Source organism: Drosophila nasuta, unplaced genomic scaffold (genome assembly GCF_023558535.2).
Source record: "Drosophila nasuta strain 15112-1781.00 unplaced genomic scaffold, ASM2355853v1 ctg164_pilon, whole genome shotgun sequence".
In the NCBI taxonomy this organism is placed as follows: Eukaryota; Metazoa; Arthropoda; class Insecta; order Diptera; family Drosophilidae; genus Drosophila; species Drosophila nasuta.
The window spans coordinates 1-51490 of NW_026869393.1; the positions used below are offsets into that span (position 1 = coordinate 1).

Genomic DNA, 51490 nt, shown 5'->3' on the forward strand with positions numbered 1-51490 from the left:
GTCATACCCGTGAAGTCGGAGGTATGATCTATTGGAGAAGTGAGTTTCGAGATGAGGCGTATGTCTGTGTTGTGTGTGTGGATAAAGTGTTCCACCTCTGGCCGGCTTTTAATCAGGCCGTTAGCGTTCCAGATCGTTATGTTTAATCCCGTTTGCATAATGATTTGCAAACGGTAGCAACCATTTGGGTCATTTGACTCATGACCTTTTCCATCATGCGCTCAAACATGGCTCCATTCTGGCCATTGCCGCGTCCAGTGAATTGCTTGGTGGGCTTAAGTTGGCGTTGGGATGTAGGATGTTATCTTGTGGGGCAGCGTTTCTTGCTGTATTGGCATAGCTAACATTTGAGTCGATTCTGCTTGCGTTGGGGTCGATCTTGCTGAGGTGGGGCGGCTGGTAACGTGAGGTTACACTCGCCTGGGGCAAAACACTCCTCGCTCTCTTGTGCTTGACAGCCATTGTATCAGGCCGCATGTGGGCCCTTGCAGTTAAGGCAGAAAGCCGGTTCACTGGCGTTCTTTTGCATTCAGCAGTGGAGTGCTCGAAAATAATCATATAGAAGGCAATATCATTAAAAAGTTAAAAATAATGAAGTTTTACTGTTGTATTATTAAATTAGTGCAACAAAAGATACGTTAGATGGTAATACTAAATAAAATGAAAGCATTGTAGAAAACGTGTCACAAAAACCTTTACATTTTTTTCGTCAATAATTATTTATTTAAAATCTGTCTGTACGGACAATAATTAAATTTTTGAGGCAGCCTTGTCGATTAAATTCTCACAAGAGATGGTTGGTAGGGTTCTGAAGGGCTAATCATCAAAACGGGTAACGGGGAATCAGGGTTCGATTCCGGAGAGGGAGCCTGAGAAACGGCTACCACATCTAAGGAAGGCAGCAGGCGCGTAAATTACCCACTCCCAGCTCGGGGAGGTTTGTTTGCTTTAAGCTTCGAGCGTCTTCCAATGAGCTATTGAATTGCTTCCAGCCTCTCTTCAGCCTGCTTTCTTCCTTAGGATGTGGAGTGCAAATGTGGTTTGCGTGGACTTCTCAGGGTTTACCGAGATGTTCCACCTCCGCAGCCAGGGCTCGATGGTGTTTAGCTGATTTTGTATAATTTCCGACGCATCCTGTGGGTACCTGCTGTGGCAAGGAAGGCTGTGTCATCGGCGTATGTGGCAAACCAATAGGTTCTCGTTGAAAATGTAGGCATGTCCGCTGTGTACAACGTATACAATAGAGGGCCTAGGACGCTGCCTTGTGGTACACCGGCTTCGATACCTTTTGTGGTAGATCGCGCATCTCCGCATCTGACATAAAAGCTTCTGTTGTCGAGGTAAGATTGCAGAAATGCGTAATGGGGTTGAGGCAGGTTTCTCTGCTTAAGCAGTAGCCCTGGGTGCCAGACTCTGTCGAAAGCTTGCTTCACGTCAAGCATTACGGCGCAGCAGTAGTTCTTCTCCTCGAATGCGTCCAGGGAGCCTGAGAAACGGCTACCACATCTAAGGAAGGCAGCAGGCGCGTAAATTACCCACTCCCAGCTCGGGGAGGTAGTGACGAAAATAACAATACAGGACTCATATCCGAAGCCCTGTAATTGGAATGAGTACACTTTAAATCCTTTAACACGGACCTATTGAGGGCAAGTCTGGTGCCAGCAGCCGCGGTAATTCCAGCTCCAATAGCGTATATTAAAGTTGTTGCGGTTAAAACGTTCGTAGTTGAACTTGTGCTTCATACGGGTAGTGCAACTTACAATTGTAGTTAGTACTATACCTTTATGTATGTAAGCGTATTACCGGTGGAGTTCTTATATATAATTAGGTACTTGTACTTTTTTATATGTTCCTCCTATTTAAAAACCTGCATTAGTGCTCTTCATCGAGTGTTATTGTGGGCCGGTACAATTACTTTGAACAAATTAGAGTGCTTAAAGCAGGCTTCAAATGCCTGAATATTCTGTGCATGGGATAATGAAATAAGACCTCTGTTCTGCTTTCATTGGTTTTCAGATCAAGAGGTAATGATTAATAGAAGCAGTTTGGGGGCATTAGTATTACGACGCGAGAGGTGAAATTCTTGGACCGTCGTGCGAAAGCATTCGCCAAAGATGTTTTCATTAATCAAGAACGAAAGTTAGAGGTTCGAAGGCGATCAGATACCGCCCTAGTTCTAACCATAAACGATGCCAGCTAGCAATTGGGTGTAGCTACTTTTATGGCTCTCTCAGTCGCTTCCCGGGAAACCAAAGCTTTTGGGCCGGGGAAGTATGGTTGCAAAGCTGAAACTTAAAGGAATTGACGGAAGGGCACAACCAGGAGTGGAGCCTGCGGCTTAATTTGACTCAACACGGGAAAACTTACCAGGTCCGAACATAAGTGTGTAAGACAGATTGATAGCTCTTTCTCGAATCTATGGGTGGTGGTGCATGGCCGTTCTTAGTTCGTGGAGTGATTTGTCTGGTTAATTCCGATAACGAACGAGACTCAAATATATTAAATATATATCTTCAGGATTATGGTGTTGAAGCTTATATAGCCTTCATTCATGGTGGCAGTAAAATGTTTATTGTGTTTGAATGTGTTTATATAAGTGGAGCCGTACCTGTTGGTTTGTCCCATTATAAGCACACTAGCTTTTAAATGGACAAATTGCGTCTAGCAATAATGAGATTGAGCAATAACAGGTCTGTGATGCCCTTAGATGTCCTGGGCTGCACGCGCGAGTTATATATATTTGACATATATATACATGAGTTGTATTTCAATAAATAAGAATGTACACAGTGTTGTAGATTTGAACTGGTTTATTCAGAGAATTGATACAAACTGAAGTCAAGCTGTGCAAGAAGTGCTATTATATACTTGGATGTTGTCGGCAGCCAAACCGTCTGAGTTGTTTATAATTACGTTAGCATATTCTGACTTTGGAGTTGTGGTTAGTGTTTATATTGGGACTTGGGTTGAGATTCGTTATTAGTTTCAGTTGCAAGAGATTGCAAGCTTGGTTGTTTATGTTTACGTTAAAGAAGCTAGCAGTCCCAGTTTGGGTTATTAGTTTATAGTGGAAGCTTGAATGTTTATATTTACATAATTGACGATCGCAATCCCGATCTAATGGAATGCTTTGTATGTGTTAGTGTTGGGTAAGTGAATTTGAATTCTCCTGAATTCTTTTAAAATTAACATGAATATTATTAGGTCTTAATTTTATACACAAGTAAAATATTAATATTAATATAATAATTGCAAAAAGTAATTGAAATGCCATAACTTATTTTTTATGAAATTTTAACTCTGTGATTTCTTTTAAGTTTTCAAAGTTCTGTATTGAGAAGTGTTCAAAGTTTATTGTGTTTTTATAAGATTGGTTCAATAAGTTTGTTGGGTAAAAAATCTGTAAAATTACGAAAATCGAAAAATATATTTGTTGTTGTTGGGAGCAAAAAGATGAGACACTTTGAAGGCTGCTGATGCGCAAATTAAAACACGTCTAATTCGTTTGCTAGTTGCGAAAGGAGAGAGCGACAATTTATTGTTTGCCGGTTATTCCGACATTAGTAGTTAAAGGAAAACAAAAGTTGAGCGAAAGCTTATAACTAAAATGCAACAACTGTAGCAAAGAGCGCAAGATTGAGAGTAAATGTAACTGCTCAGTTAGGCTGAGCAGGCTACAGTGGGACAAGGCGCTTGATTTAACACCGGCCACCTTGGAATACCCGACGTGGGATTTCAAATCACTGGCAACCGTGCTAATTTATAGATTGGGCGCTTGAATGTGCCAGTGCCTGTTCTAATTTCGGCCACCCGTATTTGGCCGTCTGTTCCTCGGGTTACGCCTGCGACCCTTCCAGTTATCCACCGCTGAGGTGGCGTGTTGTCCTCGTGAACCAGGACGAGGCATCCGACCTCCGCCGGGCTGTGGAGACTTCCATTTGGTGCGGATTTGGAGGTTGTGGATGTAGTCCTTCGATCACGCGAGCCAAAACCGCTGTCTGAGCGTGGATAACATTTGCCACCGTCTCAAATACGTCAGCTCTTTGTTGGGCCTGTCTGGCACGGATCCTTGCGGCAGCGAACGTATGGCTTGCCCGATTAGAAGATGGCCCGGCGTTAGAGCCTCGCCATCGTTCGGATCGGAGCTGAGTGGAGTGAGAGGCCGCGAGTTGAGGATGGCCTCGACATCTGCCAGATGAGCTCTGACCTCGCTTTCCGACAGTGACGCGTTGGCCATTTGCCGGACGAGGAGATGCTTTGCGGATTTCACCGCGGCTTCCCACAGCCCTCCGAAATGTGGGGCTCGAGGAGGGATGAAGTGCCATTCCATCCCCATCTCCGACGCGAACAACTGCAGTTTCTCCTGCTGCTTCGAGAACTCCATCTGTAGCTCCTTGAGTACGTTGTTTGTCCCGACGAAGTTGGTGGCGTTGTCCGAATACATCCGAAGTGGAACGCCACGCCTTGCGATGAAGCTTTTAGGGTTAATAAAACAATTAGTGGACAAGTCAGCAACCAGTTCTAGATGAACAGCCTTTGATGCAAAACACACAAATACTGCTATATACATTTTAAAGGAGGCCGTCCCCGAATTCTCAAGGAGACATTTATGGGTCCGCAAAAATCAACGCCACAAATGTGAAATGGACGTGAAGCAATCAAACGATCAGTTGGTAACTGCCCCATTACTTGTTCCATTAGTTTTGGCTTGTATCGAAAACAAAGAATGCAACCACGAACTATTTGTGTGCATTCTCTTCGAGCATTAATCAGCCAAATTCTTTTGCCTTAAGAGCGAAATCATACTTTAACACCAGCATGACAGTTGGTCTGATGCAAGTCTCTTAAATACAGTCTGACCAAGGGCGAATTTTTGACATTAAGATTGGAAACTTGGCATCGTCGTCAATCGGTGCATTTAATAATCTGCCACCTACGCGGATCAACGAAAGAGATTTTCCTGGCTCAGAGATTTTCTGAATAAATTGAGCGAGAGATTGAACATTTGGTTGAACTAATTGATTTGCTTTTAGTTTTTAAATTCCAAGTGGAATTCTGACCGCTGAACCAATTCAAATAACTTTAACGAGGCAAAATACAACTCCTGTTTACTAAGGGCTGAGGAACAATTTTAGTTTTTGGCCAGCAAATGAATTTGTACACATAGGCAATCACTGAACTAACCTTTTGTACGAAGAGAAGCGAGCCAGTATAGATGACAGAAAATCAGGGTTGGTAGTTAAACAAACCTGAGCTGATTTTTTGTTTCACTGTTTTTAAATCGGTTGACAATGAAAAATGAGGATTCTTAGGCCACTCACACTGCTCTTCCATTAAGAATAGTGGGCCTTCTAACCATATCGAGTCGACTAATTCATCGATGTCACACCCACGAGAACAAATATCGGCAGGGTTTGACGCAGAAGGCACATGTCTCCATGTAACATCTTGTGTGAGGTCTTGTATACTGGATACACGATTTGCTACGAATGTTGCTAGCGAAGAAGGCGACATTCTAATCCAATACAGTGTGATTTCTGAATCTGTCCAAAATGCACACTGTCGATTCCGCATTTGCCAAGCATTGGCTTGACGTACGACCACAATTGCGCCAGTAAATACGCTGCACACAACTCAAGTCTTGGGATCGACTTGGTTTTAAAGGCGCAACTTTTGCTTTTGATGTAAGCAATTTACATTTCACTTTTCCATTCTGATTAGCTCATATATATAAACAGCAGCCATAAGCGTGGTTGAGAGCGTCTGCAAATCCATGAATTTGATCTTGGCTTTGCTGGAATTGGTGTATCGTGGAATGGATACTTTATCAAGGTTTAGTAGATTTTCTTTAAATCTCTCCCATCTCGTATGCATCTGCATAGGGATAGTTTCGTCCCATGCTAGATGATTTTGCCAGAGCTCTTGCAGTAAGATTCTGGCTTTAATACTGATGGGGCTCAGCAAGCCAAGTGGGTCGAACATACGAGCTGTCACAGACAAACGTTGCGTTTTGTTGGGCTAAGATCGGTGAAGCTGGAATCCAAATGATACCGAAATATATCAGATTTTGGCGTCCACCGCATGCCCAATGTTTTGGTCGAATCTGTGTCGTTGAAACTGAGAACTTTATCAGTTTCATTCCCATTGATTAAAGTAGGGTGGTTGGAGTACCATTTGGCCAATTGGAGACCACCGGAGCTTAGGATATCTGACACTTGGACACAAATCTCCTTCAGCGTGTCAGCATCGTCAGCTCCAGTAAGCATGTCATCGACATAGAAGTCATTGCAGATGACTTTAGCTCCAAGAGGATGTGTTTCCTTATGGCGAACACCAAGTTCGTGAAGGCTTCGTATGGCCAGAAAAGGAGCAGACGCAGTGCCATAAGTAACTGTATTCAGCTGGTAAATTTGAAGCTTTTCTGACGGATTTTCACGCCATACAATAAGTTGAAACATCCGATCCTTTGGAGACATGCTTACTTGTCTATACATTTTAGTAACATCTGCCGTGAGGGCAAACCGACTAAGACGAAAGCGAATTAGCGACGAGAAGAGTTCCCTCTGTATAGTTGGCCCCACCATTAGAATGTCATTCAATGAATAATTTGAAGTCGTTTTGCACGAAGCATCGAAAACAACTCGAAGCTTGGTGGTGGCACTATCAGGCCTCAGGACGCACTGATGTGGTATAAAAATAGTGTGGTCCTGGTGGAAAATCAACGGGAGACTAACATACATTTCCTTTAATGTTGCGTTTTGAAACCTTGCGTTCAAGTGAAAGAAACCGACGTTTTGCCGTTTCGAAGGACGAACCAAGTATTTTTGGGTCTGTTTTAAAAGTAAGACAAACTTCTAATCGCCCTGTCGATAGAGTTGTCACCGGTCAATAAAGTCCTGTTCGCAGGCTCTTTGCTCTGACGAGTATTTAGCGACGTTCGATAAATCTGGAACTTTCTCTAACCCCATAGCCTTTCTACCAGCGAGTCAAGTTGTATATCTTCCGACGAGTACGTCGTTGCACCACATAATGGGTTCTGACTCGGAATACCTTTGCACCGCCCTGACACAATCCACCCTAACAGAGTTTTTGTAACAGAGGGCCACTGTCATTCAATTTAATTTGGCCTGTGCACAAAGGTCGAAAAAGGAATCGGCTCCTAATAGCAAGTCGATTCTCTGCGGCTTGTAGAAATAAGGATCAGCCAGTTCCACGTTAGCCGGTATTTGTAATTGCTTGACTGGAATAAAGCTGTCTGGCTGCTGGTTCGAAATTGATTTTAGCACCCAGAAATCGGCGTCAAACTGATGTTTGTTAACACGAGATGATATCGTTGTTGACACTTCATGTCGGGCTACCAAATTTGACGTTCCTATGGCCGTAACTGTCAGACACTTGTTCGCTCGCGACAACCTTAGAGCTTGGGCAACTTCTTCAGTCATGAAATTGACCTGAGACCCAGAGTCCAACAAAGCCCTGGCCAATTGAATTGACCGAATCTATCGCGAATTTTCACAACAGCGGTAGCCAGAATGACATGGTCAATTTCTGCTGTTGGCTTAGCTACGTGCGCTGGATGTGACGATGCTTGGCCGCTCGAGTTACCAGGCTGTTGATGTTGATGCTGGCTCATACCGTGGTGTGAGGCTGAGCTGACGCATCGAATCTATGCAGCAATGTATTGTGCGATTTAGAACACACTCTGCATTTTGAAGATGTGCAGCTGGATATTCTATGCCCAGACTGCAAGCAGTTTAAACAAAGGTTCTGGGTCTTGGCGAAACTGAATCGTTCTGTAACCGGCAGTGCACTGAAGCCTTGGCAACTGCTTATAAAATGATTCGCGTTACAGAACTGACAACTAGGGTTGCTGGACTTAGACGCTGAATACGACGCTTTGGTAGTCCGTTTGGCACTCGGTTCTGGCTTAGGGCTCGTTCTATATTTCGAGCTTTCCTCAGCTGAAATATGCTGATAGCGCCTATTCAAAACATCGACACAATCAGACCATTGTGGAAGCCTGTTATAGTCGAGCTGTTACGCGTTGGCCATTTGCCGGACGAGGAGATGCTTTGCGGATTTCACCGCGGCTTCCCACAGCCCTCCGAAATGTGGGGCTCGAGGAGGGATGAAGTGCCATTCCATCCCCATCTCCGACGCGAACAACTGCAGTTTCTCCTGCTGCTTCGAGAACTCCATCTGTAGCTCCTTGAGTACGTTGTTTGTCCCGACGAAGTTGGTGGCGTTGTCCGAATACATCCGAAGTGGAACGCCACGCCTTGCGATGAAGCTTTTAGGTTAATAAAACAATTAGTGGACAAGTCAGCAACCAGTTCTAGATGAACAGCCTTTGATGCAAAACACACAAATACTGCTATATACATTTTAAAGGAGGCCGTCCCCGAATTCTCAAGGAGACATTTATGGGTCCGCAAAAATCAACGCCACAAATGTGAAATGGACGTGAAGCAATCAAACGATCAGTTGGTAACTGCCCCATTACTTGTTCCATTAGTTTTGGCTTGTATCGAAAACAAAGAATGCAACCACGAACTATTTGTGTGCATTCTCTTCGAGCATTAATCAGCCAAATTCTTTGCCTTAAGAGCGAAATCATACTTTTAACACCAGCATGACAGTTGGTCTGATGCAAGTCTCTTAAATACAGTCTGACCAAGGGCGAATTTTTGACATTAAGATTGGAAACTTGGCATCGTCGTCAATCGGTGCATTTAATAATCTGCCACCTACGCGGATCAACGAAAGAGATTTTCCTGGCTCAGAGATTTTCTGAATAAATTGAGCGAGAGATTGAACATTTGGTTGAACTAATTGATTTGCTTTTAGTTTTAAATTCCAAGTGGAATTCTGACCGCTGAACCAATTCAAATAACTTTAACGAGGCAAAATACAACTCCTGTTTACTAAGGGCTGAGGAACAATTTTAGTTTTGGCCAGCAAATGAATTTGTACACATAGGCAATCACTGAACTAACCTTTTGTACGAAGAGAAGCGAGCCAGTATAGATGACAGAAAATCAGGGTTGGTAGTTAAACAAACCTGAGCTGATTTTTGTTTCACTGTTTTTAAATCGGTTGACAATGAAAAATGAGGATTCTAGGCCACTCACACTGCTCTTCCATTAAGAATAGTGGGCCTTCTAACCATATCGAGTCGACTAATTCATCGATGTCACACCCACGAGAACAAATATCGGCAGGGTTTGACGCAGAAGGCACATGTCTCCATGTAACATCTTGTGTGAGGTCTTGTATACTGGATACACGATTTGCTACGAATGTTGCTAGCGAAGAAGGCGACATTCTAATCCAATACAGTGTGATTTCTGAATCTGTCCAAAAATGCACACTGTCGATTCCGCATTTGCCAAGCATTGGCTTGACGTACGACCACAATTGCGCCAGTAAATACGCTGCACACAACTCAAGTCTTGGGATCGACTTGGTTTTAAAGGCGCAACTTTTGCTTTTGATGTAAGCAATTTACATTTCACTTTTCCATTCTGATTAGCTCATATATATAAACAGCAGCCATAAGCGTGGCTGGAAGCGTCTGCAAAATCCATGAATTTGGATCTTGGCTTTGCTGGAATTGGTGTATCGTGGAATGGATACTTTATCAAGGTTTAGTAGATTTTCTTTAAATCTCTCCCATCTCGTATGCATCTGCATAGGGATAGTTTCGTCCCATGCTAGATGATTTTGCCAGAGCTCTTGCAGTAAGATTCTGGCTTTAATACTGATGGGGCTCAGCAAGCCAAGTGGGTCGAACATACGAGCTGTCACAGACAAAACGTTGCGTTTTGTTGGCTAAGATCGGTGAAGCTGGAATCCAAATGATACCGAAATATATCAGATTTTGGCGTCCACCGCATGCCCAATGTTTTGGTCGAATCTGTGTCGTTGAAACTGAGAACTTTATCAGTTTCATTCCCATTGATTAAAGTAGGGTGGTTGGAGTACCATTTGGCCAATTGGAGACCACCGGAGCTTAGGATATCTGACACTTGGACACAAATCTCCTTCAGCGTGTCAGCATCGTCAGCTCCAGTAAGCATGTCATCGACATAGAAGTCATTGCAGATGACTTTAGCTCCAAGAGGATGTGTTTCCTTATGGCGAACACCAAGTTCGTGAAGGCTTCGTATGGCCAGAAAAGGAGCAGACGCAGTGCCATAAGTAACTGTATTCAGCTGGTAAATTTGAAGCTTTTCTGACGGATTTTCACGCCATACAATAAGTTGAAACATCCGATCCTTTGGAGACATGCTTACTTGTCTATACATTTTAGTAACATCTGCCGTGAGGGCAAACCGACTAAGACGAAAGCGAATTAGCGACGAGAAGAGTTCCCTCTGTATAGTTGGCCCCACCATTAGAATGTCATTCAATGAATAATTTGAAGTCGTTTTGCACGAAGCATCGAAAACAACTCGAAGCTTGGTGGTGGCACTATCAGGCCTCAGGACGCACTGATGTGGTATAAAATAGTGTGGTCCTGGTGGAAAATCAACGGGAGACTAACATACATTTCCTTTAATGTTGCGTTTCTTGAAACCTTGCGTTCAAGTGAAAGAAACCGACGTTTTGCCGTTTCGAAGGACGAACCAAGTATTTTTGGGTCTGTTTTAAAAGTAAGACAAACTTCTAATCGCCCTGTCGATAGAGTTGTCACCGGTCAATAAAGTCCTGTTCGCAGGCTCTTTGCTCTGACGAGTATTTAGCGACGTTCGATAAATCTGGAACTTCTCTAACTCCCATAGCCTTCTACCAGCGAGTCAAGTTGTATATCTTCCGACGAGTACGTCGTTGCACCACATAATGGGTTCTGACTCGGAATACCTTTGCACCGCCCTGACACAATCCACCCTAACAGAGTTTTTGTAACAGAGGGCCACTGTCATTCAATTTAATTTGGCCTGTGCAAAAGGTCGAAAAAGGAATCGGCTCCTAATAGCAAGTCGATTCTCTGCGGCTTGTAGAAATAAGGATCAGCCAGTTCCACGTTAGCCGGTATTTGTAATTGCTTGACTGGAATAAAGCTGTCTGGCTGCTGGTTCGAAATTGATTTTAGCACCCAGAAATCGGCGTCAAACTGATGTTTGTTAACACGAGATGATATCGTTGTTGACACTTCATGTCGGGCTACCAAATTTGACGTTCCTATGGCCGTAACTGTCAGACACTTGTTCGCTCGCGACAACCTTAGAGCTTGGGCAAATTCTTCAGTCATGAAATTGACCTGAGACCCAGAGTCCAACAAAGCCCTGGCCAATTGAATTGACCGAATCTATCGCGAATTTTCACAACAGCGGTAGCCAGAATGACATGGTCAATTTCTGCTGTTGGCTTAGCTACGTGCGCTGGATGTGACGATGCTTGGCCGCTCGAGTTACCAGGTTGTTGATGTTGATGCTGGCTCATACTCGTGGTGTGAGGCTGAGCTGACGCATCGAATCTATGCAGCAATGTATTGTGCGATTTAGAACACACTCTGCAGTTTGAAGATGTGCAGCTGGATATTCTATGCCCAGACTGCAAGCAGTTTAAACAAAGGTTCTGGGTCTTGGCGAAACTGAATCGTTCTGTAACCGGCAGTGCACTGAAGCCTTGGCAACTGCTTATAAAATGATTCGCGTTACAGAACTGACAACTAGGGTTGCTGGACTTAGACGCTGAATACGACGCTTTGGTAGTCCGTTTGGCACTCGGTTCTGGCTTAGGGCTCGTTCTATATTTCGAGCTTTCCTCAGCTGAAATATGCTGATAGCGCCTATTCAAAACATCGACACAATCAGACCATTGTGGAAGCCTGTTATAGTCGAGCTGTTCTTCATACTTTGATTTGGTTGTATGGTCAACCTTTGACAATACAATATGTATGAGAATCGCGTTGGTGATATCTCGTTCATCACCTAGTGACAACAAATTTTCAAAAATTGCCGAAACCGTATCTATAATGGTCCTCAACCCAGATGCCGAAGGTTTATTCATTGGCGAGATATGAAACAATTGTGCGATCGTTTCGAAGACATTTGTTGTCGTATACACGCCCCAAGTTTTCTAAAGCCTTTGGGTAATTTACACCGGAAACTTGGAACGCCTTTATTGTTCCTAATGCCTCATCAGACAGACATGAGATCAAGTGATTAAACTTTTCAATGTTTGAAAGCGACCTATCAGAATCTACAAGACTTTCGAAAAGGCTTATGAACTGCTTGTATTCTGAGTGCTTACCATTGAACTTTGGTAAGTTCATTTTGGGCAAGTGCGACCTATACGATGCTGGCTGAGCAACTCGGTCCGAATCGGGCTCCTTTAAACTAATCAGATACAACGACCTTGTCTTAATGCACAATTCTTCTAAGGAAGCACGGCTAGAATTATCCGGGTCAATGCAATCAATTTCAGATTGCAACTCCATGGCATCTGCAATGTATTTATTTAATATATCCAAACGACATTGATCTCAATTTTATTGATGGAACCTGTTTCATTTAACACTGTTAATCTAAGCCTCTCAATACTTTCTTCTAGCTTTGATAATCTAGAAAATAACAGCGTAAATTTTGCACTATGGCAATTTTCAATCACGGTTTGATTTAATTCAGTCTTCCCTTTATCTTTCGACATTGCGACTTGGTGTATGTTTCTGGGTTGTGCAAGTTAAGCAAAGAGAAAACACACTTTACTATTAAGAGAAACACCAACGCAAGAACTCAAGAGAATGTTTCTTCTGTCAAACTCAACAGTGAGCGTAGCTTCAATGTTAGTTTGAGCGGCGCCGAACAAGCAAAGCAAGAGCGAAAACGTTGTGTTCGAACGAGAGCGAAGATGATCGACCAAAGCGAGAGCGAAACTTATTAAGCAAGCGAGAGCGAAGATGATGGAACAAAGCGAGAGCGAAACTTATAAGGCAAGCGAGAGCGAAGATTACCAAATAAAGAGAGCGAAAAATAACTGAAACTATGCGCGGGTGCTGTTATTGTAATTCAATGTAATATAAAGAACCTGAAAGCATAATCATAAAGTTGCGAGGGGGTTCGAATGTTTCGGCACTTGGATTTATTTCACTTATGTGTGTTGCATCAATTGTTCACTACAATTCAATAATCAGTGTCAGGCAACTGGACTCTTGTTTAAGACAAGATATAACAGTCTGAGCTGGGAAACAATCACAATGAATGTCACCAGGTCCAAAGTTATTAACAAAATGTTCCAGTTGTTGACACTGTTACCTGTTCATCAGAAGAGCTGTTGACTTGATTGATCCATAAATCCAAAAGGCCAGCAACGAAACAACGCAAACGAATATGTTTTTAATTATATGCACTCAGCTGCCAACAAGGTGTGAAATTAATTAAACTTATCAATTGCAATAATTGAATTTTCTTTATGTTTAATTAACAATCAACAAAGTCTTTTTGTAGTCCCTGCTCGGGCGCCATGTAAAATTACGAAAATCGAAAAATATATTTGTTGTTGTTGGGAGCAAAAAGATGAGACACTTTGAAGGCTGCTAATGCGCAAATTAAAACACGTCTAATTCGTTTGCTAGTTGCGAAAGGAGAGAGCGACAATTTATTGTTTGCCGGTTATTCCGACATTAGTAGTTAAAGGAAAACAAAAGTTGAGCGAAAGCTTATAACTAAAATGCAACAACTGTAGCAAAGAGCGCAAGATTGAGAGTAAATGTAACTGCTCAGTTAGGCTGAGCAGGCTACAGTGGGACAAGGCGCTTGATTTAACAAAATCTATCATAAAATTCTATTTGTTCATTTGCTAAGTTTTCAGATAATATTTGAATTTTACAGTTAACAAATTGTATTAAGTAGTTTCCATTTAATGTAATATTTCTTTGATCGCAATTTTGTTTTAATTTTTAATTTTACTGTTTCATACAATTATTGTTTCATCATCTATTTGTTCTATACTGGATTTATTGTTGAATTTGAATTTACAATTGTTGTTTATTGTGCAGCTTTTACTTAATGTTAGTTCCGTTAAAATTACATTTTCTTTATAATCGTATATTTTATTACAAATTTGAGTAAATAGTAAATTTTCTTGATCAATTTGAATATTGTTGCTGTTAGGTATTGCAGTTATGATTTTGATGTCTGTTTTACAAAGTTTTTGGGTAGCTTGATTGCCATGACAATTGCGTTGTTTTTGTATTTTAATATGCCCATTCTGATTAATTTAATTTTATAAAAATCTATTTTAAATTTATTTATTTCGTCTTTTGATAATATTTCTGGTAAAAATATATTGTTTTTTGCTGATGCAATGGTTTCTTGAATATAATTTAATTTTTCTTCAATATTTTTTAAAGTTCTCATTTGATCATTGAATAATATGTTTTTATTGTTTCTTTCGTTTGGTTATTCATTTTGGCTGAAAGAAGTTCTATCATATTTCTGTCTTGATGGATTATGCCTGCTAGTGTGTTAATAGTATTATTAAAATGGTTGTTAATGTGAATTTGTTAGTTTAAGCTAGTGATTGCATTGTGATTATTTTGATCTATTATATTTAAGTGTTCTATAATTTCTTCCCTGTCCTCATTGTTCATAAGGCCAAATAGCCATTTATGTACGGTGCCTATTCCATTAAAAATACCTCTTTTCTGTTCGTGTTGATGGAGTGATAGAACTTACTTTTGCCTTTAGTAATTCTATTTCATCAATTAATGTTTCCTTATTTGCTATTTCGATATTCTTTTTATATTGTCGTATATTTTATTTATTATTATAGTGATTTGATTAATGTCAATAATGTGCAAAATTATAATAGTTTCATTTACAATTTCTGTAGAATACATATGTACAGGGACATATCCTGCCTCTTGAATTGGGACCACGTGCAGTCTAGCATGTGTCATTGATAAAATCATTAAAGTGATTAATAAAATATTTTGAAAGTGCGAGTAAAAAGAAAAAAAATGTATATATATATATGTATTTATTACTAAAACTGTTAATGTATATGTGCATGTATTTTAATTTTGTTCCATTTTTAATGGTATTTTGATATTACATGGATGAATATCTTCTAGTTTGGCGTATCTAAAATACGGCTCATCTTCATGTCTTAATTTTTTGTAATTTTTAATTGGTCCTTCCTCTTTTTTTTCTTCATACTGTTCTCTGTTTTCTTCATTTAGTTTTGTTATGATTTTTTCTTTGTTAGCGCTTATTATTTCTTTAAGGTCTTGTGAGTTCTTTTGTATTTTTAGCTTCGTTTGGGGAGCATTTTATAGTTGTGTGATACCTATTATTGTAAGTGTTAACAGCAATTTGAATTTTTGATTCTATCGAGATGTCTTCATCTATGCTATTGACAATTTCTATTAACGTGGAGTGAAGTCTTTCAATGTCTGCGTTACCTGTGTGCGAGTTTGGTTTTGTTAAATGTAACTCGACTTTTTCTTTATTTAAGAAACTTTGAATCTGTTCTGATCTGAATTCATTATCCATAATAATTTTGTTGGGCTTGCCAAATTTTGTGAATTGCTCTATTATAATTTGCAATTTTTCCTCCAATTCCTATCTTTTATATTGTATGCAGCTACAAATTTTGTGAGTTTATCTATGATTGTAACAAATGATCGGTGTTTGATATGGAAAATGTCTATATGAATTATTTAATTTTTCTCTTGAGGAGTTTCTGTGATATTGAATTTTGCTTTGATCGGTTTCCTGTCATACTTAATTCTCTACATTTTGTGCAGTTGGATATAACTAAGTTAATGTGCTCTCTAAGTTTTGATAATAAATTTTGTCTTGCTCGTTCATGCCACTATGTAGGGATTCTTTTGTGTGATATAAAGCTATTTGTTTGTGGAGTTCCTGTTCGTCATTTATGTCTACTGCTCGTTTTGTACATTTTAAGAATTTTATATTTTTCGTGTCTTTAAAACTGTTTATTATAATACATTGTACTTTATAGTAAATGGAATCTGGTACTTCTGAATATATGCCAATAGTTCCCCTATTAATATTGTTTAAGAGTTTCTGTTCTATTTCTAAATTGTCGTCTGCTGGATTAATTTCAATAATTTTTCTGCCTTTATTTTTAATTATACTGTCTGTTGCTAAATATGTGATAATGATTTGAGTTTTGAATTTATTAACTATATCATCTGTTATATAAAAATCTATTGGTTCGTTCTCGTTTGCTGAGTGAATTGTGTCTGTCAATGCTAAATTTGATTCATTAATATTTTCTTTTGTCTATAATCGGGGCTGTTTCCTGCCTACTGAGGAAATCCGCTACTTTGTTATTTTTCCTTTTAAATATTTGATATCACAATCAAATTCTTGTAGTTTCAATATCCACCGTTGATGTTTGTCCTTGAGGTCTTTCCCTTTTGTATTTTTTATTTAGATACATAATTGGTTGGTGATCAGTTATAATTGTAAATTGTGTGCCATATAGGTAATGCCTAAAGTAGTCTACGGCATGCCACAATTGCCAGAAATTCTTTATCTGTCGCGCTGTATTGCTTTTCGTGTTTGGTTAGGGTCCTAGATACGAATGCTATTGGCTGCGTTTGCTGTGATAACACTGCTCCTATTGCGAAATCACTCGCATCTGTCGTTAATGTAAAAGGTTTATCGAATTCTGGGAATTTCAAAATTGGATGTGAGCTTATAAGTTCTTTTTAAATTTTCAAAAGAATCTATAAATTCTGGGTCATTTTATTAATATTATTTCCTTTTTGTACATATTTGATCATAGGGTATGCAATTTTTGAGTAATCTTTTATGAACTTTCTATAAAACCAGTCATGCCTAAAAACCTTTTAGTTGTTTTTCTGTTTTTGGGATTGGAATAGCTAAAATATCTTTGTATCTTTTTTTGGATTTGGTCGAATTCCGTCTTTACTGAGTACATGTCCTAAAAATTCTGTATCTTGTTTCATAAATGAGCATTTATTTACTTGTATTTTTAATCTGTGTTCTTGGAGTTTTTAAAAATTGTTTCTAAAGCATGTTTGTGTTCTTCGAGCGTTGTTGAGAATATTAAAATATCGTCTAAGTAGACTACACATATTTTTGTTTATGTAATCTCTTAAAACATCATTCATTAATCTTTTGAAAAGTTGCTGGTGCGTTTTTTTAGTCCGAATGGCATTCTAACGTATTCATAAAGTCCTAATAGTGAAACAAATGCTGTCTTCTATGTCTTCTTCAGCCATCAAGATTTGATGATAACCTTTTGCTAAGTCCAATGTACTGAAATATTGAGCCCTACCAAGTTTGTCTAATATTGAGTCCATGAGAGGTAACGGATATTTGTCTGGTATTGTTACATGATTTAATCGACGATAGTCTACACATAATCTATATTTTTGTACTCCTGAATTATCTATTTTCTTTTGGCACCATGCATATAGGTGAGCTGTATTTACTTCTGCTTTTTCTTATTATGCCGTTTCTTTCCATTTCTAAAATTTGTTTTCGAATTTCTTCTTCATATTTTGGAGAACACCTGTAAATTTTTGAATTGATCGGTTGGTCCGTTATTGTTCTTATATTGTGTACCACCAATTGGTCGCCTTCTTTATATTATAACTTGTTAAATCTTTTGTTTAGATTGGTAATAATTTCCTTTTTTCTAAATTTTCTGTTAAATTAAAGCTTTCAATTTCATTTACTTCCAAAACACATGCCTCTTCAGGATGCTTGGAATGGAATGGAAGCATCCAGTTTAATTGTTTTCTTCTTGAAATCAATAAATTGCACGTTTCTTTGGATGAAGTCCATACCCAATAGAAAATCGTATGATTTATCCAGGGGTAAAGCCACCCATCTTGAACGAACTTGTGGAGAATATTGAAATTCTCTTGCTGCTTCTGTCATAACTAAGTAATTATTAGTTTCAAACTTTGCATTAATTGTATGAATTGTTTTTGAATATTTTTCAATTATTTTGTAAAAATTTTCCTGCACTCTATTTGTGTTTAATATACTAATTGTGGATCCAGTATCTAACAAAAAGTAAATTTACAATCTTCAATTGTTCCTTCTATTAAAATTTTTCTTTCATCCGAGGCTACTGGTAAAAAAAATCTTTAGGGATTTCACTTGTTGTACTTTTATTATCCTCATCAATTATATTATCAACACTCATTGCCTCTGGGGATTCTGTCTAACATTTTGACTTTCATTTTTATTGTAATTATTATTTGGATATTGATGTGGATTATTGTTAGTATTCTGATTTTGTTGATTATTGTTATAGTTATGATTGTATTGTGGATTAGTATTGTTATTCCTATTTTGTTGTTGATTGTTATATTGTCTCCTAGTATTTTTGACTTTTTGGAAAATTGCCATTATTATTGTTGTTTTATTATTATTATTGTTGTTATTATTATTATTATTATTATTGTTGTTATTATTATTATTTCTTTGATCAATATTGTTACCTAAGTCATTCTCGGTATTTTTACGAATTAACAATCTTTGATTTAAATTTCCAAAATTTAGACCGATATATTTAGCAATTTCATTTCTAACCATTTGCACTGTTGTTAATGGCATTAGCGAGACTGCCATGGAGCCTGCAGCTAATTCTTTTATTCGTTGAATCAATAGTGAACTTAATATATTTACTAAGCTTTCATTATTTTCAAATACAGCAAAGTCTGTTATTTCTTCCACTATGTACCTTACCTTAATATCTAAATCTTTAATAGATGTCACTCTGAGATTGTTGATCTTCCTAGTCAAAACCCATTTGGTCCATTCTTGGCCGGTAATGATGTCGCAATTTCTCCTTACATTCCTCCCACGTTGTCGGTGTATTGATGGTGAGAACTGTTCTTGCCTGTCCTTGAATCTTCGTGTTGAATATAACGCTGAAAACCTGATCCGCATCATCTGCATATTCCTGCATAATCTGGTCCACTGAAGCAATGAATCCATGGAGAGTACCATCTTGTCCAGTAAATGTTGGAAGATATCGAGTTTCCTTTTCAATCTGGTTTCTAGCTCTTGTTCTTGAGTTCGCATTTGGTAGTTGCATTTGTTGAACAACAATTTGAGTGAGAGCCTGAATGCAATTCTGCATTTCGTTTATATATTTTTTTTTTATATTTGATTGTTAAATTGCCACTGGATTGTTTAGTTTTAGTTTAGTTGCACAATTATGACTTTGTCCCTTTTATGCCACTATTGTTTTACACTTTTTCACTTTTGGCGATAATTGTTATGCCTTTTCAGCTAAGTTCAAATATCACTTCTTAGTGTGTGTATTGTTTTTTTTGTTTTAACTAATTCACTTTCGATAACACTTGTTATGCCTTTTCAGCTAGTTCAAATGTTACTCTTAGTGTGTTATTAATTTATCCGTCCGTTCAGACTGGCTGCGCCAGTTATATATGTTTGACATATATATACATGAGTTGTATTTCAATAAATAAGAATGTACACAGTGTCGTAGATTTGAACTGGTTTATTCAGAGAATTGATACAAACTGAAGTTAAGCTGTGCAAGAAGTGCTATTTTATACTTGGATGTTGGCGGCAGCCAAACCGTCTGAGTTGTTTATAATTACGTTAGCATATTCTGACTTTAGAGTGCAAGCTTGGTTGTTTATGTTTACGTTAAAGAAGCTAGCAGTCCCAGTTTGGGTTATTAGTTTATAGTGGAAGCTTGAATGTTTATGTTTACATAATTGACGATCGCAATCCCGATCTAATGGAATGCTTTGTATGTGTTAGTGTTGGGTAAGTGGTAAGTGGTGACAAATGAGATGGGGAAGTGGTAAGTGGTGACAAATGTATAACTCGCGTTTATATTTAATAGAGTGCAAATTTCTTGTTATTTAGAGTAAAATAACACGAAGAGGTTGCATACACTGGAGTGTGTCAAGAAAGCATACAAACGCGAAACGACAGAAATGTAACAAAGTACATACAACAGCGGCCAAATCGGAAAATATAAGCGAACTCTTTAACTGTATAGACATACATAAGGATATATATGTCGGATCTTAAATTATGGTAGTCAGTGTAAAAGACTTTAAATCAAATACGCGTACCAAGTGACATTTCTTGTCTCTACACTATAACGGTTGTTTGTTAGTACGAGTACGAGAGGAGAGATGTTGCGTGAGGTTAGAGGTTTGAGAGAGAGATGTTGCGTGAGGATTGAGGTTTGAAAGAGAGATACACACTACGATTGTTGTGCGTATATGCTTGAGCCACTGCGAGAGACTGAGATAGAAGTATGTTCGTTGCAGCTTTTTCTGACAGCATTTTCGGTATGCTAGAATGTTGACGGACACTTTAACTTGGCAGTGGCGTGATCAAGTTTATTCGCCGTATACAATCTGCGAAATTAAATATGGAAAATTATTATAACACCCCGACATCAGAAGTGGGATCAGTGCCAACTCCTGCATTTTCTGAAGATTAGTGGCGTACCATTATGGAACTGCAAAATCGTAATTTCGTCGAAATGTGTAAAGCTATGCAAGCGTCCGTGCGTCCACACAAAATCAAGTGGTTTTGCCAAAATTTAACCCTGATGTAACTGGAGCTGATGCGACTCAATGGTGTGCAACGGCAAGCATTATTATGGTCGAACAGCAGATTAATGGCAGCGCACTTATCATGATGTTGAGTAGTTGCATGCAGGGCAGTGCTTCAGCGTGGCTTGCACAGATCTGCTATCCCGGCATTAATTGGGAGCAGTTTAAAGAACTATTTATACAGCGTTTAGAGATTAAGGAAACGTCGGCAGCTATGTTCCTGAATATGCTGAACAGCCGTCCAGCCTACAATGAATGCCCTGCAGTGTACGCAAAGCCATATGGTGACGTCATTAACCACAAAATGGCGCAATATGAACGTCGAGGAAATAGCTGTATCCACCGTACTTTGCGCACATGGACAATTTTGACAACCGTTTGCAGTGTATGGTGTTCTTGTCAAATGTACAAACTAGAAGTCAACCCAGATGGAACTGAAAGCATTTACATTTAACAAAAGCGTAGTGCTGGAAGTACTGATGGTAATAGCGGCGACAGCAAGCGAGTCAAAATTGTGTGCCACCTATGCAAGAAACCAGGACATAAAATGGCGGAGTGTAAATTAAAGCGGTCTGGATCGGAGAATAAACAGCATCGCGATTTGCAGAATGTGACCTGTTACCGGTGTGGACAACTTGGGCATCTTGCGAATCGGTGCACGAACAATGCAGCTAAATCTGGAGCAGTTACCGAGAAGAAATGTAATCAATGTTTTGTGGCTGAGCCAAAAGGAGTTTTGACACATCAGGGTGAGATCTTTCCTATTTGCTTTGACTCTGGAGCAGAATGCTCGCTTATTCGAAGTAGTGTTGTCATAATACGAGGTATTGGCGACGCTGGCATTTCCAGTAAGCTACAAAAACTATCTAAATGTATTATTGATGGAAATATTGTAGAAGTACTGTTTCACGTCATAGCAGATAAGTATCTCACAAATGATATTGTTATTGGTAGGGAAATCCTTAGTCAGGGACACGAAATCATCTTGACACCTGATAAATATGAATTTGTTAAATCTAAATCTGTAAATGTTTGCAAAGTATCTGAGCCATCTGCCTTGTTACTTAATATTGATATTGAAATGATTGGTAATGACAAGGAAAACTTAATTAAATTACTTGAAGACTATTCATCTGCATTTATTGATGGAATCCCTTGCACAAAGGTTAATACGGGTGAAATGACTATTAGATTAATTGATCCAAACAAAACTGTGCAGCGGCGTCCATATCGTTTGAGTCCAAAATGAAAAGAAATTGTACGTGAAAGGATAACGGAATTGTTAAACTGTAACATTATTCGACCTAGTTGTTCTCCCTATGATAGTCCTATACTCTTGGTTAAAAGGAAGAACGGATCCGATTAACGATCAGATTGCTAGACTAGCGGGTGCAAAATATCTTACTTGTCTGGATATGGCTAGTGGATACCATCAGATACCCATTCATCCCGATTCTGTTGAATATACCGCGTTTGTTACACCTGATGGGCACTATGAGTATCAGACAATGCCATTTGCCTCAAGAACGCCCGTCTGTTTTCCAGCGAGCTATTATAAACGCATTGGGAAATCTTGCATATTCTTATGTAATAGTCTATATGGACGATATAATGGTGGTGTCATCTACCATAGAATTAGGTATGCAAAGATTGAGGATTGTTTTGGATGTATTGACTGCAGCGGGATTCTCTTTAACATAGCAAAATGTGGATTCTTAAAAACTACTGTACAATACTTGGGGTATGAGATACGAGCTGAGAGTTAAGGCCTAATCCGCGAAAAATTCTTGCGTTAAATTCCTTTGCCACCACCGCAAACCGTTCGTAGCGTAAGACAGTTTTATAGGATTGGCGTCTTATTTTCGAAAATTCGTGCCTCGGTTCTCAAAGATTATGAAACCGATATATTCCTTAACTTCGAGTAAAAGTGTGTTTAATTGGAATAGCGAGTTGGAAGATATTAGAAAAATATTATTGCTATCCTTATAAATGAGCCTGTACTTGTTATTTTTGATCCACAACATCCAATAGAGTTACACACAGATGCTAGCTCTTACGGTTATGGTGCAATGTTGATGCATCGAATCAATGGTAGTCCTCATGTAATAGAGTATTTTAGTAAAACTACTTCCCCTGCCGAGTCTAGATACCATTCATACGACTTGGAAACCTTGGCAGTGGTAGAATCCGTTAAACAGTTCCGTCATTATTTAGTTGGTCGTACGTTTGTAGTGTATACTGATTGTAATTCTCTTAAATCATCGCGGACAAAGATTGAGCTAACACCAAGAGGGCATAGTTGGTGGGCGTATTTGCAGTCGTTTGATTTCAAAATCGAATATAGAGAAGGAAAGCAAGGCGCATGTGGATTTTTATCGAGAAATCATATTCAGGAAGCAAACCAAAGTTGAAAAGTCTTTAGTCCCTGAAAAGCGTGTAAACTTAGCAGAAATCTCGTGACTGGCTTGCTGCTGAACAGCGCCAGGATTCTGAAATCACTGATATCATTAACAAACTTAACTCTAAAGAGTTGACAGATGATGTTGCACAGACTTATGAGTTGAGAAAAGGTGTTTTGTTTCGTAAAGTTCAGAGAAATGGAAGAACCCGTTGTTTGCCAGTAGTGCCCCATGCATTTCGATGGTTAGTAATAAATCAAGTGCACGAGTCCATCATGCATTTGGGATGGAAAAAGACTCTTGACAAGACTTATCAATATTATTGGTTTGCTAAGATGAATAAATATGTTAGAAAGTTTGTCGATAGCTGCATTACATGTAAAACTATTAAGGGTTCATCTGGAAAGATTCAAGCCGAGTTACATCCAATTCCAAAAGTGCATATCGACATTACTGGAAAATTAAGTGGGAAGAATGATCTTATGGAATATGTGATAGTTCAAATTGATGCTTTAACAAAATTTGTTTATTTGTTCCATACTCTAAGATTAGATTCTGACAGTTGTATTCAGGCAATGAAATCATCTATTTCTTTGTTCGGAGTACCGCAGCGTATAATAGCTGATCAGGGTAGATGTTTTACTAGTGGGAAATTTTCAGAATTTTGTACATCACAGAAGATTAAGCTTATAGCTACAGCAGGAAGCCGTGCAAACGGTCAAGTTGAACGTGTGATGAGTACACTGAAGAATTTACTGTCAGCGGTTGAATCAAGTCACCGATCTTGGCAAGATGCTTTAGGTGAGGTACAACTTGCCTTGAATTGCACAGTTAGTAGTGCAACCAAAGCAAGTCCCCTAGAGTTGCTTGTCGGCAAGGAGGCTCGTCCTTTGGGCTTGATTCCACCGTATGATACAGAGATGGAAGTAGATAAAGTTAATGCTAGAGATAGGGCAATTGAAAATATGAATAATCAAGCTAGTTACGACAAAATAAGGTTCGATAAAAATAAAGCAGCAGTTGAACGACATAAAGTTGAGATTTGGTTTTGCTGAAAACGAAGAACGGCATCAAACTAAATTGATTCAAAGTTTAAAGGACCGTTTTGGTTAGTGAAGTTTTAGAAGGAGATAGATATATCTTGAAGTCATTACATAATAAGAGAACTTATAAATATTGTCATCAAGATTTGAGAAAGATGCCAGATGGTTATGTTCCGAGTGAATTGGAGTGCCCGCCTGAGAATTGTTGAAATGGTTATAATATATCCGTGTGAGAGGATATGTTATGTGATTAACAAAATGTCCATATAGAGTATGGAATGGTTGAAATGAAGTTGCAATAGACTTCGATAAGAAAATGTTTGTGAATGGCGGATGTGTTTGAGAACTGAATGGAAATAACCTGGCGGATGCAAAGTTTATGCATGGTTGATATGACAATATTTGATTAAGATGTACTACTTTATTGGGCAAGCACAAGTGAAAGACGAAAGTTGAACATGGCGTGTGGCGCTCTTTGACGGACTATGCTCTTAATCAAAAGGAAATCATAGTGACGATAAAGAGAGTCGAATTTTGAATTGCTGAGAAGCAAATGAGTTAAATGTTAACATGAATTTGATTATGTAATGAGAATAAGAATTGAAATTTGTTTATAATTTTGTGTAGAATGTAAAATAATGAAAGACTATGAAATAAGAGGAAATGTTAAGTGTAAGGTAATATATCGAATAAATAAATAAATAAATATTCGTATTTGAAATTGATGAGTAAAAGAATAATAATAATATTAAGGTTGCAGTACACGAGGACGTGTAATTGTCAGAATGGCCGTGTCGGATCTTTAATTATGGTAGTCAGTGTAAAAAGACTTAAATCAAATACGAGTGACATTTTGACTCTACACTATAACGGTTGATTGTTAGTAGGAGTACGAGAGGGAGATGTTGCGTGAGGTTAGAGGTTTGAGAGAGAGATGTTGCGTGAGGATAGAGGTTTGAAAGAGAGATACACACTACGATTGTTGTGCGTGTATGCTTGAGCCACTGCGAGACTGAGATAGAAGTATGTTCGTTGCAGCTTTTCTGGACAGCATTTTCGGTATGCTAGAATGTTGGCGGACACTTTTAACTTTGCAGTGGCGTGATCAAGTTTATTCGCCGTATACAATCTGCGAAATTAAATATGGAAAATAATTATAACAACCGGACATATATATATATATATATATATAGAGTAGAAAAGTTAGCGGAAAAAAAATGCCGGTAGATCGCTTATGTACTTATATATATGCTTGCACAAAATGTATGGTGAAAAAAGTGTATTACTTATCTTGACAACCAACTGCTTGCTGGGGTCGAGCGATATCCAAAATCCGGCCTCGAAGGACCAAAATGTGTAGGGGATGTTTGCCAGTTAAATAAAAACACTTTCAAATTCGAATCGTAGCAGATTTGTAGACTTTACAAGACTTTTTCTTAAACAGATGTAAAACACTTGTCATGTGCACCAGAAGAAGAATATTTTGAACACATGTAAAAACAGAAAAGCACTAAAAGTGGGCAGGGTGACCATCACTAGAGGAAACCTAGATCAGTGTGGCTGCGCGTATGACAAGGTCACACGCACAGTATACCAGCTTTTGTCGCTATCGATAACACTCGATCGCGACCACACTGTCAGCTGGCCTGAGTGGTCACACCTGCAGTCATCTGGCATCAACAATATGTTTAATATCCAATTTTTGTTAGTTAAATGTTAGATATATAATAAATGTTTAGTGTTAGTATAAACTTTTAGAATAATTGTATTTTGTTAGCCAAAAAATTATTAGCGCCATCTGTGTGTGGGCCTTGGCAACATCGCTTACAGATTTTGCATCTTAAGGCAGGGAATGACAAAGAAAATGGGAAGATAAGAATGCCTCAAAGTTAAATGTCCGTTTGACAAGACATAGATTTTTCATTCGTGATGGTTATTCATTCTCGCAAGCCTGTTAAATTTGTAGTGGCAATTCTCACAAAGCAGAGAAAAAAAATATATTGTATATTATATATCGCCAACTAAAAGACAAAAGTGACATTATCAAATAAATAGTGAATAGTGCGAACTAAAATACTGTGTGAAATCAGTTAATTTAATCGAAGTTAAGCCACCAAACCAAACTTATCCACCCGCATCGTCGATACCGCGCCGCCGCCACCGCAAATTTTCCTGAATTTGTCTCCAAGAGCCATAACAAGGAGAACGCATTACCACTGGTGTATTGGTGCAATCGACCGTACAACAAAAGGCAGAAGTGTCTCCGAAGCTGATGTCCGTGCCAGTAGATGTTTTTTTTTGTTGTTTAGTATATATCAGCGTTATTTCTCTTGGGCCTTTGCCATTTACATGGTATTTTATACTATGTAACCGTTGTAAATAAACTTCATTAGTTAATATAAAGTTATCCTACATATATATTGTCCGTAAATACTTTCGTTCTCTGTCAAGATTTGCAATTTTAAAATTGAATTTATATTTGTTTACCAAAACAATGGAACATCTGGAATAAAAGCTCAGATCACCATTAGAGTAGAAAGCTTTTGGTCAGGGCTTTAAACTTTGCTCAACAGCTCAAAACAACAACAACAGAACAACACACACACACATATCAACGGCTGAGAAAGGTCTTTCGTCGCTGGAGAATGATGTAAGCGAGCTTTTTATACCCGCTACCCATAGGGTAGAAGGGTATTATCAGGCTTGCTCCGGTTTTCACTTTTCGTTTTCGTTTTCGTTTTGGGAGCAAAACCGAGATTTTCGTTTTAGGTGCTCCGGTTTTCACACGTTTTTGGTCATCGTTTTGCTATCGGAACGTTTCATTTTTACCGCTAAAACAGCTGACTTGTGTTTTGCTAAAAGTAAACAACGCGAAAAAATGTTTTTGTATGTCCAATTTCGTGCGTGGATTGAACTCACATAAGGATTTTTATCCTGCATATAAATAATTATGCTTCCCTGAATGAAATATATAATATTTGCCTTTTGTCTTTTGCAAAAGAAAGATTTGAAACTTTCTTTAAAAAAATTAGTTGAACGGCAATCAGCTGTTTCCCACAAAAAATGGGGATGCCACCTTTTTAATGCATTTCATTCCGGTTATTCCAACAACTTTTTTTATACACTTTTAGCACATAACTAATTAAATTAAATTAATTAATTTTTAAAAACATATTTTACCCAACTTCAACAAATTTATCGCCATCCGTTTGATTATACAAGTATTTTTAACTTGCTTTTTCATTCTATCGAAAGTATGGCAGCTTAGGCGATAACTCATGGTGTCGGACCTATCGGTCGCTCACCAAAACGAAAAATTGTTGTTGCCGACGGCAAAATTTGATATCCAAATTTGAGGTGGGGTCAGAAATTAGTCGTTTTAAAAATAATTACAAGCCTAATTGATCTGCTGGCGGTCTTTAAAGAACGACAATAAATAAGATCCGATTTAATATAGAAAAGTCATTTACTTTTCATTTTAACAAGTCAAATTTTTTTGCAATTCGAAAAACTCTTGTGAAAGTGAAAACGGGAGAATCATTTTTTCGTTTTCGATTTCAAAACGAAAACGAAAAGTGAAAACCGGAGCATGCCTGTATAACTTTGTGCCGGCAGGAAATGTATGTAACAGGTAGAAGGAGGCATCTCCGACCCTATAAAGTATATATATTCTTGATTAGCGTCAACAGCCGAGACGATATAGCCATGTCCGTCTGTCCGTCTGTGTGTCTGTCTGTCTGTCCGTATGAACACCTAGATCTCAGACTATAATAGATAGAGCTATAATTTTTTCGACAGCATTTGTTATGTTTGCACGCAGATCAAGTTTGTTTCAATTTTTGCCACGCCCACTTCCGCCCCGCAAATCAAAAAAAATCGAATAACAAGCGTAATTTTATAGCTAAAGCGGCGAATTTTGGTATATACAATAATTACAGTAGTAGTTATGATTCCTGAAAATTTAGTTGCGATTAGATAAAAATTGTGGAAGTTATTAAAGAAATACTTTTGTATGGGCAAAAACGCCTCCTTACTAGGCGTCTTAGTTGCTTTGGCTAACAATTTGGTATATTGTGCCGCCTATGGTATATTTTGAATGTGGTGCTATATCGACATACCAAATAAACCATTTAATATATTTTTAGTATTTTCGGTATATTTTGAAAATGATACCGCAATATTTTGCCTTTATTCAAAATGGGTAGCGCGTATCTCACAGTCGAGCACACTCGACTGTAACTTTCTTACTTGTTTGGATTGAATCTGTCGAATGAAAAATTTATAATTCGAAAGAAGTTTTTCTTTTTTGCTGGCAGCGTAATTTTGCTGCACCTGAGAAACCTTAACCATTTGCCGGTGGTCCATTGCCATACTATGATATGGACTCATAATTAAATAATTTTATATTGCATAAAAACTATCAGTAAATTAGCGATTCATATGTCAAAATTGCAAGATTAAATATTGGTTAATTATTTCTATTACTCATATTTATTCTATTTATCTATTTTTGGTTTTTAAGTATTTATGAAATAGATATAATTTTGCTTTAATTTAATTTGATTTTTACGATAGCTCTGCAGGATCATGGGTGGGCGTCTGCACCAATGAGTGCACCGTCAAGGAGAAGTGCTCCAAGTCAAAGGTAGATCCCTAACTTGTCTTTTCTCTAGTTTCTTCCAACCCTTTTGTTTACTATACTTGTATGTCTCTTCCCATTTTCCTCCTTCAACTTAAGTACGCGAATTTTTAATAATATAGATAATCCATGGAAGCACGTAGCGGAAAGGAAAATTTTTTGGCCACACCCATTCGACCAGACAACAGCCGTAGCTTTCGCGTACGCCTTTCTTAGCGCTACATTTACACCAGCTTCCCTCAGCGAACCAGCTTCGTTGTACACTACAGTTTAATTATTTTATTTGGCGCCCAAACGTCAGGCCAGGTTGGCTTTGTTGGTTTATTGTATTGTTGTATGTTACCTAGCCCGTCTTCGAAAAAAAAACAATATTTGAAATACCCTTACACCTATCCTTTTCATTCATTCTTATTCCTTTTCCTTGTTGTAAATATCTTGAGCTTGATGCCTGATGATTGCAATCGACCTTTAGGCAAGGTATCCAGAATTTTCATAACAAAAGCTGCTGTGTAACTTGTTGTTATAGAGAAATACTAGCTTCAAACGGGCTGTATTGCCTAAAACAAGAGAGAAAACATTGTCAGCAAACCGCTTTTTGAGTCTGTGTGGATCCCTACACGCGAATATGGTCGTTATCTTTTGCGTGGATACGAGTGTAAGTGGTAGTGATGCAGCCAAAATCTATCTGTGTTTGGACATTGTTTCTTGAACGAGTAAGTTTTTCCGAACTATTTAACTTGCCGCTATATTTGGAACAATGAGTTGTAATAACCCGTTTCTATACATACCACATTTCTGTACAAGGAAGTACTAATTAGGGTCACATGTCATTAATGTCAATTTAGGGGTAATAAAGATGCAATTTAATTAGGGTAACCTCTTGAAATGTCAAGTGTGAGGTAATAAAGATGCAATTTAATTAGGGTTAGTTGTGGAAATGACAAGTGTGGGATTTGTCTGACGAATCGTACGCGACCCGAGACGGGGCGATGAAAGGATCGGGATCGGGGTCGGGGGCGTTTCGTCAGACAAATCCTTCGGAGTCGGGGTCGGGGTCGAGATCGCTTGTCCCGAGACGCCTCGGGGTCGGAGTCGAGATCGCTTGTCCCGACACGCCCTCGAGGTCGGGATCGCAATCGGTCTCGTACTCGAGGTCGCAATCGAAAACGATTCATAGATCGAGGACGAAAACGTGCAACGAACACGTACTACGATACGCTCTCGAGGTCGTGTGTCCCGAGACGAGACGGTGGGGGGTCGGGATCGCAGTCGAAAACGATTCGTAGATCGAGGGCGAAAACGTCTAACGAACACGTGCTACGATACGCTCTCGAGTTCGAGACGAGACGGGGGGTCGCAGTCGAAAACGATTCGTAGATCGAGAACGAAAACGTGAACGAACACGTGCTACGAAACGCTCTCGAGATCGTGTGTCCCGAGACGAGACGGTGATGGGGTCGGGGTCGCACTCGAAAACGATTTGTAGATCGAAGGCGCCTTGCACGCTAGCTAGCATCGCTAGCTGTAAAACGATCGTAGGCGCCACGCTATCTATAAAACGAACGAAGGTGTGGCGCCCACTTGTCTCGTCATTTCGAATGTATTCGAAATCGGAGCGGAGGAAGGACGATGTGATGACGTGACGCAGCGCCACATCCAAGACGATCGAATACGTGAACGTCTAACACGAATCAACGTTACGAAACGTGATGAAATATATTCGGAAACCCAACGCTACCTGAAAAACGATCGAAGGCGTCTTGCACGTGACGCATGTGATGTAATTCAGACGAGAGTACAACACCATTTCCAAGACACTTGAAGATAAAATAGAAAATCTGAAAGAAAACCGAATAGAGCTGTAAAAATTCCATTTCCCGTAAAGATATAATATTCTTCTTTGGATGTTCTGTATGTAACATAATTTTATTTTCAAATACATTGTTTAAAATCGATTCTCTAAACTAACATACATTTTATAATTTTTCTTGATTTTTGTGAGCGAACAGTATAGAAATGACAGGCACATGTATCGACTCCATCCTCCACATCGTTATGAGCCCAACAGCAGGATGCGAAATGTTCACCATGAACATTAGAAACCAATGGTCCATCACATATTCTATTATTAAAATATTTCAATGATTCTGATAAATATTCCATGTGTTCAGGAAAAATTTTATCGTTAAACATTTTCATAAAATTATTTATTCCAGTTATAAGTTGTTGTATCGAAATATGAGTTGTGGAGTTGGTATTGTTTTCAATCAATATCATTTTAAATTTCTTTCGATCCGTTGACGTCTACTCGTAATGATTTCCAAAAGGTGAATGAGGAAATATTTTGAGAAAAAAATTATACGATACGTTGAACTAATCCGGTCAGTGGGGTATATTCAACTAGACGATCGTGAATGAGAAGGCAATATACCTTTGTATTCAACTCACTTGGTACTCTTAATTCAGTTGAAATTTTAACATCAATTGGCCCTGATTTGACCGACTCGTTTTGATATGAAAGATCAACAACAACAATAGGAGCCTTTGACTTGAAGTCTAGTGGTGATAAAAGTGGACGAGGCTCACGGTTGTAGTAACTCTCTTGGAATTTCACGTACATATCATACAAGGCAGCAAACCGATTTTCACTGAATTTTACATTTAAATCTTCATATGGATATACTTCAGAATTTAAATACACTTTTGCATTTCTCAAATTGTTTGTAATTAGATTGCCATTTAATGTAAACGCAATGACTGCAAACCGTGGACGTTCTCTATTTGCAGCTAGCTTAACGTTCCATACATGATGAGTCCCCTGTACCAACGAGGGATTTATATAACAATCCCAACTGCGGAATGAAAGTGGAAGTGTAGCTCCACTTTTGACTACATTGAACATTTTAATTTTAGTAGTATCGCTTGGAACAATGTGGGGTACTTTCCAGCTAATGTTCTGTATAGCAATTTTATATTCAATACCTCCGACCGTTTTTCAAACATTTCATTCATATTTTTAGCTAGCAAGAGAATGAGTTCATGTTTACAATTTAATATAACTTTTTTATGATCTTCAGCGAATCCCATTAGCATTTTTAGTGGTAATGAAAAGCTGAAATGACCTCCGCAAGATATACTCTCTCCTCCACTCCACCCGGCATTACGATAACATAGAGACTCCTGTCCACCAATGGAAAGAAAGTTTTTCAGAGTAGATGAGATTCCAGTAAACCGTGTTCTATCCAGTTCGCATCCGTTCAATTCATATCTTATTTCATCCAAAAATAGGCCATGCAATTATTTTTAAGCAAGCCGGCAACATCATTTGTTGTACTTGTGCCCGAATTTTGGTTAGTAATTTTACTAAGTGTTCCTTCAAACTGGAGGAAACTTTCAGACGGTAATACATACAAATCTTGGTTTTGTATTGTAATACGAACTTCATCATTTGTTTTGAAGTTCTGCTGATATGGGTAATAAGTGTGATATTCTTTTTCGTGATACTCTCATCATTGTGAGGTTTATCTTGCACAAAAAATTTCATTCATTTGAAATGAAGGTAGTAATTTTACTGAATATTAAATCCAAGTGATTTTAAAATCAGTTTATTTTTAATGATACCGCAGGTCGTGGATATGATGGTCCTCGAGATGATAATGATGATGGTGTTTTCACTTCACCTTTACATTTAGTAATGGGAGTTGTGAGGTGATGTGACGACCTTTATTATAAATAATCATTCTGTTGCTCGTAAATGAAGACGAATTGATATAGTTTCCCTCGAAAATTGATTAATTCCCCTCCTGATCAGTTATCCGTACTTCGAGCGTGCTTATTTCTCTAGTGTTGATAGGTAAATAAATCAAGTTTCGTGGTGTAATACTCATTTTATATCCCGGAGGAACATTGATTCCAAATTCATGAAGCACATGATTTGGTCTATTACCTACATATGAACCACTGATAATGTTACATTCCAATCTAATTGTATTTACTTTTAAAATATTCACAGGATTATCTGAGTCATAAATTTCAGTATTGTGCGGTTTTAGAATACGTGCACCAAATCCAAATAGCTTTCCAATACTTCGTTCACGATTAAAATATACTGTTTCTTTTTTAGTAGTAACTTGAACTTTCAGCGTATTATTGTTGGTTTCTATTTTTAACTCATCATAAGAACCATACCCCTTTAGAACATCAATAATATATGTTGCAATCTCTTCGAGTTCATACGATCCAACAGGTATTTCTATACATTTATTTCCAATATGAAATAGATTGTTCCCTCTATCTACGTTTGGTATAGAATTGTATGTGTGAAAGTCAATGAGAGCACACTCATAATTTCTATTTAATTCAATTTGTGGGAAAAAATTTTCGGTTATAACTGATGTGGTTCCATTTAATGCAAATGTTAGTGATGTAGACATTTTGAAGTCTGAGTTTGAACTGTTGTTTAATCATCATATCATTAGTTTTATATTCATATTTTTAAAGTATAATGAATTGATCAAAGCCTTTTCTGTATCGCCCATTTTTCATATCATCATCTTTAGAGATTAGTAGAAATCCAAATTTCTCCTCCCAGCATTTTCGTGAAATTTCCATAAATGATTCATAGTCCATGTCACTGTTTACGTGATCTCGATATATATGACGCATATTCAAATCATCTTGTTTAAACATTATAATAAAATTAGCATTGTCACGTATTAAATGCTTCGGTATATGTGTGTATGTTTGACATAAATAGAATGAATCAATATTCTTATGTCTTCCCATACAAAAATAGTTTCGGATATTATCCTGCTTTTCACATGCCACATCATCGAATATCATAATGGAATTATTTTTAGCTTCGTGCGGTGATAACACTGCATCGTTTCCGGAGAATGTAAAATATCCCATTCCTTGAATTGGCTTGATAAGTTTTTCCAAATATTCATATTTGGGTTGGTATAAACTCTTTGAAAATACATAAATATTTTCAAATTTGAGACCATTGGGACTCTCTATAAGACTAAGCATCACATTGGTTTTTCCACAATTTGATGGTCCAACAATTAATGCTCTAATTGTATTGGGTAGCAAAACACTATGTCGAGGTTGTTGATTATTCTCTCCATGTCCACCACCCTCAATGTTTCGTACTAGTATGCTTTTCTTATGTCTTAAAAAACGCATGTTAGTGAGATAAGTACTTCATTCAATGGGAAACGTTTGATGATTGAGGTTGCTATAAAATGGCCAAACGTTTTTATAATTTAATTAGTTCAAAATCAAAATTCAAACAGGGTAGTGGTCTTGTAAACAATATAATAGACTCTCTACCTTTTGAGGCTCATATACCTGGATACAATTACTGTGGACCTGGAACAAAGTTAGAGAAACGATTAGCACGTGGTGATCGTGGAATTAATGGTTTGGATGAAGCGTGTAGAGAGCATGATATTGCATATTCAAACAGTAAAGAGTTGAGTGAACGTCATAAAGCTGACTCAGTTTTAATTGAAAAGGCTTGGAATCGTGTAAAAGCGTTAGACAGTAGTATTGAGAGAGAGCAGCAGCATACTTTGTAACAAACATGATGAAGACGAAGAAAAATTTGGAATGGGATCAAATCAGGAGAGAAAGAAAAGAGTGAAAACATCATTGACTACAATAATCAAAAAGGCTACAAAGGAATTGAAAAGAATAAACCGCTTGATATCTTGAGTGCAATAAAAGTTGCACGTAAAGCAGTATCAAACTCGATGGGATGTAGGAAAAATGTTGTTATTCCACGTATTATAAATGTACCCAAGATAGGTGGGTTCTTGCCACTTGTCCCAATTTTAACAGCTCTGAGCGCTGTGGGTAGTTTGGCGTCAGGTAGTGCAGCAATAGTAAAATCTATTAACAATGCAAAGATGGCTAAACAACATCTAGAGGAAAACAAGAGGCATAATAAAAAATGGAAACGGTTGCATTGGGAGCTGGCTTGTATTTACAACCATACAAAAATGGATATGGTATATCATTTGCTAGAAATAATCAAAGTCAAAAACGCATTCAAAAACTAATAGGTATGCTACCCAAGAGAGCATTATCAAACTTTGATATAATGAAGTTTGCCTTTAGAAAGATTCCTCATTTTCGAGGTGTTTATATGAAGGATCAATTACCCAAATTTCCACATCATTTCGAGTGTGGAATAATAAATTTAGCCGACTCAATATCGAATGGAACGCATTGGGTAGCATATTACAAGAGAGGATCAGATTCTTATTATTTCGATAGTTTTGGGAATTTACAACCACCATTAGAAGTAGTCAGATATTTAGGAAAAATATTAAGTACAATTATGAACGTTTTCAAAATTTTGGGACTGTAAACTGTGGACATCTATGTTTAGAATTTTTAATGTGGTGTATGTCGGTTGAAGAGTAGGGAGACACTTAACAGTGGGATGGTTGTCCTTCTCTAGCACTTGAGAAGTCCTACAGCTAGCAACAGCTAGAAAGTCAACCAATCAAAGGAAAACGTCCTTAGCTAATGAAAACCTTTGAAAACAACAGTGGAAGGGGGGAGTGAGAAGTATAAAATCAGCTACCCACTCGAAGGAAAATATCATTCAGTCATAACCACTCATACCTCAACAACACCAGCAGCACCAGCAACAGCAACAATATCATCACCATCATCAACATCCTCACCAACAGCAGCATCAACAACAACGAGAACTGCAGTATCAGCAGCAGCAGCAGTACTAGACACACACACACACACACACACACACAGACCCAAAATAATCAGGATGAATCCATCGTTTGAGGTTAACAACGGAGAGGAGATTAACTTCACCGAAGTTAATCTTCCTCTTATTACTCCTCTTGCTGAGGACATTCAATTCCTCGCAAATGACATGGAGATTGAATCAACACTGAAATATTTGAATGGAATCAAGAAGAAACAGAAGCTCCCTTTCCGCGCTCTTCCAAGGAATACGGAATTCAGGATATATGAAGCGTCGAAGGTTCCAAGTAAATTTAATACCAATTCGTTAAAATTAACATTGGAAAACTATTTAATTTATCTCCCGAAATGTTATGATAAAGTTGAAAGTGTATACATTAAAGAATTAAATACTGGTAATTATACCATAACAAAACAGGATGATGGAGAAATTCTATTCAAATTGAAAATGTAATAAAATATATACAAAACAATAAATTATATTAAGAAAATAAAATAACAAAATTTTTTAAATGGGGACTAGTAAATTTGGGGAATTTCAGCCTTCTTTTTTCAGCTTTCTTTTCCAGCTTTATTAGTTCTGATACTTATTATAAATAAATGTTAATGAAATATAAATTCGAAATTTTCATTAGGGAATGGGAAATTGGGGAATTTTCAGCTTTCTTTTTCAGTCACTTTTCTTCTTTTTACATTGTGTCAATAAATGTAATTGAAAATTTAATTTCATAATTTTAGATGGGGATATGGGAAATTGTAACAGATCTGTTAACAGAAACAGGTCCGTTACCAGAACCGGATACCTGATCTGTATAACCAGGTCTGTTTAAAAGAACAGCTAGCTGTTCGATACAACCAGGTATCTGATCTCTACAACCAGGTCTGTTTAAAAGAACAGCTACCTGGTCGATACAACTAGGTATCTGATCTATACAACCAGGTCTGTACAACCAGGTCTGTTTAAAAGAATAGCTAGCTGATCTATTTAACAGTCTGATAGCTGATCTATACAACCAACTCTCTTCATAAAAACATGCTAATGTATCTGTTTATTGGTTATATATGGTTATGTTTCGTAAAATAGATCACAGTACACTAATGACCACAAGACTGAAATAATCATTAATCCACTAACAGTTGAATGAGATAAATTTGAAAGAAAATGAATCAAAAAGTTTTAACTCAATTAACTAAAAGCCGAAATGCTCTAAAAAAATTTTCTGATCTTAAACAACTCAAAAGTCAGAACAGTATTGGTCTGGAGGAAACATTTAAACCTATAACTGAACCACTACATGAACTTGTGAATGATAACAAAAATTTCAGACATTGATACCATCAGAGTTTAATAATGTTGAGACTGGAAAAAAAACTATGCAAAACTACTCTCCAATCGATCGAGAGAGAAACACACCACCTAACAAGAAAAGGAAACTCACATTTCACAGTGCTAAGAGTCAATTCTCGAAACCTAAATATGATATTGAGAAGGCATTGGATTGGGGATGGATAGTGTTAATGTTCAAGATGATGATGATGATGATGATCAATTCTATTCTCAACCAGCTATAGAAGACACATCGTTTGAAGGCTTACCTCATACCTCGAAATCGTTAGCGAGAGAAGGTTCTCCTTATTCATCAACTAAGTTTATGAAGCAAATATCCCCCCACACTTCGCTTCCATTACCGGTTCAAGACTCACCCCATTCATCATTGCCGTTAATGAGTCAAGAGCCCTCTCATTCATCGAACGTGTTATCAAATGAAACAGCTATACATTCAACGCCTTCGATAGCGAGTCAATCAATCCAACATGAGGACAACTCAAAAAATTTGAATATCAGTGAACTGGCACGGGAAGATCTTTTGGATAAGACATATGGTCCATACAAAAATGCAAGTGGACAATTAATGTTGGGGAATTCACATATTAATGTGACTCACAAAAAATTGAATTGGATGATGGGAAAAACTGGCGTCTTACAAGTGGATTATATTCATTAATATTCCACCGCCTACCTCAAAATTATAATCCAAATGATCTAGAAATATATAATGAAATTTTATTGATAACTAATGTGCACCGGAGAAATTTTAATTCCGATGGACAGATCAGAGGAACAAGGGCAAAGAAATATACAAAAATTATTAAACCGCTCTTAACAAAATCACGTACTGCCGAGTCTACACATAAATTCTCAAAATCTATTGTTTCTGGGACTGGTTTCATGTCACTCGCGACGAATAAACCCAATTATGTATATTGGGACGATCCAAATGAGTTGGTTGAACGATTACAACTCTTAATTGCCTCTCAAACAGCTGGAAATACGAATCATACTAATGAAATTACATCAATAATTGAAGAATTGAGAGAGGCTCAAATTATACACTAAATTCATATATAATTGATTGATAATATTGAAATGAACTTATAATCATCATGTCTGTTGACAAGTTTGGACGTTATGTAAATGATAAGCAGATCTCTATTCATTTAAAACGACGTGAGAAAATACCAGGACTCTACATTGATAATGATGGAAGTTATAATATTCAAGGAAGACGTTTAAAAATGGTCGCTTACCAATTGAGAATGCCGACTTGGCGATAAAAGAATATGTAGACCAAGTTGTAAACGATTTGAGAAATTTTCTAACATCAATGATTTCAAGTCATCAAGAAAGGAATGAGAGATTATTATCCGATAAATTGACTACAGTTGATCAGCGAATAATCAAGACTGAGAAAACTACATCAGATATTCTTGATAAAATTATACGCTCTCATATTCGAAAGTAATAAATATGTCTAGACGGGGAATAATTAATGAAATACATGCTCCTTCACGTAAGCATTTTCTTAGACGTAGAGTCATAACAAAAGGGATAAACGAATTATGGCAAGCTGACTTGGTTGAAATGGGGAAGTATGCACACTCAAACAATGGGTATCGCTACATGCTAACAGTGATAGACACATTCTCAAAATTTGGATGGGGGGAAGCAATAAAGTCTAAAAATGCAAAAGATGTTGCTGAGGCCATGGAGAAAATATTTCAATCAGGGAGAGGATTCCCCAAAAATCTTCAAACAGACGATGGAAAAGAGTTCTTTAACACCCAATTTAAGATATTAATGAAACGATATGGAATCAACCACTATTCAACATTTAGTAGTCTAAAGGCCTCAATTGTTGAACGATTTAATAGATCATTAAAAGACCTAATGTGGCGTGAATTTAGTTTCAATGGTACATACAAGTGGGTTGATATATTCAAATCACTAATTTCCGTTTACAACAATAGACATCATAGAACTATACGAATGCCACCCGTTAATGTAAATACTAAAAATGAGAAACATATTTTGAAAACCGTCTACAATAACATTAAAATGTTTGCGGGAAGCAAATTGAAAATGGGTGATTATGTACGCATCAGCAAGTACAAACATGTATTTGAAAAAGGCTATACTCCTAATTGGACAACTGAAATTTTTAAAATAAGCAAAGTACAAAATACTTACCCAACAACATACTTACTACAAGACTTCAATGGGAATCCAATTCAAGGTGGTTTCTACAAAGAGGAACTGAAAAACAAGTTTTCCTAACACTTATCTGGTTGAAAAAGTGTTAAAAAGAAAGGCAATAGAGCTCTAGTGCGCTGGTTGGGCTTCCCAAAACCGAAGACAGCTGGATTCATAAGAATGAAATTTTGTAATATTATAAGATTGAAAACAATTTTGTGTATTTTTCTTTTTATTTTATCTTCAAGTTATTTATAATTTTTTATTTTTCTTAATTTACTAATATGTACACTTAATTTTAAACATTTTTTTTTATTTTTTTAATTTATACATTTCAATTTCAATAAAGTTTTGTTTATTAATCTAATCATCTAGTTTTCTTTTTTTCATATTATCTATTAACAAGAAATGACATATTAATTGTCCTTCGTAAATGTTGATCGCACTTTCATTATTATCCAACTTTCTTTTAAGATTATTTATTTTGTTCACACTAGATTGGTTACTGTGTGAGTTCTGTAGTGTAAAACATTTGGCTGCGCCAAACTCTTGACTCCGCTTCTAAAATTGATATGGAACTCTCAATTTCAAAGGGTATTACTAAATAATGTGCTCTTGCTATAGTTGAAATCTTATCTTCTTCTATTATTCGTTTATCATCCTGACTATCTAATGTAGTTTTTGTTACTTCGACTGTAGTGATTTCATGCCCTCTAGACCTAAACAACTGCATACTAGAACGTTCTTGCTTTCCTGTATACAAAGTATTTGAATAATTTGATAATGAAATGCCCATCAAACAACATGCCTTTACCCCTTATTTTTTGACGCATATTTCACCAGAGTTATCGAAATTTTCATAAGTGTATGCATACATTTTTGAGCGTAAACCAACAAACTCAGTCATTGGTTTACCATGCAACTCATCCTTAAAGAAACCTAATCGTTTCTTATTACATTTCTTAAACTTATACAACTCGGCCAATTCATCTGGATATTCGGACGTGTCAAACTTTAACTCCACATCATCCCGAATATCTGCATAAAAATCATTTGTTTTTATGCTATAAATAAATGAATCCGTATCCATATAATTTAATTTGAGTGCTTTCCCAAACTTAGGTTTCATGTAGTCATAATGGAAGTCATACATTTTATATTTTGACATCTCCAACACTACAAATCCTAAATAAATTGGTTTATCACAAATGTTGTGTAACCTCTTCATTTGAATTGCATACATAGTTTCACTGAACCTTGATGCACTATGAAAATTAGATTTTGATATTAAATCCCTGGCACATAATTTGGGTCGTCCTAACTTCCTATTTTCAACTGGATAGTCCCACTCCGTTATTATTCGTACATCCACCCTTTTTTCACTGTTTTCCATGGTTTTTCCATAAACAGCATTGTTCAATAATTTAAAAAAATCTTTTTCAAAATTATTTTTGGCTCTGGTCCTATGCTCAGTGTTTATATCAATATATTTCTTGAGCCAGGCTTTCTGCCTAAATTGAAGGATGGAGTGAATTTTTTAATTCCAAGCCATGTCTCATACACTGTTTTAAAGTCTTATAGTATATGATATAATTCTTCTTTTCAGCGAGATCGGCTATTAACTTGGGAGTTTTACAACTGCTTGATGGTAGCTTGTTATCCGGACAGAATGGTAGATCATTATGTTCATCATGAAGTGAGTAAGGGTAATCTAGATCAACCTCTAGAATATATCCATACTCACTATTTTCATGAATATTTTCTAGATTAAAACTCTTAATCTGATTCGTGTCTAACCATTTGAACTCACCGTAAGGTAGTGGTTCAGACATAGCCCATCCATACAAATTGTTTGCATCCACATACATTAAAAATTCCGATTCTTTAGTAGGATCGAAATTTTTAAGTATTTGTGGTTTGCTTTTGTATGTCTATGACTACATTGCACCAACCCACCCCGAATTCCACTCTTAACATATGTAATCATATCAATATCAGTGAGTAACTCGAGTTCAATCTCTGTGGTTTTAACATAGCATCCCACGACAATCCTGGTGTAGTGTAATAATGGGCTGGGTCAAGATTGTAAATTGAAGAACAAATTGCCCTAAAATTTTGGAAAACGTCTGTTAACAATAAAACATCAGTTTTCAAATACAATTCTAAGTATTCCTTCAATGAACGACATTTAAAATGATGCCATACTTGGATGGCATGAGCGTAATCCTCTTCTGAACATTCTGACTCTGTTAAATTACTATAGAACTTGGATCTCGGTGGGAGAGAAGTTTCATCTAGTTTTTCAACAGAATCTAAATATTCATATGGGAAAACTCCTTTCCTGCGAAGTAGTTCAAAATCGGACTTGTTTTTGTACTGTGATTTCAGCACATTGAAATTCTCCTCACTCAAATTCCCCGCGAGTGTGTCTAGACTAGAGGGCATGAATCTGATAGTATCCAAAACCTGATTTCTAACGTATTTTTCCTTAGAGGGAGATATTTAGAAATTGAAATATACAATTCCTTATTCAAAGGGATAACTTTTATTTCTCCCTCAATTTCTCCAAGTTCTTTAACAAACAAATGAGAATCGTATTTGGAGAAATTAGAAAGAATACGGGGATAAAATCACCCGTCTTGTAATTAAGATTACAGGAATTATGGGCTGCACCTCTATATCTACCTGTAAAATGACAATGATCTTTCACTCTATCATTATTTAAAATACCCTTACATATGTGGCAAATGGTCGCTTTCCTAAAATTATCTAACTCATTATGAGTCATGTGCATTGGAACCACTATTTTCATGTGGTTCTCATACAAATCGGACAAATCTGACGTTAAATTTTTAATGAAAGTGCGAGCGACATCACCTCCTGTCTTCGAAACAAACTTATCTAAGCCAGAGTCAAATGCACACTTTATGTAGTATGCAAATGCTACTGGGACATGCTTATTAATAATTTTCGTGTTTACACTTACATCTAATGATACTGGTTCCAATATACATTCAAAGTCTGCATACACGACGAACGGAACCTCCAACTGACGGTGATGATTTTTAAAGGTGATCTTCTGATCCTTCCTTGGTCCCTCGGTAACCACCCGACTACATCTCAATGTATGTTGAGCCGCCCTCTCCTCACTCGTCGAGTATTGTAAGCATTGATTACAGAACCAACGCTTAACTCGATGTTTACCCAGTTGTTTGGCAAGTAGACTGTGAATGAAAATTGAAATTGTAAGGTGATTGTGATATTTTCAAATTTAATGAATGTACTTACGATGAAATATTTTTAATCCATACATAGTGTCCATGAATACCCGCCGTTGGTCCGTCGACGAATAATAAATTAATGTGGATTCTCATTTCCACTCCATCGCAGTAAAGTGGTCCAATTATTTTATCAGATTCCTCATCATACCCGAACACATTTAAACTTATGTGAGGGTTTCGTTTAGTGAACTCTTTTATTTTTCGAATTTCCATCGGGAATGATAATCCATTGAAGTCAATCCTTATGTTATTCACCTCAATTATTGGTGACGTAATCTCAACACCATAACTATTACAATGGTATGATCTACTTATTGGTTTGAGAGCTGATATAATTGCCCACTTAAAACAGAAGGCATCTTTGTTATGTACATTAACAACTGCCTTTCTATTTTTAATTTAAGCGGAAGCTCAAAATGATTAGATCCTTTTGTCGGATCACATTTATAAACATTAAGCTCCAGCCTAATAATTCGTGTCAAGGTCCATCCACTATCCTTTTCCTGAAACTCACTCATTTTTGCGTCTATCACATTTTTATGCGATTCAAAGAAGCGGGTGAAGTCGGATCCAGTCGTAACCTGAGACATTGTGCTCTGGAACGATTTTATTTCTTGTTGAATATCATACTCTTTTATTAGCATGTACTCAGCAAACAACTCAAAATTGCATTTAGATGATAGGTGGGTAGTCATCACGCATTCCAAGTGTGGGATCAGTGCTAATCCAGCCTCATTTAGGAATTCCATAGGCATCCTTACATCCGCTCCCTCATTCTCAAACATGTATTGGAGAATACGTCCCTTGTACCCATTCACAATCTGCTTGATTCTTCCGTCCACCGGACGGATAGAGTTGTATTTATGTATATCAGTCGTGGAAATGCCATTGCATACCTGCAGGTAGGTAATGCTGGCAGGAATGCAATACTCCCCATTGATGGTGTTGGTGGTGTAGTTGAAGTTGTTGATATTCTCGGGATTCATGTTGATTCCGTCCACCGGACGGATGGAGTATTTATGTATATCGGTGCGAGCGTGGAAATGCATTGGCAGGTAGGTAATGCTAGCAATACTCCCCATTGATGGTGTTGGTGGTGTAGTTGAAGTTGTTGAAGTTGTTGATATTCTCGGGATTCATGTTGATGTTTTTTTTTTGATTGTTTCTTTTTTATTTGATGGTTGAATGAAATAATGTTTATTTTATTTTATTTGAAGTATTGTTTTTAAACTATTTGATTGTGTATTGTAAAATTGATTTTTACAATGTTGTTTAATAATAATTTTCGAATTTTACAATTTGTTTAAACAAACTTGATTTTGAAAGTTATTAACAATTTTCACTGCACAATTATATTTTGTTTTCGACGAGGGTTTTATTGTTAATACTGAATGTTTAAACAATTTTTCACTACACAATTATTCACTTAACAATTTTTAAATATTGTTAACTTTGGAGAATCGCGGAGCCGATGTGTATCTTCGAGTCACAAACTAGAAGTGATTTTAAGGATTTTAGGTTTTTGGATGAAAACCGAGGAAAATTGAATAGTGGACGAATATCCTTGGGTATTCATGGTGTATTAGTCTCATTCCATCTTGGTTATAATATTCGGCTTTTCTTTCAGATTTTCTATTTTATCTTCAAGTGTCTTGGAAATGGTGTTGTACTCTCGTCTGAATTACATCACGTTCCCATCCTTTTTAACGTTCATCACATCGTCCTTCCTCCGCTCCGATTTCGAATACATTCGAAATGACGAGACAAGTGGGCGCCACACCTTCGTTCGTTTTATAGATAGCGTGGCGCCTACGATCGTTTTACAGCTAGCGATGCTAGCTAACGTGCAAGGCGCCTTCGATCTACAAATCGTTTTCGACTGCGACCCCGACCCCCTCACCGTCTCGTCTCGGGACACACGATCTCGAGAGCGTTTCGTAGCACGTGTTCGTTCACGTTTTCGTTCTCGATCTACGAATCGTTTTCGACTGCGACCCCCCCCGTCTCGTCTCGAACTCGAGAGCGTATCGTAGCACGTGTTCGTTAGACGTTTTCGCCCTCGATCTACGAATCGTTTTCGACTGCGATCCCGACCCCCCACCGTCTCGTCTCGGGACACACGAGCTCGAGAGCGTATCGTAGTACGTGTTCGTTGCACGTTTTCGTCCTCGATCTACGAATCGTTTTCGATTGCGACCTCGAGTACGAGACCGATTGCGATCCCGACCTCGAGGGCGTGTCGGGACAAGCGATCTCGACTCCGACCCCGAGGGCGTCTCGGGACAAGCGATCTCGACCCCGACCCCGACTCCGAAGGATTTGTCTGACGAAACGCCCCCGACCCCGATCCCGATCCTTTCATCGCCCCGTCTCGGGTCGCGTACGATTCGTCAGACAAATCCCACACTTGTCATTTCCACAACTAACCCTAATTAAATTGCATCTTTATTACCTCACACTTGACATTTCAAGAGGTTACCCTAATTAAATTGCATCTTTATTACCCCTAAATTGACATTAATGACATGTGACCCTAATTAGTACTTCCTTGTACAGAAATGTGGTATGTATAGAAACGGGTTATTACAACTGGAAAGGAAAATTTTTTTTTGGCACACACCCATTCGACTGGTGACAACAGCCGTAGCGCTTTCGCGTACGCCTTTCTTAGCGCTAGTACTACACCAGCTTCCCTCAGCGAACCAGCTTCGTTGTACACTACAGTTTAATTATTTTATTTTGGCGCCCAAAACGTCAGGCCAGGTTGGCTTTGTTGGTTTATTGTATTGTTGTATGTTACCAGCCCTGTCTTCGAAAAAAAAAAACAATATTTGAAATACCCTTACACCTATCCTTTTTCATTCATTCTTATTCCTTTTCCTTGTTGTAAATATCTTGAGCTTGATGTCGATGATTGCAATCGACCTTTAGGCAAGGTATCCAGAATTTTCATAACAAAAGCTGCTGTGTAACTTGTTGTTATAGAGAAATACTAGCTTCAAAACGGGCTGTTCTAAACAAGAGAGAAAACATTGTCAGCAAACCGCTTTTTGAGTCCGCTGTGTGATCCCTTACACGCGAATATGGTCGTTATCTTTTGCGTGGATACGAGTAAGTGGTGGTAGTGATGCAGCCAAAATCTATCTGTGTTTGGACATTGTTTCTTGAGGTCAATGCCTCCCAAAATACTCAACCCGCCAACGTTTCCAAATTTTATTGTTTCCAATATTTACTTTGATTCTGTGTTGATCACTACACACGAGTATGGTAGTGATGCAACCAAAACCTATCTGTGTTTGGATATTGTTTCTGATATTCGCTGGAGAGTATGGTAGTAGTTGTAATAACCCGTTTCTATACATACCACATTTCTGTACAAGGAAGTACTAATTAGGTCACATGTCATTAATGTCAATTTAGGGTAATAAAGATGCAATTTAATTAGGGTAACCCTTGAAATGTCAAGTGTGAGGTAATAAAGATGCAATTTAATTAGGGTTAGCTGTGGAAATGACAAGTGTGGATTTGTCTGACGAATCGTACGCGACCCGAGACGGGCGATGAAAGGATCGGGATCGGGGTCGGGGCGTTTCGTCAGACAAATCCTTCGGAGTCGGGGTCGGGGTCGAGACTTGTCCCGAGACGCCTCGGGGTCGGAGTCGAGATCGCTTGTCCCGACACCCTCGAGGTCGGATCGCAATCGGTCTCGTACTCGAGGTCGCAATCGAAAACGATTCATAGATCGAGGACGAAAACGTGCAACGAACATGTACTACGATACGCTCGAGGTCGTGTGTCCCGAGACGAGACGGTGGGGGTCGGATCGCAATCGAAAACGATTCGTAGATCGAGGGCGAAAACGTATGACGAACACGTGCTACGATACGCTCTCGAGATCGAGACGAGACGAGACGGGGTCGCAGTCGAAAACGACTTCGTAGATCGAGAACGAAAACGTGTAACGAACACGTGCTACGAACGCCTCGAGATCGTGTGTCCCGAGACGAGACGGTGATGGGGTCGGTCGCAGTCGAAAACGATTTGTAGATCGAAGGCGCCTTGCACGCTAGCTAGCATCGCTAGCTGTAAACGATCGTAGGCGCCACGCCATCTATAAAACGAACGAAGGTGTGGCGCCCACTTGTCTCGTCATTTCGAATGTATTCGAAATCGGAGCGGAGGAAGGACGATGTGATGACGTGACGCAGCGCCACATCCAAGACGATCGAATACGTGAACGTCTAACACGAATCAACGTTACGAAACGTGATGAAATATATTCGGAAACCCAACGCTACCTGAAAACGATCGAAGGCGTCTTGCACGTGACGCATGTGATGTAATTCAGACGAGAGTACAACACCATTTCCAAGACACTTGAAGATAAAATAGAAAATCTGAAAGAAAACCGAATAGAGCTGTAAAAATTCCATTTCCCGTAAAGATATAGTATTCTTCTTTGCATGTTCTGTATGTAAATATAATTTTATTTCCAAATACATTGTTTAAAAATCGATTCTCTAAACTAACATACATTTTATAATTTTTCTTGATTTTGTGAGCGAACAGTATAGAAATGACAGGCACATGTATCGACTCCATCCTCCACATCGTTATGAGCCCAACAGCAGGATGCGAAATGTTCACCATGAACATTAGAAACCAATGGTCCATCACATATTCTATTATTAAAATATTTCAATGATTCTGATAAATATTCCATGTGTTCAGGAAAAATTTTATCGTTAAACATTTTCATAAAATTATTTATTCCAGTTATAGTTGTTGTATCGAAATATGAGTTGTGGAGTTGGTATTGTTTTCAATCAATATCATTTTAAATTTCTTTCGATCCGTTGACGTCTACTCGTAATGATTTCCAAAAGGTGAATGAAGAAATATTTTGAGAAAAAATTATACGATACGTTGAACTAATCCGGTCAGTGGGGTATATTCAACTAGACGATCGTGAATGAGAAGGCAATATACCTTTGTATTCAACTCACTTGGTACTCTTAATTCAGTTGAAATTTTAACATCAATTGGCCCTGATTTGACCGACTCGTTTTGATATGAAAGATCAACAACAACAATAGGAGCCTTTGACTTGAAGTCTAGTGGTGATAAAAGTGGACGAGGCTCACGGTTGTAGTAACTCTCTTGGAATTTCACGTACATATCATACAAAGCAGCAAACCGATTTTCATTGAATTTTTTTAAATCTTCATATGGATAGACTTCAGAATTTAAATACACTTTTGCATTTCTCAAATTGTTTGTAATTAGATTGCCATTTAATGTAAACGCAATGACTGCAAACCGTGGACGTTCTCTATTTGCAGCTAGCTTAACGTTCCATACATGATGAGTCCCCTGTACCAACGAGGGATTTATATAACAATCCCAACTGCGGAATGAAAGTGGAAGTGTAGCTCCACTTTTGACTACATTGAACATTTTAATTTTAGTAGTATCGCTTGGAACAATGTGGGTACTTTCCAGCTAATGTTCTGTATAGCAATTTTATATTCAATACCTCCGACCGTTTTTTCAAACATTTCATTCATATTTTTAGCTAGCAAGAGAATGAGTTCATGTTTACAATTTAATATAACTTTTTTATGATCTTCAGCGAATCCCATTAGCATTTTTAGTGGTAATGAAAAGCTGAAATGACCTCCGCAAGATATACTCTCTCCTCCACTCCACCCGGCATTACGATAACATAGAGACTCCTGTCGACCAATGGAAAGAAAGTTTTTCAGAGTAGATGAGATTCCAGTAAACCGTGTTCTATCCAGTTCGCATCCGTTCAATTCATATCTTATTTCATCCAAAAATAGGCCATGCAATTATTTTTAAGCAAGCCGGCAACATCATTTGTTGTACTTGTGCCCGAATTTTGTTAGTAATTTTACTAAGTGTTCCTTCAAAGTGGAGGAAACTTTCAGACGGTAATACATACAAATCTTGGTTTTGATTGTAATACGAACTTCATCATTTGTTTTGAAGTTCTGCTGATATGGGTAATAAGTGTGATATTCTTTTTTCGTGATACTCTCATCATTGTGAGGTTTATCTTGCACAAAAAAAATTTCATTCATTTGAAATGAAGGTAGTAATTTTTGAATATTAAATCCAAGTGATTTTAAAATCAGTTTATTTTTAATGATACCGCAGGTCGTGGATATGATGGTCCTCGAGATGATAATGATGATGGTGTTTTCACTTCACCTTTACATTTAGTAATGGAGTTGTGAGGTGATGTAACGACCTTTATTATAAATAATCATTCTGTTGCTCGTAAATGAAGACGAATTGATATAGTTTCCCCTCGAAAATTGATTAATTCCCCCTCCTGATCAGTTATCCGTACTTCGAGCGTGCTTATTTCTCTAGTGTTGATAGGTAAATAAATCAAGTTTCGTGGTGTAATACTCATTTTATATCCCGGAGGAACATTGATTCCAAATTCATGAAGCACATGATTTGGTCTATTACCTACATATGAGCCACTGATAATGTTGCATTCCAATCTAATTGTATTTACTTTTAAAATATTCACAGGATTATCTGAGACATAAATTTCAGTATTGTGCGGTTTTAGAATACGTGCACCAAATCCAAATAGCTTTCCAATACTTCGTTCACGATTAAAATATACTGTTTCTTTTTTAGTAGTAACTTGAACTTTCAGCGTATTATTGTTGGTTTCTATTTTAACTCATCATAAGAACCATACCCCTTTAGGACATCAATAATATATGTTGCAATCTCTTCGAGTTCATACGATCCAACAGGTATTTCTATACATTTATTTCCAATATGAAATAGATTGTTCCCTATCTACGTTTGGTATAGAATTGTATGTGTGAAAGTCAATGAGAGCACACTCATAATTTCTATTTAATTCAATTTGTGGGAAAAAATTTTCGGTTATAACTGATGTGGTTCCATTTAATGCAAATGTTAGTGATGTAGACATTTTGAAGTCTGAGTTTGAACTGTTGTTTAATCATCATATCATTAGTTTTATATTCATATTTTTAAAGTATAATGAATTGATCAAAGCCTTTTCTGTATCGCCCATTTTTCATATCATCATCTTTAGAGATTAGTAGAAATCCAAATTTCTCCTCCCAGCATTTTCGTGAAATTTCCATAAAGAGTTATTTAATTTTGGAAATACGGATTCCAACAATGTTTTGAAGCGATTGGCGTTCATCTTCTGATCGATACAAATTAAGTCAATTGTTCCATAAAACGTGATTGCACCCCACACCATTAGTCCACCTTCTCGGCTGTGGTGGCGTCTTAAATATACATATAATATATCTCATCTTTTCGCAAATCGTGAAATAATATTGAAAACCATCGGGGCCATCTAAATTAAAACGTTTCTTATCATTAACAAGTAAGAAGGTACAGTCGAGTATACTCGACTGTGAGATACCCGCTACCCATTTTGAATAAAGCAATATATTTTTGCGGTATTATTCTTAAAATATACCAAATATACTGCAAAATACTAAAATATGCCGAATGGTATATTTGGTATATCGATATAGTACCGCATTCAAAATACTTGTATACCATAGGCGACACAATATACCAGATTGTCAGCCAAAGCAACTAAGACACCTAGTAAGTAGGCGTTTTGGTCCATTCAAAAGTATTTCTTTAATAACTTGGACAATTTTTATCTGATCGCAACCAGTTTTTAGGAATCATAACTACTATTGAAATTATTGTATATACCAAAAATCGTAACTCTAGCTTTAAAATAACGTTTGTTATTCGATGTTTTGATTTGCGGGGGCGGAAGGGGGCGTGGCCAAAATTTGAAGCAAACTTGATCTGCGTGCAAACATAACAGATAATGTCTGTTGGCACCGGATCCGTGCCTTGGTTGTGGCCGTTGCTCGTACTTCGAGCAATCCACTACTCGAAAACAACAACTTGTAGTGGATCAAAATTTGCTGAAATCTTTATTATTTTCATTATATTTCGTACATTTCATTATAATTTCATATTTTTACTTACATTCGTGCTCTGCGCACACCTTCAAATCCTATTTTATTGTTAACAATTATTTGCCTCTGCTTGGGCTCAAATACAAATTCAAAGTAAATCACGCTGCCGAAATTTGCAGCTGCATTGCTACTTCTAGCGAACGTAACGGTGAAATTCCCATGCGCAAAGATAATCACCGATTACAAATGCCCAGTAGGAAATGCGATGGCAAAGCCCCAGTAGAAAATTTAGTTCGCCCGCCAACATTCCCCACCCGTAATTCACTAGCATTCGCGTTGTGTATTACCAATTTTCAAATCTAATTTGGCTAGCTTTACGGCGGGGCGAGTCACAATACCTTCTAGAGTGGCACTACGGTACTCGGTACTGACTGTCTTCTCGATCGGTGAACATCTGCCACAACCCTTTGGGCCAGCTGTTTCGTTTGCCATTCTCATCTGCGATAACAACAATGTCATTCACGGTGATCGAATCTGGCGGCGGTTGGAACCATTTGGTACGGCGCGTAAGCGTTGGCAGATATTCTCGAATCCATCTTTTCCAGAACTGATCGGCTAACTGGCTCGAAATTCTGAATCCTTTGGCAAGCTTGTCACCGATTTGAATTTCGGAATGAACATGAACCCATTTCTGGGTATTTGGTCTCCACATCCCCGGTCGATATACGCTCCACTTCATCTTTTAACACTCTACTCGCACCTCGGAAGTTAGTCCCATTATCGGACATCATTCGTCGCGGGCAACCACGTATCGCTATAAATGCCTTTAGAATACAAAGAAAATAGTCGGTTGACAGTGATGTTGCGATATCCAGGTGTACGGCACGAATTGTGAGGCATGTGAACAGAACACCCCAGAGCTTCTCGTGCCGTCTTCCAACAATGATGTCGATGGGCCCAAAGTAATCCACTCCTGTATAGGTGAACGGCGCCATGTGGTGCGCCAAACGCTCACGCGGTAGACTTCCCATTTCTGGAGGCCTAGGACGCGCGAGTTATATATGTTTGACATATATATTTATATGAGTTGTATTTTCAATAAATGAGAATTTACACAGTACTGTAGTGCTGAACTGCTTTATTCAAGAATTGATACAAACTGAAGTTAAGCTTTGCAAGAAGTGTTATTTTATACTGTGATTTGGCGGCAGCCAAACCGTCTGAGTTGTTTATAATATTCTGACTTTGGAGTTGTGGTTAGTGTTTATATTGGGACTTGGGTTGAGATTCGTTATTAGTTTCAGTTGCAAGAGATTGTT

At 37.7% G+C, this 51490-nt stretch overlaps 2 protein-coding genes across 2 annotated transcripts; both read right to left on the bottom strand.

The window, feature by feature from the left end:
• Nucleotides 1–8023: 8023 nt before the first annotated feature.
• LOC132797629 (uncharacterized) lies at nucleotides 8024–42412 on the bottom strand. Its single transcript, XM_060809380.1, has 3 exons — nucleotides 42206–42412; nucleotides 41904–42141; nucleotides 8024–8290 (listed from the first exon to the last, which is right to left on the bottom strand). Exons 1-3 carry the CDS (start codon nucleotides 42409–42411, stop codon nucleotides 8024–8026), a joined length of 711 nt encoding a protein of 236 aa, XP_060665363.1. The 5' UTR covers nucleotide 42412.
• Nucleotides 42413–50583: 8171 nt separating this feature from the next.
• On the bottom strand, nucleotides 50584–51202 carry LOC132797630 (uncharacterized). The gene is made up of 2 exons (XM_060809381.1): nucleotides 50932–51202; nucleotides 50584–50705 (listed from the first exon to the last, which is right to left on the bottom strand). Exons 1-2 carry the CDS (start codon nucleotides 51200–51202, stop codon nucleotides 50584–50586), a joined length of 393 nt encoding a protein of 130 aa, XP_060665364.1.
• Between the last annotated feature and the right edge of the window lie 288 nt (nucleotides 51203–51490).

What these genes read in the sequence shown, in the direction of transcription:
- LOC132797629 (XM_060809380.1), bottom strand. Translation starts at nt 42,411, where the DNA reads ATGGAAATTCGAAAAATAAAAGAGTTCACTAAACGAAACCCTCACATA. An exon ending in TGGATTAAAAATATTTCATC is followed by an intron (nt 42,142 to 42,205) that starts GTAAGTACATTC and finishes TTTCATTCACAG; the next exon opens with TCTACTTGCCAAACAACTGG. An exon ending in TGGAACCAGTATCATTAGAT is followed by an intron (nt 8,291 to 41,903) that starts GTAAGTGTAAAC and finishes TTAACCTAAAAG; the next exon opens with CTTCATCGCAAGGCGTGGCG.
- LOC132797630 (XM_060809381.1), bottom strand. Translation starts at nt 51,202, where the DNA reads ATGGGAAGTCTACCGCGTGAGCGTTTGGCGCACCACATGGCGCCGTTC. An exon ending in TAATGGGACTAACTTCCGAG is followed by an intron (nt 50,706 to 50,931) that starts GTGCGAGTAGAG and finishes AACCGCCGCCAG; the next exon opens with ATTCGATCACCGTGAATGAC.